The sequence below is a fragment of the Triticum urartu genome, chromosome 6 (genome assembly GCF_003073215.2).
Source record: "Triticum urartu cultivar G1812 chromosome 6, Tu2.1, whole genome shotgun sequence".
Taxonomy (NCBI): Eukaryota; Viridiplantae; Streptophyta; class Magnoliopsida; order Poales; family Poaceae; genus Triticum; species Triticum urartu.
Genome location: NC_053027.1, coordinates 546,878,111 through 546,950,199, shown reverse-complemented (window position 1 = coordinate 546,950,199; position 72,089 = coordinate 546,878,111). Strand labels below are relative to the sequence as shown.

Sequence of the window (72,089 nt, the reverse complement as noted above, 5' to 3'; positions counted from 1 at the left end):
ATACATGTATCCGGTTTGTGACTTAGAGTCATCCAGATCTGTGTCGAAGCTAGCGTCGACGTAACCCTTTACGACGAGCTCTTCGTCACCTCCATAAACGAGAAACATTTCCTTAGTCCTTTTCAGGTACTTCAGGATATTCTTGACCGCTGTCCAGTGTTCCTTGCCGGGATTACTTTGGTACCTACCTACCAAACTGACGGCAAGGTTAACATCAGGTCTGGTACATAGCATGGCATACATAATAGAACCTATGGCTGAAGCATAGGGGATGACGCTCATCTCTTCTATATCTTCTGCCGTGGTCGGACATTGAGCTGAGCTCAATTTCATACCTTGCAACACAGGCAAGAACCCTTTCTTAGACTGATCCATATTGAACTTCTTCAATATCTTATCAAGGTATGTGCTTTGTGAAAGACCTATGAGGCGTCTCGATCTATCTCTATAGATTTTGATGCCTAATATATAAGCAGCTTCTCCAAGGTCCTTCATTGAAAAACTCTTACTCAAGTAGGCCTTGATGCTGTCCAAGAGTTCTATATCATTTCCCATCAAAAGTATGTCATCCACATATAATATGAGAAATGCTACAGAGCTCCCACTCACTTTCTTGTAAACGCAGGCTTCTCCATAAGTCTGTGTAAACCCAAACGCTTTGATCATCTCATCAAATCGAATGTTCCAACTCCGAGATGCTTGCACCAGCCCATAAATCGAGCGTTGGAGCTTGCACACTTTGTCAGCATTCTTAGGATCGACAAAACCTTCCGGCTGCATCATATACAATTCTTCCTTAAGGAAACCATTAAGGAATGCCGTTTTGACGTCCATTTGCCATATTTCATAATCGTAGAATGCGGCAATTGCTAACATGATTCGGACGGACTTTAGCTTCGCTACCGGTGAGAAAGTCTCATCGTAGTCAACCCCTTGAACTTGTCGATAACCCTTAGCGACAAGTCGAGATTTATAGATGGTCACATTACCATCCGCGTCTGTCTTCTTCTTAAAGATCCATTTATTCTCTATGGCTCGCCGTTCAACGGGCAAGTCAGTCAAAGTCCATACTTCGTTTTCATACATGGATCCTATCTCAGATTTCATGGCTTCTAGCCATTTGTCGGAATCCGGGCCCGCCATCGCTTCTTCATAGTTCGAAGGTTCACCGTTGTCTAACAACATGATTTCCAAGACAGGGTTGCCGTACCACTCTGGTGCAGAACGTGTCCTAGTGGACCTTCGAATTTCAGTAGGAGCTTGATCAGAAGTATCTTGATCATTATCATTAACTTCCTCTCTAGTCGGTGCTGGCACCTCAGGAACATTTTCTTGAGTTGCGCCATTTTCCGGCTCAAGAGGTAATACTTCATCAAGCTCTACTTTCCTCCCACTTACTTCTTTCGAGAGAAACTCTTTCTCCAGAAAGAGTCCGTTCTTGGCAACAAAGATCTTGCCTTCGGATCTGAGGTAGAAGGTATACCCAATAGTTTCTTTAGGGTATCCTATGAAGACGCATTTTTCCGACTTGGGTTCGAGCTTTTCAGGTTGAAGTTTCTTGACATAAGCATCGCATCCCCAAACTTTTAGAAACGACAGCTTAGGTTTCTTCCCAAACCATAATTCATACGGTGTCGTCTCAACGGATTTCGACGGAGCCCTATTTAAAGTGAATGCAGCAGTCTCTAAAGCATAGCCCCAAAAAGATAGCGGTAAATCAGTAAGAGACATCATAGACCGCACCATATCCAATAGAGTGCGATTACGACGTTCGGACACACCGTTACGCTGAGGTGTTCCAGGCGGCGTGAGTTGTGAAACTATTCCACATTTTCTTAAGTGTGTGCCAAATTCGTGACTCAAGTATTCTCCTCCACGATCTGATCGTAGAAACTTGATTTTCCTGTCACGTTGATTTTCAACCTCACTCTGAAATTCCTTGAACTTTTCAAAGGTTTCAGACTTGTGTTTCATTAAGTAGATATACCCATATCTACTCAAGTCATCAGTGAGGGTGAGAACATAACGATAGCCACCGCGAGCCTCAACACTCATTGGACCGCACCATCAGTATGTATGATTTCCAATAAGTTGGTTGCTCGCTCCATTGTTCCTGAGAACGGAGTCTTGGTCATCTTACCCATGAGGCATGGTTCGCACGTGTTAAATGATTCATAATCAAGAGACTGCAAAAGTCCATCTGCATGGAGCTTCTTCATGCGTTTGACACCTATGTGACCAAGGCGGCAGTGCCACAAGTATGTGGGACTATCATTATCAACCTTACATCTTTTGGTACTCACATTATGAACATGTGTAGCATTACGCTCGAGATTCATTAAGAATAAACCATTTACCATAGGAGCATGACCATAAAACATATCTCTCATATAAATGGAACAACCATTATTCTCAGATTTAAATGAGTAGCCATCTCGAATTAAACGAGATCCCGATACAATGTTCATGCTCAAAGCTGGCACTAAATAACAGTTATTGAGGTTTAAAACTAATCCCGTAGGTAAATGTAGAGGCAGCGTGCCGACGGCGATCACATCAACCTTGGAACCATTCCCGACGCGCATCGTCACCTCGTCCTTCGCCAGTCTCCGTTTATTCCGCAGCTCCTGCTGTGAGTTACAAATATGAGGAACGGCACCGGTATCAAATACCCATGAGTCACTACGAGTACTGGTAAGGTACACATCAATTACATGTATATCAAATATACCTTTGGTGTTGCCGGCCTTCTTATCCGCTAAGTATTTAGGGCAGTTCCGCTTCCAGTGACCTTTCCCTTTGCAATAAAAGCACTCAGTCTCGGGCTTGGGTCCATTCTTTGGCTTCTTCCCGGCAGCTTGCTTGCCGGGCGCGGCAACCTCCTTGCTGTCCTTCTTGAAGTTCTTTTTACTCTTGCCTTTCTTGAACTTAGTGGTTTTATTGACCATCAACACTTGATGTTCCTTCTTGACTTCTACCTCCGCTGATTTCAGCATTGAGAACAACTCAGGAATGGTCTTTTGCATCCCCTGCATGTTGAAGTTCATCACAAAGCTCTTGTAGCTTGGTGGAAGCGACTGGAGGATTCTGTCAATGACCGCATCATCCGGGAGATTAACTCCCAGCTGAGACAAGCGGTTATGTAACCCAGACATAGTGAGTATGTGCTCACTGACAGAACTATTTTCCTCCATCTTACAGCTGAAGAACTTATCGGAGACTTCATATCTCTCGATCCGGGCATGAGCTTGAAAAACCATTTTCAGCTCTTTGAACATCTCATATGCTCCATGTCTCTCAAAACGTTTTTGGAGCCCCGGCTCTAAGCTGTAAAGCATGCCGCACTGAACGAGGGAGTCGTCAACACGTGTCTGCCAAGCGTTCATAACGTATTGGTTCTGTGGGACGGGAGCTTCACCTAGCAGTGCTTGTAGGACATAATCTTTCTTGGCAGCTATGAGGATGATCCTCAGGTTCCGGACCCAGTCCGTATAGTTGCTGCCATCGTCTTTTAGCTTGGTTTTCTCTAGGAACGCGTTGAAGTTGAGGACTACGTTGGCCATTTGATCTACAAGACATATTGCAAAGATTTTAGACTAAGTTCATGATAATTAATTTCATCTAATCAAATTATTAATGAACTCCAATTATTAATGAACTCCCACTTAGATTAGACATCCCTCTAGTCATCTAAGTATTACATGATCCGAGTTAACTAGACCGTGTCCGATCATCACGTGAGACGGACTAGTCAACGTCGGTGAACATCTTCATGTTGATCGTATCTTCTATACGACTCATGCTCGACCTTTCGGTCTTCTGTGTTCCGAGGCCATGTCTATACACATGCTAGGCTCATCAAGTTAACCCTAAGTGTTTTGCATGTGTAAAACTGTCTTACACCCGTTGTATGTGAACGTAAGGATCCATCACACCCGATCATCACGGCGTGCTTAGAAACGACGAACTTTAGCAACGGTGCACAGTTAGGGGAGAACACTTCTTGATATTGTTATGAGGGATCATCTTATTTACTACCGTCGTTCTAAGTAATCAAGATGCAAAAACATGATAAACATCACATGCAATCAAATAATAAACGTGACATGATATGGCCAATATCACATAGCTCCTTTGATCTCCATCTTGGGGCTCCATGATCATCTTGTCACCGGCTTGACACCATGATCTCCATCATCATGATCTCCATCATCGTGTCTCCATGAAGTTGCTCGCCAACTATTACTTCTACTACTATGGCTAACGCGTTTAGCAATAAAGTAAAGTAATTTACATGGCGTTTCTCAATGACACGCAGGTCATACAAAAAATAAAGACAACTCCTATGGCTCCTGCCGGTTGTCATACTCATCGACATGCAAGTCGTGATTCCTATTACAATAGCATGAACATCTCATACATCACATATAGATCATTCATCATTCATCACAACTTTGGCCATATCATATCAAAGCATTTGCTGCGGTGAAACCGGTCTCACGTACGTACGTGTAAGGTTGGTCCGGGCCGCTTCATCCCACAATGCCGCTGAAGCAAGAAAAGACTAGTAGCGGCAAGAAAGTTGACAAATCTACGCCCACAACAAATTGTGTTCTACTCGCGCAAGAAGAACTACGCATAGACCTAGCTCATGATGCCACTGTTGGGGAACGTTGCAGAAAACAAAAATTTTCCTACTCGTTTCACCAAGATCATCTAGGAGTTCATCTAGCAACGAGTCATTGGATGCATCTACATACCTTCGTAGATCGCGCACGGAAGCGTTCAAAAGAACGGTGATGATGTAGTCGAACACGACGTTATCCAAATCACCGATGACCAAGCACCAAACGGACGGCACCTCCGCGTTCAACACACGTACGGGACGGGAGACATCTCCTCCTTCTTGATCCAGCAAGGGGGAAGGAGAGGTTGACGAAGATCCAGCAGCATGACGGCGTGGTGGTGGATGCAGGGCGTCACAGTAGCAGGGCTTCGCCTATACTACGAGGAAGAGAGACGTAACAGGGAGAGAGGGAGGCGCCAGGGGCTGGGTCTCAAGTCCCTCCTCTCCCCCACTATCTATAGGAGGGCCAAGGGGGGGGTGGTGCGCAGCCTAGGAGATCTGATCTCCTAGGTGCGGCTGCCAAGGGGAGGTTTCCTTACCCCCCAAGGCACCTAGAGGTGCCTTCCACCACTTGGACTCCTCCCCATGGAAACCCTAGGCACATGGGCCTAGTGGGGCTGGTGCCCTTGGCCCATGAGGCCAAGGCGCACCCCCTACAGCCCATGTGGCCCCCCGGGACAGGTGGCCCCACCCGGTGGGCCCCCGGGACCCCTCCGGTGGTCCCGGTACAATACCGATAACCCCGAAACTTGTCCCGATGGCCGAAACCAGCATTTCCTATATATAATTCTTTACCTCCGGACCATTCCGGAACTCCTCGTGACGTCCGGGATCTCATCCGGGACTCCGAACAACATTCGGGTTTCTGCATATACATATCTTCACAACCCTAGCGTCACCGAACCTTAAGTGTGTAGACCCTACGGGTTCGGGAGACAAGCAGACATGACCGAGACGACTCTCCGGTCAATAACCAACAGCGGGATCTGGATACCCATGTTGGTTCCCACATGCTCCACGATGATCTCATCGGATGAACCACGATGTCAAGGATTCAATCAACCCCGTATGCAATTCCCTTTGTCAATCGATATGTTACTTGCCCGAGATTCGATCGTCGGTATCCCAATACCTCGTTCAATCTCGTTACCGGCAAGACACTTTACTCGTACCGTAATGCATGATCCCGTGACCAGACACTTGGTCACTTTGAGCTCATTATGATGATGCATTACCGAGTGGGCCCAGTGATACCTCTCCGTCATACGGAGTGACAAATCCCAGTCTTGATCCATGTCAACCCAACAGACACTTTCGGAGATACCCGTAGTCTACCTTTATAGCCACCCAGTTACGTTGTGACGTTTGGTATACCCAAAGCACTCCTACGGTATCCGGGAGTTACACGATCTCATGGTCTAAGGAAAAGATACTTTGACACTGGAAAACTCTAGCAAACGAACTATACGATCTTGTGCTATGTTTAGGATTGGGTCTTGTCCATCACATCATTCTCCTAATGATGTGATCTCGTTATCAGTGACATCCAATGTCCATAGTCAGGAAACCATGACTATCTGTTGATCAACGAGCTAGTCAACTAGAGGCTTACTAGGGACATGTTGGTGTCTGTTATTCACACATGTATTACGATTTCCGGATAACACAATTATAGCATGAATAAAGACAATTATCATGAACAAGGAAATATAATAATAATGCTTTTATTATTGCCTCTAGGGCATATTTCCAACACATGGGCCTCTTGGGGCTGGTGCCCTTGGCCCATATAGGCCAAGGCGCACCCCCTACAGCCCATGTGGCCCCCCGGGGCAGGTGGCCCCACCCGGTGGACCCCCGGGACCCTTCCGGTGGTCCCGGTACAATACCGGTGACCCCGAAACTTGTCCCGATGGCCGAAATAGTACTTCCTATATATAGTGAGTATGTGCTCACTGACAGAACTGTTTTCCTCCATCTTACAGCTGAAGAATTTGTCGGAGACTTCATATCTCTCGACCCGGGCATGAGCTTGGAAAACAATTTTCAGCTCTTCGAACATCTCATATGCTCCGTGTCTCTCAAAACGCTTTTGGAGCCCCGGCTCTAAGCTGTAAAGCATGCCGCACTGAACGAGGGAGTAGTCATCGGTACGTGTCTGCCAAGCGTTCATAACGTCTTGTTCTGCAGGGAGAATAGATGCGTCACCTAGCGGTGCTTGTAGGACATAATCTTTCTTGGCAGCTATGAGGATGATCCTCAGGTTCCGGACCCAGTCCGTGTAGTTGTTGCCATCGTCTTTCAGCTTGGTTTTCTCTAGGAACGCGTTGAAGTTGAGGACTACGTTGGCCATTTGATCTACAAGTCATATTGTAAAGATTTTAGACTAAGTTCATGATAATTAAGTTCATCTAATCAAATTATTCAATGAACTCCCACTTAGATAGACATCCCTCCAGTGATCTAAGTATAACATGATCCGAGTTAACTAGGCCGTGTCCGATCATCACGTGAGACGGACTAGTCAACGTCGGTGAACATCTTCATGTTGATCGTATCTTCTATACGACTCATGCTCGACCTTTCGGTCTTCTGTGTTCCGAGGCCATGTCTGTACATGCTAGGCTCGTCAAGTCAACCTAAGTGTTTTGCATGTGTAAATCTGTCTTACACCCGTTGTATGTGAACGTTAGAATCTATCACACCCGATCATCACGTGGTGCTTCGAAACAACGAACTGTCGCAACGGTGCACAGTTAGGGGGAACACTTTCTTGAAATTATTATGAGGGATCATCTTATTTACTACCGTCGTTCTAAGCAAACAAGATGCAAAAACATGATAAACATCACATGCAATCAAATAATAAAAGTGACATGATATGGCCAATATCACATAGCTCCTTTGATCTCCATCTTGGGGCTCCATGATCATCTTGTCACCGGCATGACACCATGATCTCCATCATTCATCATGATCTCCATCATTGTGTCTCCATGAAGTTGCTCGCCAACTATTACTTCTACTACTATGGCTAACGCGTTTAGCAATAAAGTAAAGTAATTTACATGGCGTTTCTCAATGACACGCAGGTCATACAAAAAAAAATAAAGACAACTCCTATGGCTCCTGCCGGTTGTCATACTCATCGACATGCAAGTCGTGATTCCTATTACAATAGCATGAACATCTCATACATCACATATAGATCATTCATCATTCATCACAACTTCGGCCATATCATATCACAAAGCACTTGCTGCAAAAACAAGTTAGACGTCCTCTAATTGTTGTTGCAAGTTTTACGTGGCTGAAGTAGGGTTCTAGCAAGAACGTTTTCTTACCTACGTGAAAGCCACAACGTGATTTGTCAACTTCTATTTACCCTTCATAAGGACCCTTTTCATCGAATCCGCTCCAAGTAAAGTGGGAGAGACAGACACCCGCCAGCCACCTTATGCAACTAGTGCATGTTAGTCGGTGGAACCGGTCTCACGTAAGCGTATGTGTAAGGTTGGTCCGGGCCGCTTCATCCCACAATACCGTTGAAGCAAGATAAGACTAGTAGCGGCAAGAAAGTTGACAACCTCAATGCCCACAACAAATTGTGTTCTACTCGTGCAAGAGAACTACGCATAGACCTAGCTCATGATGCCACTGTTGGGGAACGTTGTAGAAAACAAAAATTTTCCTACGGTTTCACCAAGATCCATCTAGGAGTTCATCTAGCAACGAGTGATCGGATTGCATCTACATACCTTTGTAGATCACGCGCGGAAGCGTTCAAAGAACGGGGATGAGGAAGGCGTACTCGACGTGATCCAAATCACCGGAGATCCTAGCGCCGAACGGACGACACCTCCGCGTTCAACACACGTACGGTCAGCATAACGTCTCCTTCTTATTGATCCAGCAAGGGGAAAGGAGAGGTTGAGGGAGATGGCTCCAGCAGCAGCACGACGGCGTGGTGTTGATGGAGCTGCAGTACTCCGGCAGGGCTTCGCCAAGCACTATGGAGGAGGAGGATGTGTTGGAGAGGGAGAGGGAGGCACCAAAGATCAAGGTAAGAAGTCCTCCATCTCCCCACTATATATAGGAGGGCCAGGGGGGGCTCCGTCCCTAGGAGATCTAATCTCCTAGGGGGGTGCGGCCAAGGGGAGGAATCCCTCCTCCCCAAGGCACCTAGGAGGTGCCTTCCCCCTTTGGGACTCCTCCCTTCTTGAACCCTAGGCGCATGGGCCTCTTGGGGCTGGTGCCCTTGGCCCATATAGGCCAAGGTGCACCCCCTACAGCCCATGTGGCCCCCCGGGGCAGGTGGCCCCACCCGGTGGACCCCCGGGACCCTTCCGGTGGTCCCGGTACAATACCGGTGACCCCGAAACTTGTCCCGATGCCCGAAATAGTACTTCCTATATATAATTCTTTACCTCCGTACCATTCCGGAACTCCTCGTGACGTCCGGGATCTCATCCAGGACTCTAAACAACATTCGGGTTACTACATATACATATCCCTATAACCCTAGCGTCACCGAACCTTAAGTGTGTAGACCCTACGGGTTCGGGAGACATGTAGACATGACCGAGATCGTTCTCCGGTCAATAACCCAACAGACACTTTCGGAGATACCCGTAGTATACCTTTATAGTCACCCAGTTACGTTGTGACGTTTGGCACACCCAAAGCACTCCTACGGCATCCGGGAGTTACACGATCTCATGGTCTAAGGAAAAGATACTTGACATTGGAAAACTCTAGCAAACGAACTATACGATCTTATGCTATGTTTAGGATTGGGTCTTGTCCATCACATCATTCTCCTAATGATGTGATCTCGTTATCAATGACATCCAATGTCCATAGTCAGGAAACCGTGACTATCTGTTGATCAACGAGCTAGTCAACTAGAGGCTTACTAGGGACATGTTGGTGTCTTTTATTCACACATGTATTACGATTTCCGGATAACACAATTATAGCATGAATAAAGACAATTATCATGAACAAGGAAATATAATAATAATGCTTTTATTATTGCCTCTAGGGCATATTTCCAACACGATCATTATCGCTAGGGCTTGTTCCGTCTGCTGCTCCTCTGATCCGATCGCTCGCCTGGTCGCCCTGGCAGTCGTTGCCCTCAGTCCCTCCCCAATATTCATCCTGCATCCTCGCAATATCTGTTTGCTAGTTGACTAGTTCCCCAAGCCATGATCCCCACATGAGTGCTCCACATCTGTTTGCTATAGGCAGGTTTGCTTCAGAATTCACATAACCGATTTCAGAATTCCAGTAAAGAAGACCCAAACGGGTCTGCATCTTCTGAACCGAAAAATCAAAAGACACACTCCTGCCAACACTATTACATGTATGCTCTTCGTTTCTGAATTTTGGTGCACGAAATGACCACATTGTTTTTTTCTCTAGAATACATTGACAGTTAATAAATTTTAGCACTAGCCATTCCTATATATTGATAAACGATAATTTTCTTTACACTTGTAGTCGGAGGTTTATACTTCACATGGATTGATGCAGCTATTTTTGGATACAATTGCTCGTTCAAATTTCAAGGTATGACCATTTTTGTTTCTTATCTTGCTATAAATGATAAGCTTAGAACTTCAGTTATATGAGTACATCAAAATTTAGGACCCTACTTTGCATTTCGTCATGGGCCCCCAAATTTTTGGAGACGGCCCTGCCGGCTAGGCTACGATAGAGAGAGGGATCATGGATCGAAGAACCAAGAGAAGAAGGGAGTTTGGCTTTAGTGTCAATATGACTAGTTACTGGGTGACAGTCGCGCATGCCAGCACGAGATAAAATATCAAGAATATATTGCCGTTGAGAAAGATGCATACCAGTAGACGAACGGATGACTGAAATACCAAGAACTTAATGAAGTGGACCAAGATCCTTCATGGCGAACTCGCACGCCATGGAGCTAGTTATAGTAGTAAGAAAAGATAAGGAGGAAGCTGTGAGAATGATATCATCAACATGGAGAAGAAGATATGCCATGGAAGTACCTTGCTGAAAAATAAATACAGAAGAGCTTGATCGGCCCCGACGCATTGGGTATGACTCCTAGGTCGGTGATGAACTCCTTCACCCAAATTGCTTCATGTGCTGCCTCCGAGGCTGCCATGTACTCCGCTTCACATGTAGATCCCGCCACGACGCTCTGCTTGCAACTGCACCAGCTTACTGCCCCACCATTCAAAATATACACGTATCCGGTTTGTGACTTAGAGTCATCCAGATCTGTGTCGAAGCTAGCGTCGACGTAACCCTTTACGACGAGCTCTTCGTCACCTCCATAGACGAGAAACATTTCCTTAGTCCTTTTCAGGTATTTCAGGATATTCTTGACCGCTGTCCAGTGTTCCTTGCCGGGATTACTTTGGTACCTTCCTACCAAACTTACGGCAAGGTTTACATCAGGTCTGGTACACAGCATGGCATACATAATAGAACCTATGGCTGAGGCATAGGGGATGACACTCATCTCTTCTATATCTTCTGCCGTGGTCGGACATTGAGCTGAGCTCAATTTCACACCTTGCAACACAGGCAAGAACCCCTTCTTAGACTGATCCATATTGAACTTCTTCAATATCTTATCAAGGTATGTGCTTTGTGAAAGACCTATGAGGCATCTTGATCTATCTCTATAGATCTTGATGCCTAATATATAAGCAGCTTCTCCAAGGTCCTTCATTGAAAAACTCTTATTCAAGTAGGCCTTAATGCTGTCCAAGAGTTCTATATCATTTCCCATCAAAAGTATGTCATCTACATATAATATGAGAAATGCTACAGAGCTCCCACTCACTTTCTCGTAAACGCAGGCTTCTCCAAAAGTCTGCGTAAACCCAAACGCTTTGATCATCTCATCAAAGCGAATGTTCCAACTCCGAGATGCTTGCACCAGCCCAAAAATCGAGCGTTGGAGCTTGCACACCTTGTCAGCATTCTTAGGATCGACAAAACCTTCCGGCTGCATCATATACAATTCTTCCTTAAGGAAACCATTAAGGAATGCCGTTTTGACGTCCATTTGCCATATTTCATAATCATAGAATGCGGCAATTGCTAACATGATTCGGACGGACTTTAGCTTCGCTACCGGTGAGAAAGTCTCATCGTAGTCAACCCCTTGAACTTGTCGATAACCCTTAGCGACAAGCCGAGCTTTATAGATGGTCACATTACCATCCGCGTCTGTCTTCTTCTTAAAGATCCATTTATTTTCTATGGCTCACCGCTCAACGGGCAAGTCAGTCAAAGTCCATACTTCGTTTTCATACATGGATCCTATCTCGGATTTCATGGCTTCTAGCCATTTGTCGGAATCTGGGCCCGCCATCGCTTCTTCATAGTTCGAAGGTTCACCGTTGTCTAATAACATGATTTCCAAGACAGGGTTGCCGTACCACTCTGGTGCAGAACGTGTCCTTGTGGACCTTCGAATTTCAGTAGGAGCTTGATCAGAAGTATCTTGATCATCATCATTAACTTCCTCTCTAGTCGGTGCAGGCACCTCAGGAACATTTTCTTTAGTTGCGCCATTTTCTGGTTCAAGAGGTAATACTTCATCAAGTTCTACTTTCCTCCCACTTACTTCTTTCGAGAGAAACTCTTTCTCTAGAAAGGATCCATTCTTGGCAACAAAGATCTTGCCTTCGGATCTGAGGTAGAAGGTATACCCAATAGTTTCTTTAGGGTATCCTATGAAGACGCATTTTTCCGACTTGGGTTCGAGCTTTTCAGGTTGAAGTTTCCTGACATAAGCATCGCATCCCCAAACTTTTAGAAACGATAGCTTAGGTTTCTTCCCAAACCATAATTCAAACGGTGTCGTCTCAACGGATTTCGACGGAGCCCTATTTAAAGTGAATGCGGCAGTCTCTAAAGCATAGCCCCAAAAAGATAGCGGTAAATCGGTAAGAGACATCATAGATCGCACCATATCTAATAGAGTGCGATTACGACGTTCGGACACACCATTACGCTGAGGTGTTCCAGGCGGCGTGAGTTGTGAAACTATTCCACATTTTCTTAAGTGTGTGCCAAACTCATGACTCAAGTATTCTCCTCCACGATCTGATCGCAGGAGCTTGATTTTCCTGTCACGTTGATTCTCAACCTCACTCTGAAATTCCTTGAACTTTTCAAAGGTCTCAGACTTGTGTTTCATTAAGTAGACATACCCATATCTACTCAAGTCATCAGTGAGGGTGACAACATAACGATAGCCACCGCGAGCCTCAACACTCATTGGACCGCACACATCAGTATGTATGATTTCCAATAAGTTGGTTGCTCGCTCCATTGTTCCTGAGAACGGAGTCTTGGTCATTTTACCCATGAGGCATGGTTCGCACGTGTCAAATGATTCGTAATCAAGAGACTCTAAAAGTCCATCAGCATGGAGCTTCTTCATGCGTTTGACACCTATGTGACCAAGGCGGCAGTGCCACAAGTATGTGGGACTATCATTATCAATCTTACATCTTTTGGTACTCACACTATGAATATGTGTAGCATTACGCTCGAGATTCATTAAGAATAAACCATTTACCATCGGAGCATGACCATAAAACATATCTCTCATATAAATATAACAACCATTATTCTCGGATTTAAATGAGTAGCCATCTCGTATTAAACGAGATCTTGATACAATGTTCATGCTCAAACTTGGCACTAAATAACAATTATTGAGGTTCAAAACTAATCCCGTAGGTAAATGTAGAGGTAGCGTGCCGACGGCGATCACATCGACCTAGGAACCATTCCCGACGCGCATCGTCACCTCGTCCTTCGCCAGTCTCCGCTTATTCCGCAGCTCCTGTTTTGAGTTACTAGTGACATACTAGTGACATACTGTTTGTCTATGTATTCACACATGTATTATGTTTCCCGTTAATACAATTCTAGCATGAATAATAAACATTTAACATGATATAAGGAAATAAATAATAACTTTATTATTGCCTCTAGGGCATATTTCCTTCAGTCTCCCACTTGCACTAGAGTCAATAATCTAGTTCACATCGCCATGTGATTTAATACCAATAGTTCACATCACCGTGTGATTAACACCCATAGTTCACATCGACATGTGACCAACACCCAAAGGGTTTACTAGAGTCAATAATCTAGTTCACATCGCTATGTGATTAACACCCAAAGAGTACTAAGGTGTGATCATGTTTTTTCTTGTGAGAGAAGTTTAGTCAACGGGTCTGCCACACTCAGATCCGTAAGTATTTTGCAAATTTCTATGTCAACAATGCTCTACACGGAGCTACTCTAGCTAATTGCTCCCACTTTCAATATGTATCCAGATTGAGATTTAGAGTCATCTGGATCAGTGTCAAAATTTGCATCGATGTAACCCTTTACGACGAACCTTTTTGTCACCTCCATAATCGAGAAACATATCCTTATTCCACTAAGGATAATTTTGACTGATGTCCAGTGATCTACTCCTAGATCACTATTGTACCCCTTGCCAAAAACAGTGTAGGGTATACAATAGATCTGGTACACAGCATGGCATATTTTATAGAACCTATGGCCAAGGCATAGGGAATGACTTTCATTCTCTTTCTATCTTCTGCCGTGGTCGGGCTTTGAGTCTTACTCAGTTTCACACCTTGTAACACAGGCAAGAACTCTTTCTTTGACTGTTCCATTTTGAACTAAAGCCATGCAAGAGAAGTTTGATGCCATTATACTTAATAACACTTGGACCTTGGTCCCTCTACCACCTGGAGCAAATATTGTGAGCGGGAAGTGAAGGAAATATGCCCTAGAGGCAATAATAAAGTTATTATTTATTTCCTTATATCATGATAAATGTTTATTATTCATGCTAGAATTCTATTAACCGGAAACATAATACATGTGTGAATACATAGACAAACAGAGTGTCACTAGTATGCCTCTACTTGACTAGCTCGTTAATCAAAGATGGTTATGTTTCCTAACCATGGACAAAGAGTTGTTATTTGATTAACGGGATCACATCATTAGGTGAATGATCTGATTGACATGACCCATTCCATTAGCTTAGCACCCGATCGTTTAGTATGTTGCTATTGCTTTCTTCATGACTTATACATGTTCCTATGACTATGAGATTATGCAACTCCCGTTTACCGGAGGAACACTTTGCGTGCTACCAAACGTCACAACGTAACTGGGTGATTATAAAGGTGCTCTACAGGTGTCTCCAAAGGTACATGTTGGGTTGGCGTATTTCAAGATTAGGATTTGTCACTCCGATTGTCGGAGAGGTATCTCTGGGCCCTCTCGGTAATGCACATCACATAAGCCTTGCAAGCATTGCAACTAATGAGTTAGTTGTGAGATGATGTATTACGGAACGAGTAAAGAGACTTGCCGGTAACGAGATTGAACTAGGTATTGAGATACCGATGATCGAATCTCGGGCAAGTAACATACCGATGACAAAGGGAACAACGTATGTTGTTATGCGGTCTGACCGATAAATATCTTCATAGAATATGTAGGAACCAATATGAGCATCCAGGTTCCACTATTGGTTATTGACCGGAGACGTGTCTCGGTCATGTCTACATCATTCTCGAACCATAGGGTCCGCACGCTTAACGTTACGATGACAGTTTCATTATGAGTTTATGTATTTTGATGTACCGAAGGTTGTTCGGAGTCCCGGATGTGATCATGGACATGACGAGGAGTCTCGAAATGGTCGAGACATAAAGATCGATATATTGGAAGCCTATATTTGGATATCGGAATCGCTCCGGGTGAAATCGGGATTTTACCGGAGTACCGGGGGGTTACCGGAAACCCCCCGGGGGTTATTGGGCCTACATGGGCCCTAAGGGAGAATACGAAAGGAGGCAAGAGGTGGCCGCACGCCCCTCCCCTCCCTAGTCCGAATAGGACAAGGAGAAGGGGGCGGCGCCCCCCCTTTCCTTTCCCTCATCCTCCTCTTTCCCACTTCTCCTTCTCCAACTAGGAAAGAAGGGAGTCCTACTCCCGGTGGGAGTAGGACTCCCCCTTGGCGCGCCCTCCTTGGTCGGCCGCCCCTCCCCTTGGCTCCTTTATATACGGGGGCAGGGGGCACCCTAGAACACACAAGTTGATCTTCATGATCGTTCCTTAGCCGTGTGCGGTGCCCCCCTCCACCATATTCCACCTCGGTCATATTGTACCAGTGCTTAGGCGAAGCCCTGCGACGGTTGAACATCAAGATCGTCACCACGCCGTCGTGCTGATGGAACTCCTCCCCGAAGCTTTGCTGGATTGGAGCCCGGGGAGCGTCATCGAGTTGAACGTGTGCCAAGAACTCAGAGGTGCCGGGGTAACGGTGCTTGGATCGGTTGGACCGGGAAGACGTACGACTACTTCCTCTATGTTGCATCAACTCTTCCGCTTCGGTCTACGAGGGTACGTAGACAACACTCTCCCCTCTCGTTGCTATGCATCACCATGATCTTGCGTGTGCGTAGGAATTTTTTTGAAATTACTACGTTCCCCAACATACATATCACGGGAGATTATAGAGTTTGTTTACAAATACATCGAGACTAATATGGAAACTATCGATTCAGTGGTAGCTGGACGTGCACGCCAAGGTGAGCTGTAGCCGTCGTAGGATAGGACTCTAACAGTATCTTTTTTAGGGTATAATGTGTATATAAGTGTCTATGTGCACTAGCAAATATGGTACAATTGCATATGCTTGTCCGGGGTGGGCTCTTTTTTCCCGAGGAATATCCATCATGGCTAGCTTTATTAAATTAAGCAACACTCGCATCGTTCGCAAGAAACACAAGTAAGCAACTAGGAGGTTCATCACCCCAAGTATAAGAATGATTATTATGAAAACTAAAGGTAGCTAGCTCATGGAGTTATTTATTCAAAACCACCACATTATGGGCTAGGGTAACAGATCGGTACCACATTTGAGGCAGTTCACAAAACACCACCAACAATGGGGCTAATCTGTAACGCGGAGCACTGACGCTGTGTTTTAGCCCAGAAAACAGCGAATCCGACAGGTGGGTCCCGCCTGTCGGGCTGACATGGCGCGTGTTGACGGACACCGTTAGATGGCAAGAGACGGCCGTTTCGGCGCGCCCGTCTAAGTGGCCCGCACCGGTCAGTGTTCGAACCAGACCAGCCAGTTCATCACTCTCGCTCTCCTCTCTCTCGACCCCGACCACCGCCGGCGCCGCCACTGTCGACTCGCCGCCTTTCGCCGCTCCGCCATGGTTTCTTGGAGCAACCAGTCCTCGAGCTCTTCTTCGGACGGCGAAGAAGTCACTAGCCAGGTATGCGTGTTCGTCTCTCGCCTCCCCCACGGATTAGGGTTCATCCCGCTAGGGTTAGGGTTCATCATTTGGGGATTTTTAACCAGGTCGCTGATTTGTGCAATTTGTGTGCTGGTTAGCTTCCTAGGACTATCTCTTGCTATGAATGGAGTGGCATTGCTCACGATCTGTCGTCTCGTTGTCTGCATCAAGAACCTGCATCAGGCTTGTTGCATTTGAATCTATGGACACAGGCAGACGTTTTCTTGCGTGTGCTCAGGAGAAGGTATGTTGGTTAGTAGTGTAAGTAGATTAGCTTAGTTAGTTTATGCTCCATTCACTTTTCAGTACTCCAATTTTGTGTATCAAAGATTTGTTCCTGGATAGATGTTGCTTCAGTACTCCAATCTTCTGTTGCTTCAGTTGATGTAATAGTTGTTGCCCATAATCTATGCATATACAATCTTATAGATGGAAAAAATTATATATGTTGTTATAATTGTTTTGCCCAGAATTTTTGCATACAATTTTGAGAATATATCTATTAATTAATGATGTAATCTTTGATTTAGGCACCAATTGATGCATATAATATAATTCAGTGGATAGAACTAAACTAAAATTCAGTGGACATAACTGAACTACAATTCAGTGGACAGAATTAAACTAAATTTCAGTGGATAGAACAAAAACTACAGATTGTGCACATTTGGGTGGAAAGAACTAAACTACAATTTCATACAGTATTATATAATTTGTGCACATTTCATATAATTTCTTATTAAGAACATATTTATTTAATTGTAGGCAGAACTAAAGTGGGACTATCTCGAGTGGATAGACCCAGAGTGGTCAGTGGCTACGCAGTTCACCCTCACTGAATTGTGGAGCATGTATAACAAATATATCGATGACAGGCTGAAAGAAAATGTTGAGCTTGGTGAAAGAAATTTCAAACTAGTTCGAGAAAAGAGGAAGATGGAGGAAAATCTGAGGTTTTTCAAACTGGACTTTGCTAAAATGGTTGCTGACAAGGAGGATACTATCACAGAGTTTGGCAATGCTAGGTTGGCTCTAAGTGATCTCAAAGAGGAGATGGAGAAGAAGAAGCTCGCAGACCATGGTTGTACCAATCTTCATCAGGTACTTAGAGCAAAGGCATAGAAAGAGAGGGACCAGCTAGTGGTAGAGAGAGACCAAGTTGTGACAGAGAGGGACCAACTGAAGCAAGAGAAGAAAAAACTGGAGTATATGATTGCAGATCTGCTCAAACAGAAACATGAGTACAAGGACAAGATCAAGAAGTTAAAGGACATATGTGATGATTTTTAAGTATGTATTGTGGTGTGGTTTAGGGTAGCACTGCAGTTGATATGAATGTGCTCTTATGCACTTCCAAAGCTGTAATGCTTTATGTATCTTTATGTCCAAGACTTGTGTTGTGTACTCTGAAGACTTGTGTTGTGTACTCCCAAGAACTAATTAATGTCCTACTTATTATCAATGTATCTTTGGATCAATGCATCTTTGGATCAATTTCCTACTTATTAATGTATTTTGTTTGTACCAAATGAAATGTTTGTAGTTGTTTTGCCATAATATTTGCACAAAACATATATTATAAATGTTTGTGGTTGTTTTGCCATAATATTTGCACAGAATATATATTCTAAATGTTTGTGGTTGTTTTGCCATAATATTTGCACAGAACATATATTCTAAATGTTTGTGGTTGTTTTGCCATAATATTTGCACATAACATATATTCTAAATGTTTGTGGTTGTTTTGCCATAATATTTGCACAGAACATATATTCTAAATGTTTGTGGTTGTTTTGCCATAATATTTGCACAGAACATATATTCTAAATGTTTGCACAGAATTTTAACAGCAGGAGATAAACATAGATAACTTCAAAGTGCCATATATAGGTTTAACAAACTTAGGTTCTGAGTGCCATACATAGGTTCATAATGTCATAAATAAAGTGATGTAATGCCTGATTTAGCACACATGCACTTGCATACAGACTTCAAATTTGAGCATTTAATAGTTCCCACTGGCATAAAAGTACCCCTCCATCCTCTTTCTCATGTACTTTGTCCTCTTTGGCCTACTGCCTGCAGGCTGGCTAGTAGAAGCTTCTGCAAAACTTCTTGGAGGCTTGAACCTTTTTGCATCCCTTCCAGCAGTAGTGGAAGATCTTGCACCTCTCCCAGCAGCAGGAGAAGAACTAGCACCCCTTCCAGGAGTAGTAGCAGACTTTGCTCCTCTTCCAACAACAACAGATGAACTAGCACCCCTTCCAGCAGCAGGAGATGAGGCTGCACCCCTTCCAGCAGCACTAGTAGTCTTTGCACCTCTTGCAGCAGCAGGAGAGGAGTTTGTAGTAGATGATGATGGTGCACCCTAGCACTTCCAGTAGCTGATGAAGATGCACCATGGTTCCATTCAGGTACAATCCTGTTTTCCTGTAATTAAAAAATTAAACAACTTTATAATGATCAGTCAATAGAAATGAACACTCAACTAATTTCAAAATGAAAATACCATGTGCTTGTTCCTCCTGATTTGCAGATCAGGCCTCAATGGCTTTGGACAACTTGTGTACTTGTGTCCTTGCAGCTTGCAGTTCCCACATGTTATAGTAGCCATCCTAGATGTCTGCTTTGCTTGAGGTGGCTCAAACTTTCCTTTTTTCCTTTTCTCTTCTGCTGGCCCCTTCTTGTCATCTTTGAATTGTGGTGGTTCAATGTCAGGTGTTGGAGTTTTCACCCAGCTATCTGGACCAGGAACAGGGTAAATTACTGGCTTATATGCCTCCAAGTACATAGATTTCTTGAAAAACACATTGATATGATCCTCTGGCAGCTGTTTAGACCTATAGATGGCAGAACAAGCATGGTTGCAAGGAACTCCACTGATGTCCCATTTCTTGCACCCACATGTTTGTAGGTTTGTGTCAACACCATAGGTCTTGTCTCCACTAGTGACTTGGAAAAGTCCTTGGCCAGCTATCAGTGCTTTGTAATCCCTTGCATACTTCTTGTTCATCTCCAACCTCTCTGCATAGGTTGGTGCAATCTCCCATCTAGCACATTTTCCACCCTCTCTCTTCTGGTGGAACCTCACTAGAAACTTGTCCTTGATCCCATTGATCATTGTGACAATTGGCTTGTTCCTTACATCTAGAATGTACTTATTAAAAACTTCACTTAAATTATTCACCACCAAATCAGTTTTGCAATTAGTGTCCATTGCATGCCTAGACCAAGCTTTAGGAGGAATTCTTGACATCCACTCCCAAGCAGCAGTGCACTCAGCCTTCATGCTTTCCATAGCCAAATTAAAGTCATGTTCGGTGTAAGCATAGGCAGCTCCATCCATGCATCTCTTCAAATCCTCTCCTCCAAATCCTGCTCTCTGGAAGTTTGCATAGATGTGCCTCAAACAGTACCTATGATGGCAGTTTGGGAATACTACTGTCACTGCATTGAGTAGACCCTGCATGAAAGTGAATTGAAATGATTTTAAATGATTTTACATGATTTAATATGATTTTAAATGATTTAATATGATTTTAAATGATTTTAAATGATTTTAATTGATTTAATATGATTGTAAATGATTTAATATGATTTTATTAAACATGATGGTTTCACTTTGATGATCAACTAGTCTTGATTGGTCACCCTAGGCCATCATGGGTCACCCTAGACTATCTAGACCTAAGTGTCGACAAGAAGCGTTACGACTCGACACCTACCAACTAGTCTTGATGGCATCACTTTAATGATGCCTATGTTTCTTGATCCTACATGGGTCATCCTAGGCCATCTAGACCTATGTGTCGACAAGAAGCGTTACGACTCGACACCTACCAACTAGTCTTGATGGCATCACTTTGATGATGCCTATGTTTCTTGATCCTACATGGGTCACCCTAGGCCATCTAGACCTAAGTGTCGACAAGAAGCGTTACGACTCGACACCTACCAACTAGTCTTGATGGCATCACTATGATGATGCCTATATGTTTCTTGATCCTAGATGGGTCACCCTAGGCCATCTAGACCTATGTGTCGACAAGAAGCGTTATGACTCGACACCTACCAACTAGTCTTGATGGCATCACTTTGATGATGGCATCAACTAAATAAACAAGCTAATGAACTAAATGAACAAGTAAATGAACTAAATGAACAACTAAATGAACAAGTAAATGAACTAAATGAACAACTAAATGAACAACTAAATGAACAAGTAAATGAACTAAATGAACAACTAAATAAACAAGCAAATGAACTAACCTTCTGTCTATCAGACATGAATGTGTACTTTCTAAATTTGCCCTCTTCACTTCCTCCTAGAGCATACTTGAGTTGTGTCAAGAACCAGGACCAGTTCACTGTATCTTCAACTCCAACCACTGCAAATGCAATGGGGTACATATTGTTGTTTGCATCCCTTCCAGTAGCTGCTAGTATCTGTGCACCACTTGTCAATTTGATGAAGCGGCCATCTAGACCTATGAATGGCCTACATCCATTCAGGAAGCCCTCACAACATGCATTCAAACTGAAAAATAGACCATGGAACCTTGGTCCAGCAGTAGGATTTTCTCTGGTTTTGCCACTAATAGTAGTGACAATGCACCTAGATCCAGGATTTGTAAGCTTCACAGTCTCCAAATAGTCTCTCAGCCTCTTATATTGCTTCTTGTGATCACCAAGCACAATCTCCTTTGCTTTCTTCTTAGCCCTCCATGCCATCATCCTAGGAATCTCAAGCCCAAATTGCCTCTTTGCCTTGTCAACAATAGCAGGTACAGTAGTGTTGGGATCTGATCTGATAGTTTCAAGCATTTTGTTGCCAAGCCACCTTGAACTAATCCTAGTTTTCTCAGACTGGGTGGGACATGTGTGCTCCAACCTCATCTTCTTAATGCAAAAAGTGGGCTCATTTCTTATCTGTGCTGCTACCATGTAGAACTGACATCCATCTCCATCACAGCAAACTATTATCCTATCACTGCAGTTTCTGTGATATTTGTATCTTCTAAGTTGTTTCACATGCAAATTGACAAGGGCCTCTCTGAATTGGTAAACATCTTTGAAACAGAGCTTCAGCTGAAATTTTTGTTCTGGATGCATCCTGTCCTCATCATACCAGACCCTAGGTGGTCTTTTCTTAGCTCTACTCCTTCTGCCAGAGCTGATAACAAAGGACATTGGTTCATTGACATCATCATCTGCTTCAAAGCCTGTATCTTCCTCTTCTAAAGATGGAAACCAATCAGGATTAATGGTTGGCCCAGCACTTGAGTGGGACCTACTTGTAGGACATGGCCTCTTTTCCTTCTTCTTAACAGGCTCAGGAACTGGGATCTCTTGGGCCTCCTCATCATCTTCTTCCTGGTCCATGTCATATATATCTTCATGATCTGTGTCCCCCTCACAGTGTGTACTAGCCATGTATTCAGCTCTCTTCCTCTTTATGTCAGCAATAGTTTCATCTAGCTCATGTTCCTCTTTCCTCCTCTTTGCACTCTGTTCTTCCACATACTGCACTGAATCTGAGTCATCTTCTTCTTCTCCTGTAGCTAAGAGATCCACATCAACTACAAATTCTTCATCACTGCTTGAACCTTCATCATCATCTGTGTCCATGCCCACAGGAATTTCTTCCTCACTAACTGCATTGTCCTCCTCATCTGAATCAAACTGAAAATCAGCATAATTGACACTTACTTCAGTGTTAAGCTGTGTCCCAAGATGTAACTGACAGTTAGGAGGAACTGATTTGAGTGGCAAAAAATTTGCACTTTCCTGTGTCCCAAGATGTAACTGACAGTTAGGAGGAACTGATTTGTGCACAACACCTGATTCAGCAACAGCAAAGACAACAGGTGGCTCTGCATCTATTTGCTGTGCATCTTGATCTTCTCCAATTGGTGGTTCAATAACTACCTTTCCCTTTATAACTGTCAGTGACAATGTCTGGGTGCTCTCAAATTCTCTCAGCATGCGAACTACTTCAATGTTGCCTTTAATGACACAAACACCTTGCAACCCTATATCTTCCTCTTTCAAGTAGCAAAGACTGTCATCCTTACAGTATCCATTGGTGACCATTACATTGACCAAACTACCATAAGTGATTTCTCTTTCAGACATCTTAACAAGAGCATACATCTTCCCAGGAAACTGGAAATAGATTGACCATAAATCCTCAGTGACGGTGTCCTGGACTAGGGGGTACTCACCACGTCATCTCCCGATCTATTAGATTGGGCCGAGGCCCTCCATGGCCGTATACTCATGGGCCAGTTCGGACAGCTGCCGCATACAAGGAAGATTCCACAAAGACTTGGCGATCAAGACAAGAACTTCTCCTCACCCACGTATTCGGCTAGGACTCTTGTTAACTTAGGCCTCTGGTGCATTATATAAACCAGGCCAGGCTAGTCGATAGAATATACAACATACAGAACAACAATCATACCATAGGCTAACTTCTAGGGTTTAGCCTCTCCGATCTCGTGGTAGATCTACTCTTGTACTATCCATATCATCAATATTAATCAAGCAGGACGTAAGGTTTTACCTCCATCAAGAGGGCCCGAACCTGGGTAAAACTTCGTGTCCCTTGCCTGCTGTTACCATCCGGCCTAGACGCATAGTTCGGGACCCCCTACCCGAGATCCACCGGTTTTGACACCGACATTGGTGCTTTCATTGAGAGTTCCGCTGTGTGATCGAAAAAAGGATCGATGACTCGCCTGCAGATCAACTGCGACTTCGGCGTCTTCGTCACCAGTTCGACTGGTCACTTTGGTTCGACCAAGAATTGTGCCCCGTGTTTGGATCACCATGTTCGGACGAGGGCCTTCATCAAACATCAACTCTGATCTCTATCAAGATCACGGAGGAATCATCTATGGAGCTCGGGGGCTCAACGTCAACATTGCCCTCAAGCGACCGTGCTGTTTTTTTGGACAGCGAACTCGTATCTGCCGCCACCACCTCCTCGAGTATCGCTTTGACGAACGCTTTGGTGGAATTGTGCGGAATTGAGTCTACAACAACCCTGGAAAATTTCGTCGAGTTCCGATGGAGGAATCTCTGGCAATCCACGATATACCGGAGCCCTGTCAAATCTGGATGGTAATTTGGATGAGTATAAGGCGTGGTGTCCAGCTTCTAGCTCGGACGTCCTTTGAAAGATCCAACCGTTGATCGGCTGCGTAATTCCTATATCTAACATCTCTCAAAATTTCAGCTCGATCCGACCGTCCAAACTCCGGGAAACTTCCGATTAGTGCATCACTTTTCGGATCTGTTTTCTGCGTGAAAATGAATCCGACCCGAGTTCATCTTTTTTATGAACGGGATTTCGGACATCCCTTTTGAAGGAAGTTTTGTATGAGGTATTGTGTTTTGTTCCCGAACACATCCCACTAACTTTAAGATCTTTTGAAATGATCTTCAACATCATGCTGGAGTCAAACCAGTCCGGCAATATTACTCCACGGCTGCCGACCTGCGCTAAACACGTCGTCACTTTAGCCGAGCTCAACTTCTTCGGATCATCATCTCGGCAAGCCGAACAAGAGTCAGACATCGCGAAGGATAAATCATCATCAACGTCGCCGCCCCGCGGATTACTCGGAGCGGGCGTACCGGCATCGCCGCACGGTCGCTTCATCAAGCCGGCATCGACCACGTCACGACCTGCATCGACATGGCCGCACTATTGCTTCTTCAAGCTGGTGTCCATCACGCCGACCTATTTCGACTCATCGGCTGACGTCGAAGCTTCGACATCTCGGCTGGACCGGGGGCTTCGCCATCTCTTCATCAACCTACTCCGGACACTTCGGCGTCACTAGCCGACCAGCTCCGTCACGTTAGCTAGGCCGAGGGCTTTGCCTCGGCGAGTCAACCTTTACCAGCATTGCCGTGCCGTCGTTTTATCGCCCATCAGGCAATGGGTGTGCGGAGCGAGTCCTAATTTTGGGAATCACCTTACTTCGGATTGCTACAACAAATAAACCAGGTGCTATTAATCCCAGTATTTTTTGCTTGTTTGGGTTCATTTTTCCCAAGGAATTATTACTCTGGTTTTTCCATGATATGTACACAGGTCTATCAAATGGTGACCGCATTAACGACGGTCGCGTGGTGGTTCGATCAGTTTTTGTACATAGTCCGGCGAACGCCGCATCCGGAGCTCGGACCGACCTGTGAATTCAGGCTTTGCCACGCCTTTACTAGATCACGCTGACGCCCTGCATCGACATTGACTTCGGCGTCAGGCCATATTTCTTCTATTCCTCACTTTGCATAAATTATTTATTATGCAACATTTTTTTAATTATCATTATTACTATTATCTCCGGTTTGCACTATTTTTTGTGCACAGAAAAATGATCCGGGGACTTCGGCATCACTCTGCCGGTCTGCATTGACCGTGCTATGTCACCACTTCGGCGTGTCGAGCTCTCCGCTCCGCCACCTCGGGACCAGCTTGGGGGATAGAACCTTGCCCCGCATCAAGCTTGGACCGCGTCATCAATACCGAACATATTAACCAGCTAAGTCGCTTTCATGCTCAAAGCTTTAATTTCTAACTTATGTTCGGTTCGACCAAGCATTATACTTTTTTGGAAAAAATTTGCTTGTAAAAAATTTCCTTGTCCAAACTTTGTTTGTAACGCATAAATTCAAATACCCAATTAATTTGGGGGCTTCCTTCATGAAGCTTTTCCACTTGCATATGATTATACTTGTACGGCTTCGTTCCTTGTTCGTGTATTACGCCATAATATGCACCATATTGACTTAAGCGATTTGCAAGCTGGGTTGCCTCGCTCCTGTGTTTACCCCTACGTTCCCGATTGTTCGGTTAGGGAGTAAAGGGAGCACCTCTGCGATTGTCACGATCGGGTCGCCCTAGCCGGACCTCAGACTGGGTGAACCCGAAAGCTAGCGATCTTATAGTTTTCAATGATGGTCGGCACACAACGGAACTTATGAGTACAAAAAATCTATTGCACAAGTCTCATGATAACAATGAGCACCGAAGAAAGGTATCGGTGGGGGTACTATTTTCTTCGAAGATGCTTCTTACACTTCACGGTAATATAGCATAAGTTCCCTGAGCGCGCTTTGTCTCTTACAGCCTTATGGCCTGATTGCCTGGTTATTGGAAACACCATCGATATTCTCGACCGATGGAGTATATAAAACTTTTCGGTCCTTAACCAAAGAGGGAGAAGCTGACGGTCGGTTAAGACGCGTTTAAAGTTCGGTTGAACATAGATATGATATAAGTACTTCGGTACATGCAATCATTCTTCTACCCAAGTCACTTGGGGGCTCTTAAGTTTATTTGAGCCGTTTTATAATAAGTGTTCTTCTTCTTAGTCGTTGCAAAGTTTTTTTATTATTATTTATCACTCCTTTTTTCGACACGAGTGTGCGGTCACTAGCAGGGGAGCCTAATTTCTCTCTCAAAGCCGCTAGAGTTTAGTTTGCTAAACTGGCCTGATGAGAGGTACTCCGCCCTCGGGATAGGAGGTTGAAGCCGTAAGCTGACCCGCTCGAAGTCTTGAGTTAGGATGTATCATGTTAAAGCACGACAGAAGCACTTCTTTTTTCTAAGACCAACTTTCGGATTGGCACCGAACACTTGATATTGTTCGGACGTCATGTTTTTACTGACATTTCTTGGTTTTCCAAGCTTTTTGGCACTTTTAAACTATTTGTGCTTTTCCAGCATTAGTCTCGCAGTCCAACGCCGGACACCTTTAGGGATTCGGCAAAAACATTCTCAGATATTGCTATATATGCATCGGTTTCGAATTGTGTCTTCGGTCAATAGTTGGGTTGCCCGGCTCCTCCACTTGCTTCCTACGTTCCGTTTTGTTCGGCTAGGCGTGCAAAGGGAGAACCACTGCGATTGTGCTTCCAGCTCACATGGTTAAGCACCTCAGTGGAGAAAGCCGAAAACTGACTTTCACAATAAGCGTAAACTGGTCAGCGATCCGATGACTATGTTAAATGATGGGTCGTTCATAACATTGGCCGAAGTGTTTAAGGCTTGACCCCGACTGTCGCCAAACACTACCGGGGGCTACTAACTGGCCTCCCAAACTAAATCCTCAATATTTTGCTCTTACATTAGAGCTGAGGTTTAATGATCATGCTTAGCATGACAACCCAAAGAAAGGAACCGATAGCGGGACTATTTTCTTTGTAAGACATTTCTTCTGTTAAACAGTAATATAACTCTCTACGTACCTTTGTTTATAAAACCGTATGGCCAGATTGCCTTGTTTGTTGTAAATCTTTGCCCTCATAAAGGCTTTATAAAGTAGGACAAACACTCCTCGGCTACTGGCCGAGGAGGTGGAAGCCGATGGTCGGTCAACAAAGTTTTGTACAATGCGGATTCGAGCATTAATGACGTAAAGTACTTGGAGACATAGAGTCATTACACATAATTTGTGATTTTACTATGAATATTGATCCTTAATTCGGCCACCCGTGCCCGCATTAAGGCTCGGGGGCTACTGGGCTTCGGGCTTATTATTTACAAATATTAAAGGGGCACATTGATCCCTTGATCTGGTGTTACCACCCGACCAGTGTCTCGGGGGCTACTGCATTGCTTGTCCAATGTAGAAAATTTTTATGTGCAATATAGTTTCCGAGGAGATTTTGATCCTCAGGTTGGTCGGCCGCACCCAACCTGAGTCTCGAGGACTAAGCACGTCGTTTTTAGTGTCCCGAAGTATTCTGCCGAGCTTGGACTTGATCCTCAGGCCGATTTTGCAAATCAACCTGAGTCTCAGTGGCTACTGGGATCAGCGGTCTTACGTCATCCTTCAGGTGCATCTTGGGTTTTAGACCGATACACACCTTGAGGGCTACTGGCTATATATCTCGGCAGAGAATAAATTGCACCAATAAAAAATATTCACAAAAATCGGCCCACATTCGGGGTGGTGCACCACCTCGGAAGCAGCCCGACATAAAGCTCGGGCGCTAGTGGCTAGCTCCATAGAGGGCATTTCCGGCATTAAGCTCGGCTAAACTCCTTCAAACTTCTTTGAACCAAGGTGATTTACGACACCTCAGATATAGTCCGGCGTTGGAGCTCGGATACATAGTTCGCCATTGGAGCTCGGATACATTCCAGCGTTAGAGCTGGGAAGCGGTCCGGCGTTGGTGCTCGGTTGCAAAAGATACCTCGAATACAGTCCGGCGTTGGAGCTCGGACGCAAGAGGACGCTGCCGCCCGAGAACAACTTCAAACCCGAGGTGTGGCATAAAAATAACAAGGCATTGGTAAAGGCCGGAAACTTAAAGGGGCTCCTCGGATACCCGACGTGTAAACTCGTCGAATGCATTTCGGCGATCCTCAAGATTGAAGATAAAGAAGATTTGTTGAACCAGTTTTCAAGACCGACGACCGAAGATGAAGAACAGTTCAGAAGAATCGAGGAGCGTCCCTAACTTGAAGACCGGTTCAGGGGGCTACTGACGGTGTCCTGGACTAGGGGGTACTCACCACGTCGTCTCCCGATCTATTAGATTGGGCCGAGGCCCCCCATGGCCGTATACTCATGGGCCAGTTCGGACAGCTGCCACATACAAGGAAGATTCCACAAAGACTTGGCGATCAAGACAAGGACTTCTCCTCACCGGCGTATTCGGCTAGGACTCTTGTTAACCTAGGCCTTTGGTGCATTATATAAACCAGGGCCAGGCTAGTCGATAGAATATATAACATACAGAACAACAATTATACCATAGGCTAGCTTCTAGGGTTTAGCCTCTCCGATCTCGTGGTAGATCTACTCTTGTACTACCCATATCATCAATATTAATCAAGCAGGACGTAGGGTTTTACCTCCATCAAGAGGGCCCGAACCTGGGTAAAACTTCGTGTCCCTTGCCTCCTGTTACCATCCGGCCTAGACGCACAGTTCGGGACCCCCTACCCGAGATCCGCCGGTTTTGACACTGACACTCAGGCCTAAAATGGACATACAAATGAATATTAATAAGTCAATTGTATCAACATAACTGACCATTATATCTGACCATTAGAATGCACTATTCAAAAAAATTAGAACCATCAAATTAGTACTAACATTACTAGCATAGACAAATGAATATCTTTAGGCCTAATATAGCTCACCATTACAATGCAGTGTAAGCAAAATTACCAAGTCAATTATAGTAACATGACAATAACATAAATGAACACTACAGTGTGATTTTCTCCAAAAATTCAGAACCCTACAATACTACTAACATAACCGAACCCTGACTGAAGATGTGATATTCGATAAATATTCAGGACAACAATCACTTCTAAATGACTAACAAATCAATATTCAGAACTAGAATCTTTGTTCAATGTATAAAACAGATCCAGTAGTAAGGAAAGATTGAAAGAACATATTTTCAAAGATTCAGATTACCTAGCTGAAGATGGGGCGAATGGGAGCACATCCTCCGGACCAATCTGCGAAGCTGCTTCCTCGGTACCAGGCTCCGACGACAGGCCCACCGCCGCGGCCGACTCTGGATCTAGGTCGCAGCCGCCATCGGTGTGGGGGCCGATGCCTCCGCATTGCGAGCGCAACCGCTTCTACCCTGAAGTAGTACCACCGCCCTCGCCGCTGAGTGCGTCGTCGCCGCTTCCGTCGACTCCGTGTGCGCCGTCGCCGCCGGAGTTGGTCGCCATCGGGGCAGAGTGGGGAAGGACTGAATCGAGGGGTGTACTGAATTGACGGGGGGAACGGCTTGACCTAGTAGACGGGCGCGCCGAAACGGCCGTCTCTCGCCGTCTAACGACGTCCGTCAACACGCGCCACGTCAGCCTGACAGGCGGGACCCACCTGTCGGATTCGCTGTTTTCTGGGCTAAAACGCAGCGTCAGTGCTCCGCATTACAGATTAGCCCCATTGTTGGTGGTTTTTTGTGAACTGCCTCAAATGTGGTACCGATCTGTTACCCTAGCCCATAATGTGGTGGTTTTGAGTAAATAGCTCATGGGCCACACCGTTCGCATCTCTAGGACAATGTTTGAAATCAACGGTTCCAATTTGAAGTGACGTGTTCACACAATCAGCATATATCGCTGCTGCCGAGTCCCACCATTGCATTTGTCCTTGATAAAAGCTAATGACTTCAATCGTATCAGATTTCGCCTGCACCTTGTTAGCTCCAATATAATTTGCAAGATGTAGTCCATCCCGCATAGCTAAAGCCTCCATCATTGCCGCATTTGCTGCATGTGGATTGTAGACACACTTGCCTGCAATGAAAGATCCATTTACGCCTCAAATGATGCATCAACGTTTAGCCTCAAATAACTAAGGTTTTTTTGGACCATTTACGGATATTACTTTGGATGTTTCGTCGATTCAGATTTGCATTATTTGTAGCAATTGCCAGAACCGAAACCGGCCAACGACGAAACAGGGGCACCCTTTCCGAATGTGTGGTCTGCCTTCTCAACCACCGAAGGTACCATCAACCTACTGCAACCACCGCTTGAATCTCCACTGATTTTTTACCATGCATCAAAGCCGACGAAGATATGAATATATGTTCAAGGACCACTGACCCCGACAAACCAGTAGCTATAGCTTCTTGAATTAGGCTCTCAATTCTTGGTCTCTCCCATGGATAAACAACCTTGCCACAAGTGAACAGAAGGTGCCTGACATCTCCGGATCCTTTGTTGCAAATAGGACAATGACCCTCATGGCCAATATGTCGATTAGTAAGAATACGTTTTAAAGGTAGTATGCCATGAAGAGTCCTCCAACAGAAAATCTAAACTTTCCTATGAATCTTCAGATCTGATAGTTTCTTCCAAACAAGATTATTAGAAGAAGGTCTGATGCAGCCAAAGGAAATGATCTACCTCCGAACTGGTGGTTCCATTCTAAATGGTAGGTTGTGCGAACAAAGAAGATTTCGTTCTGTATTGAATGGCATGCAATGAAGTCATTAAAGGCACATATGTTTAGTGGGATTTGCAGAATCCGTCATGCATCCATGAAACCAAAGGTGGCATTAACTAGCTCCTAATCCTATCTACCAGTAATGGGGTTAATGAGTTCGCTAACCTTAGTTAATAGTTGATGATCCTCGTTGAGTGATGATCATCTTACCAGGGCTAGATGGGACTGAAGGGTGACGTCCGCTCCTACTTTTAAATCCTACGCACGTCGCACTAGTTCACTTGCGTGACGGTTATTTTTGTTTAGCTCTCCGTATGTAAATATTTATGAAAGCATCGTGAGAAACAGGAACACCTACGAGGTTTAGCAAACTCAGGCAGAAATCGTCGGCGCCCATGATCTCATCAGTTCACTAAAAATTTGGGTATGAGCTAAGTATTGTATGCAATGGAGGAGCTTGATAAAAAAATCCAATCTAAGCTCGCCTGAAGAAAATCCTTCACAACTTGATCCAAGGCTGGGGGCCAATGCCCCCCCCCCCCCAATAGTTTTGAAAATGGGGAATATGCATTATGCATGGTTTACTTAAATAATACTTAAAATAGAGTGAATAACCAAGATTTCTTGCTGATACTCTAATAAAAAAGAAATCTATTCAACGAATAGGATACAATCCATTGAGTTCTCTTCGCATTCCTTTGTGAAATAGTAAAATGAGAGAGGTAATGAATCTTAAACCCATTGATAAAAAAGAGAGGATAAATAATATAGGTAGGGAATAAAAGAGGATTTGGGGATAGAGTGAGCCCTCACAACTTATAAAGTCGACAGATGTTCCTTTTACTAGAAATTTCATTGTTGTCAGTATTGACATGTAGAATGGGACTCCCTCCTTTTGCGTCAGTCGGTTTGACTTTTACAGAGGAGTGAGAGAGGGAGTGGAGAGAACGGTGCATGCATGCATTCTCTCACCCCATACACTGGACACACATTTTATTTCCATCCTCATATTTATAATGATTCGTATTTTTTGAATAAAGCGTTCACTGTCGAAACATTTTTTATATTTGAATTCGTGTGTGGAGACCTTAAGAACAAGATCAATTTTGGATATGTTCGAACTACATTTTTCAATTATATTTAAAATCACTTTCATAAAACCTTAAAATGTTTCACTATTTCATAGAAGTGATTTCTACGGTTTCAAATATTTTCACAAAATGGACAATGGAACTCACAAACACATTGAAATATCTTTCGTATATTATGAAAAAACATGTTCAATAAATTTGTATTAATCAATTCCGCACTTTTTTACCAGATTTGAGAACATCAATTTCACACATTTGAAAACATAGGTTTTAGTCATTTCAAAGAACTACCTTTGTTCATTTCATAAAACTAATTTCATTCATTGAAAAAATGATTTCACTCGTTTCAATACCAAATTTTAGTCATCTAGAAACAATTGACTCATTTCAAAAACACATTTAGCCCATTTTAAAGAACTGATTCCATTCATTTCATATAACACATTTCACTTGTTTTAAAAAAGAAGGTTTCACATATATTTAAAAACTCATTTTCATTTTTTTTTCAAAAGTCTAATTTCACGCATTAAAAAAACCTGAGTTCGTACATCTGAAAAAATGATTTTCTTATTAAAATATTCCACTCATATGTTTGAAAATACCAGCTTCATATATTTGAAATAATAAGTTTAACGTACACCAAAATATGTGTCATGTGTATGAAAATATTGGTTTGGTTTCACTTACTTCAGAAAACTATCATTTAAAAAAATCACTCGTTTCAAAACAATGTTTCAGTAATTAAAATAATTTGAAGTTATCAGCTTCACATTGTGTAAGTAACTAGTTTCACATTTTTTAAATAATAAGTTTCACATATTTCACACTAAAATATGTTTCATATGCATGAAAAATAAATTTCACTCATTTCAAAAAAATTGGTTTCACTAAATTCAAAAAAGTTATTCCACTTATTTCCAGAAAACTGATTTCACTCATTTGGAACATTGAAATTTAAACATGTTTGAATGCATCCAAAATTGATCTTGGTCTAAAGGTCTTGGCGCTTGGAGTTCAAATATATAAAAAATAAAAAATGGAATTTTAGTTTGAAAGATATAAATTTTCTAAAACATCAAAAGAAAATTAAACTGTATGGACTTTGTGTAGGGATAGACGACATGCATGCGCACTATTCTTTGGTTTTCTCTCTCGCCTTCTGACAAAAAGTACTGGCAACATACCTGGCCATGGGCAGCCCGGCCCAGATGACCTGACGCGACCTGGCCTAAAAATCCCGGGCCGGGCTGAGCCCGAACATGCCATCGAGCCGGGCTTGGGCCTAAAAATTTAGTCCGTCGGGCAGATCGGGCCATGCTTGGGCCTGCGAAAAATGGCTTTTTAGCCGTGGTCGGGCCAGACCGACCGGGTCATGTCAGGCTTTTTTGGGCTCGGGCCCGATTTAGTAGGCCCGGTGGTCGGGCCGGGCTTAGGCCTGGGTTTTCAGCAACGGGCTTTTTTGGCCCGACCCGAGATATGGCTAGGTATAACTAGCAACAAGCCAAGGTGAGTTGACATATTGGGAGATTCAATTAGAAGCAATGTGAATACATAAAAAATATGCATACATTTAAACCCTTTGTGTGGTGGATGCTTCACCGGTATCGCCCTACTAACAATTCCTGCTTCCAGTGGATAATCATGTTTGCTTGGTACATTGAAATTTTGCAGGAAAAAATGTACTCATCTCCACAGACCCGTGGACTCGATGGGCGCCTTCGTCTTTGTCGGGGCGGCACAGTGGCCCTAGCCGGTGGTCGTTGAAGCACCAGAAGTTGAAGGTGACAAAGGGTCCGGAAGCGTGCTTAATTTGATCATCCCCTTCAAAGTTGGGGCGACGCATTTTCAGCACCCCCCCTCTTGCGGCAGTGATGTTTGTGACATGGTCGATCGTGCGGTGCTTCTGGTCCGAAGTCGCTGCAAAAATCAATGCACCAATTGCAGTACAATAGAGTTGTAATTCACTAGTTATTCCAGATGCTCGCCAAAGCTGAAAAAAACCAGAGGTTATTTGGATTCCTCGGAAACCCCCGCCTACATCACCATTCAATATTTCTTGCCCTACTATAGGCCAAACTACCTGAGCACTGGGTCCAATGTGAGTAGGATCACTTAGCCATGCTTCATAATTGGAAAAACGGGGGCCATGAAAGTACATGCCACTCAGCCAAAGAAAGATAATGGAAAGTTGCCCGAAATGAGCACTAAAGACTTTTCGAGAAATCTCCTCCAAATCACCAGTATGACTATCGAAAATAGAATAGTCCATTTATACAGAATGGTAAAGAGGGCTCCTCTATGATTATCAATTCCAAAAATCCATACAAATACGAAAGGGTATTTTATCCTTACCAACTGGATCTTGTTGCACCCGATAACAAACATTCATAAACCATTTCTCGAAGTACGTGTCCGGATAGCCCAAAATGTTCATATCTATGCTCCATTTTTAGCTCGGCCGGCCTTTTTCATAGCCCTCCGTAGGCAGGCCACGCCGAACCTGGCTTGCTCGACGGGGGATGCTAGGGGGGCACGATATGGCGAGGATCCGCTCCGATGACATCTGTTGGTGTGTTGGCGTGCTATTGGCGCATTTTTATTCTCGAGTTTCCATCGTCAAATCGACCGACTGGTGAGGATTCGCGCCATTTGTATCTGGTTTTCGCGTGGTTCTTTCCATTTTACCGAACGCATCTCTTCTTCTACAATGAATACATGAATCCCCGCCTCATCGAGGTGTCCACGAGACCAAAAGGAAAATTGGCACAGTTCGTACGCGAAAGTGGTGTCAAGCGGCAGCAGGAGGACAGGCGAAATGTTGCAGTGAAAAAGAAAAAAACACTTGTGCGCTTCCCTTCCCGGCGCATGGGAGATGGCGTCAACGAGGGGATCTCGAGGCGTGGCAGCTGGCGTGGGGCCGGGGTGACAGTGGGCTGGGCCCGCACGCAGTCTCACCAGTCATCACTCGGCTCGAGCAGAGCGGAGCAGTCACTCAGCAGCCGCCATCACTCCCGTCAGTCGGCTAGTCATTCGCCGCACGCAAACACCCAGAGAACTATCCATGCTCTGCTCTTCGTTTTTCTTTTGACCGAATCTTGACCACGTTATCACTCGCGGTTAATTACTTTTTCTTCTTCTATTTGGAACTTGTTTAATGGCAATTCCAACGCAGGACTCCAAACAGATTTCCGTTTTGTCCAGTTTTCGTTGGTTTGAGAATGACAATGGAGCGGTGTCCATCCGAATTTGTGGATGCGTCAGCCGTTTGCCCAATGGGCGGCCGAATTTCGGCCGCATCTTGTCCGGCTATATGCATCTTTTAGTACATTAACCAAATCTTAACTAGGCATTTAAAAAAAATCCAAATTCCATAACTGTTCTCATAAGTTGGATTAATATCTTTTTGATGCCTTCATTGTTAATCTGCGGATTCTCGATCTTGTATATTTCTTTTTCTTTGATTCTAAAGAAGTAGACGTTGCTTCCCATCAAATCTCATCTCTAGCCTCTATTCTAACAAGAAGTGCATGAGCATCTATCATATTTCGCCCAATCAATAGGTCGATGTATTCTTCTTCTCAATACCAGAATTTGCATCCATCCTACACACAATTTTGCGTGTGAGCCAAGAGCTATTGAAATTACGCCGAATCCGGAAACACAACCGAAGAAAAACAAGCATATACCTTATCTTTTTTGCACTTGATGAACACCACCCTGAATGTTTCGGCATGGTAGAAACGCGTCGAATGACCTGCCGCTCGTAGTCGTCGCACTTTATGAGCGGAAAAGGTGAGCTGAGTACCCGCTGGGCCAGCGCCGACCTCGGACGACGGCCGGGCGTATGTTTGACAGCGCCGTTAAGGCGGGGTAGATCCGAGCGGCTAGAGGTGGAGTACATGCCTGCATGCGACGCAGAGATGTTGCGGGGGCTGTGCGGTCCGGTGCCCGACCAATCCTTGGCTAGGCACAGCCCACCGGTGGCCAGATCCGCACAAATGAGGCGGCCAGATGCGCTCAAATCCGACGGCCCGACAGGACAACGACGCGGCCGAGACAAACGTCAGAGGGGTAAGGGTAGGGGTGGGCGGCAGGAGGAGGAAGGGGGTGCGCCGGGCAGGGGCTGGCCGAGAAAATGGCGGCCACGACAATGGCGGGGGAGGGGTCGAGGGGGAGGGGGTGGGGGCGGCTGGGGGAGAAAAGGGGCGCCTGTGTTCCCTGACGGGCGGGCCAGGGGAGGACACGAGCACGCGTCGCGCCCGTCAACGCATGTCCGTTTCGACGCAAACATGGCCGATAGTTGGGCCGGAAATGGGTCAAAAGCGAACGAAAAACAAACGTTTGTCCGTTTGCTCCCACACATTGGGTCGCATTTTGCATCAGTTTATCCTTAAACGGACACAACCGAATGATTTGGGGTCGTGCATTGGAGTTGCCCTATAACACACTCACGGCTAACTCATTCTTGGGTGGAATGTGCCTAGCATGTTCGTTACGGTACCTTGTCAGTAGCTTGTTCAGAAGAGAAAATGCAGTTGACCTATATGGTTGTTTCCTTTCTTCTTCTTTTTTATACCTTAGAAAATACACACACACGTTTGAGAAACAACCATCTTTTTTACCTTAGAAAATGCGCATACACACACATTTGAGAAACACCCAGTTGGTGGATGGTCATGGTAGTGGTACTTCAAGCACCAGAGATCAAACCAATGTTTTTTTTTTGAATTTTCAAACCAATGTTTGACGTTCTGTTTTTTCTTTAGAAAAACTTTCGATCTATCCATCAACTGTCAAGATAGCACAAAGGACATCAAAAGTCTTTTGTGGGTTCGTACACCACCTAGCGACGACCACAAGCACTGGAGTGAGCCGAAAGAGCGCCATCGTCATTGTCCCTCCCTCATCAGAGTCGGACAAACATTGTTGTAGACTTGTTCGAGAAGTCGTCTTGCCAATGACTATGAGCGTTCAGACAATCAGTCAATTACATCCATCACAAAAAATCAGTCATTGAAACACATGGTATTTCCTCCAATTAGCAAAAAAGGAGAGGGTATTTCTAGCATACTCTGTATACGTCGACTCCCGTACAGGCCGGGGAGTAGGATCTCTCGCTGTCTCCCACCCGCATTTCTCCCCGCATTTACACGCGCCCGTCCAAGAGAAGGAGGAACGGAAGTGGGCTAGTAGAACCCAACCTTCCCATCCATCCTCCTCCGTCGACACGCCACACAACCAAACCAAACCAGACCGAAAGCAGAGCGAGGAGGCCCGGCCAAAAGGAGCGGGGCGCCTCCCTCATAAGCGGAGGGGCGCGGCGCTAGCTGGCCGGCTCTCACGTTGCGGAATTCGGAGGGCCCCCACCAGGAATAGCCAGCCAGCCGTTCCCGGAGGGCGGAGGCGGAGGAGGGGATGGGGAACGTGACGTCGTCGGTGGCGGCGCGGCTGGCCTTCTTCCCGCCGGAGCCGGCGACGTACGAGGTGGCGGCGGAGGAGGGCGGGCTGCGGATGACGGGGGTGCTGCCCGACGCCAACGTCGACGTGCACGCGCTGCCCACCAGGGCCGGGACGCGCGTCGTCGCCGCCTTCTGGCGCTACCCCACCGCGCGCCTCACGCTGCTCTACTCCCACGGCAACGCCGCCGACCTCGGCCAGATGCTCGGCCTCTTCATGGAGCTCCGCTCCCACCTCCGCGTCAACATCATGTGGTCAGCCCGCCCCCACCCCTCCCTCTCCCCTCCCCGCCTCCGTAGCCTCTAGTTTCCCTCACACGGCCGCGTCATGCTCCCGCATTCACCTGCGACCTGCGCAATCGATATTCAGGTTCATCTTCTGCACTTCCGATTGGATTTGGCAGGCTGTTGGTGGTCGTATTCCTCGTAATATTCCGTATCCGGAGTTGTTTTCTGGCTCCAGCGCATGCTGATTCGGTTCGAGGAGGATTTAATCGGAGCTTCATCTTTGTCGTCTGCTAGTCAGCCAACCGTGAATAAATAATGAATTAGGTGGCGTTTGGAATTTTTTGATTGACCCGGAGAAGATCCGCTGGATAACTCTCTGCTGAATAGCCTGCTTCCATTTTTAATTTTTTTAAGTTTGATTCAGACACAATTTGGGTTTTGCTTCTTCGTGGAGATAATCTGCTCCAACCATATCCTATCCTAGTCACAGTTCCGGGGTAGAAACAAACAGCCAGTCGCCTACCTTTGATTATAGTACCAGGTCTGAGGTTAATTAATCCGGGGAGAAGATCCCAGGTTTTTCAACGGCTTCAATTATTGTAATACCAGTCTGTACCATATCATCAGGTTCTGCTGTGATGCTGATGCTAACGATTGCTCCCATGTGTGCTCTTCTGCTGATGTTGCTTTCAGCATTGTCAGTCAGTTAGTGGCCATCGATTCACCAATGACTATGAGCGTTCAGACGTCACCGTGCATGTGGCATAGATGCATTGTAAGGCCATTTGGTGTTGTGTGTTATAAGGGATCGAAGATATGAGAGTGCTGAGTATTGCAGTATACGGTTGTTTCCTTGTGGTGGTTGCACTGCAGATGACAACCTGCACGTTCCCTTTGGTGGGCAATCCAATAGATCTTCAAATTTGCGTTTTCTATGGGATATTGTCACATCTCATATTTGTGAGATTTCTTGCCTGCTGGATCTTGTTGATGTCTACTGTCTACTGCTTGACTTTTGAGACTTTTGAGTATTTTACACCAATTGAAAAGTAGTTTCTACCTGAATCTGATAGGACTGCAGATTTCTTGCCTGGTGGATCTTGCTGATGGGATTTTACTCCGACGAATCTACTAAATCTGTTTACTTGGTTTTCTTGTGCAGCTATGACTATTCAGGATATGGGGCCTCTACAGGAAAAGTAAGAATCTGAATCCCCAAGTAATTATAAGAACTCGAACGCGGTTCTCCTGTTGCTTAAATCTGCAGTTAAGCTGTCTTTTTTTGTCACGTCCCATTCCTACATAAACTCTCAAATTTTGTGATCATGATGTCCCCTGTATATGATAGTGCCACATTTTCATCAATTACTGACAACTATTGGATTGCATTGCTCCCTATCCTTTTCTCATAATCAGCTTTGTGTTCTTCGATAGGTGTGTGGGCACCCTTTCTTAAAAGCAAATAATAATTATTAGCCACTCCCATCTTTGTTGGCCTCATCTATAAAAGGACATCGGCAAATGGTTGGTCATGCTTTTTCATTCATATGCACTACAAACACCCCAAAAGTCATACTCGCTTTCTGCTATTCTAGTCCATGATGTTACCTTTGTTCTGGTTGTCATCCTTTTGACAAAGTTGCTAAAGTAAGGGACCAACAGCCCCAACACTTATCGGTTATCGGTCCCTACTCAAAACCTTCCTTTGGCCAATCAAATAATGAACTAGCATGTGTGCTTGTTCCCATATGCAATACATAGATTTTGTGAACTGTTGTACACTTACATGGGAGACAATTGTTGTTATAGCAGAATAAATGATAGTAGACATGTTCATGTGTATGCACTTATATATATTAGGTAGCTGAGTGGTACATTTTTCCTTGTGTGGAATACATAACCTAACTACGCTCCTTTTTTCGATCTTGTTTTCCGCTTCGGCAGCCATCGGAGTATAACACGTACTACGACATAGAGGCTGTCTACGACTGTTTGAAAAAGGAGTATGGGATAGGGCAAGAGGATCTGATCCTGTATGGGCAATCAGTTGGAAGCGGACCGACGTTGCACTTGGCCTCACGTTTGGAGAAACTAAGAGGGGTCGTCCTTCACAGCGGTATTCTGTCAGGCATACGCGTTTTGTATCCAGTGAAAGTGACACTTTGGTTTGATATCTTCAAGGTAAGTCTGGAAGTCTGGGTTATACGCCTTTTCACTTTGGTTCTGAAATGCCGGTCGTTTATTCTTCTAATCATCACCTTACTGCCAACGATTGCAGAACATCGACAAAATAAAGCAGGTCGAATGTCCAGTGCTGGTTATACATGTGAGTAGGGACTCACTTACCTTTTGCATTGATGTCCAGTCATCTTTTTCTCATAGCAAGTCTATCTCATTGATTCGTGTGTTCTGATGGAACTCCTATGATTTTGTTCCTTCCCATAAAGGAAGCTTATCTTCTCAGCCTTTGAAACTACAAAAATAGATTAAAAAAAACATATGATAGTTGCCACCACAAGAACTTGGTGGTGGTGTCCTGGACTCCTGATGCATATGGACAGTCTGCGTTTATTGGTGTCCCCTAGGAAGCCTGCTCCGAATGCAGACTTAAATATTGTATTTAAACGTCTAATTAGCTGGAGTTCAAAATGTTTGTGGTTTCATTATCTTTGTGCCAAGACTCAAGATTATGATATGCTTTATGGTCACTTCCAGCTGGATCTTTGCTTGATCTGGACTTTGCTGAATCACATTTCAGGGCACGGCGGACGACATCGTTGACTTCTCGCACGGCAAGCGCCTATGGGAGCTAGCGAAGGAGAAGTACGAGCCGCTGTGGGTCAAAGGTGGTGGCCACTGCAACCTGGAGACGTACCCCGAGTACATCCGGCACCTGCGGAAGTTCGTGAACGCGATGGAGAAGCTGGCGAAGGAGCGAGCGACAAAGGCGCCGCAGGTACCGCCGTCGAGCATGGGCGAAGTGAAACACAACAAGTGCTTGAGATTTGGGAAGTGATCGATGATCCTTGACCATGTCATCTCTCGCTAACTGTGTCGTTGCTCGCGTATAGACACTGATGATCTGATGGAGGAACGGAAGAAGCCAGTCGCGGCGGTGGTCTCCCCGTCGGGCTCCGATGACATGACACCGTGGGGGTGGGGGGAAGTGCAACGGCGTCGTCGCTTATCGCCGGTCCGGTCGGGGTTCGGGATTAGACAGGCTCCATGGCTGGAATGTGCTGGAGATGACTGAAGAGAAACAGAAGCCTAGTGGAGGAAGCATGCGGGAAATCATATATAGCCTGTTGTTGTTGGGTAGTGTTCAGTTGGGGCTCTCTCCTTTTTCTTTTTTATTCAGCCTGTGTATTAGTTGATGTGCAAAGAAGTGTCCATCACTCCTAATTGATTGCAAAGTGCATTGTGTGCTGTCAGGCAGTGGCATTTAGGTGTCTGCTTCATAGTTTCAGTTTCATTCTGCTTCTTGTCTGGGTTGCTGTGCTCAGTTCATAGCAGAGCCAAACAGGAGGAGGCAGGGGCTTAAACTTAACCTTAACCTGCCTTCACGACCAATTCTTTATTTTTTTCTAGAATAACAGCACGACCAATTCTTGGTCTAGGACAATGTGACATGGCATAATTAACCATGTCACATGAGAAGCTTGGTCAGTAAAACAAATGTCTTCTATGAACAGCGAATCCATTTCATATAAGTATCACATATTCACATGACTTGTGTTTGCTGTTTTACAGCAGAGTATTCCTTCAGCCTCTGTCAACTGGTCGCAACAAACAAACTAACTATAGGAGGTCCCTGAGAGTTGTCGTGGAAGGTGTCCTGGCAGTGGCAGTCTTCTTCTTCCCCTGGAGAAAAACAGGTCAAAACGGAGTACATCAATCTGAACTCTGTATTGTTCAGAAGCAACCATATATTGCAAGCCTACTCCCTCCGTCCGCAAATAAGTGTACTTCTAGCTTTTATTCTAAGTCAAAGTTTTAAAATTTTGATCAACTATATACAAAAAAGTAGTAATATATATGACATCAAATTTATATATTATGAAAGTATAATTCAAAACGGATCTAGGGATGCTAATTTAAGGCCATAAATGTTGCTACTTATTTTTATGAAGTTGGTCAAAGTTTTAAAATTTTGATTTAAGACAAAAGCTAGAAGTACATTTATTCGCGGACGGAGGGAGTACTCTGCATACCTGGCGGTGGTTCCTTCGGCCCGGGGTGGCGATGTGCATCGGCCGGCCGTGCTCGTCGTAGAGCAGGAGGCCGCTGAACCGCGGCAGCTCGCACCGCATCCCCATCAGTATCCTCCTCTGCCACACCGGCCGCCCCGGCGTCATCGCCGCCGACGCCGGCGTCCCGGGCACTATCAGCGGCGAGGCCGTTGTCGTCGGTGGTGCCATCGACGGCGTCCCGTACCGCCCCTGCATCACCGGGTCCCCTCGGCCGGCCGTCGCCGTCTTGCGCGTGGACAGCGGCGCACCCGGCTCGATCCCGGCGGTGCTTCTGGTACTGGCACTACCCAACCGAGGAGGCTGAGCCTGAGCACGGACCGTCCTGTCCGGCGCGTCCGCGGCTTGCTGCCGGCTGCATCTCTCCTGCCTTCTGGGTGCCACATTAGCAGGTGGTTTCTGGAGCTGCGGTCGGCCGGAGTCCTGCACCCGGAGCACGAGCGCCTCCGGCCGGCGGTCGCCCTCGCCCCTGACGACGAACAGCGCCGTCGGCGTGCCGCGCCTCGGCTCCGGGTGCCGCTGCTTGGCCCTCCGTCGCAGCATCGACGCGCACAGCCCCATGGTTACTCCGATAGTATCTTTTTTGTCTTTGGATCAGGGGTTTTAGACGGACGGATCGGTGCTTGCTGGATGGATAATCTGCATCGGTTGGTTTCTTTAAGGTGGCAGCGGGTGGAGTGAGCCAGGCCGGGAAGTAAGAGAAAGGAAGGAAGATTTCGCCGGTAATCCTCTTCTTTCTTTCCGGGCCGGTAGAGTGCTACTGCTAGTCTACTATGGCGGAGTTGCTTCGTGATCGGAGTAAGACAGGCATTGCTTGTGGCTGGTTCGGACAAGTGACTTGCGAGCGAGGCCCTATGCGTGTAGGGTGTAGCGTAGTCGGCCGGTGTGTTCCACTCACGGCCGCCGATCGACTCACCCGCCGCCGTGCCGGCTTGGGTGGCATGGGCTCCTAAGCTTCCTTGTGCCTTCCTTGCATGGGCTCCCAAGTTTGGTTTGGTGGCATTTGCACGCAAGTGATTGTGATGTGATGGCTGCTGTTTTCTGGTTTCGTGGGTGGAAGACAGGCTTCTCTTCGGCTGCATTTCTCCCTTTTTTTAACAGTTTTGCTAGAACTCATTTAGATGAGATTTAATTTGGTCTCATTCACCTTTTATAGTCATTGGATGTGATGCTATAAGATGCGTGTGTGCTGAAGTGGGTTGTATCCATTCTTATTTTTCAGGTGAATAAGATCAAATTACGTCTCATCTAGATGAGTTCTAAGGTACTCCCCCTTTTTAACACGGAAACCATCATTGAAAAAATAGATCCTGCACAACAGGCTTTAGTATTGTAAATATATAATCCATCGAAAAAGAACGGGTTATTCTGGAGTAAATTGCAAGAAACCATCACATTAAGGCCATGTTTGGTTCATAAGTCCTAGGACTTTTTCTAGTCCCAACTAAAAAGTCTCTAGTTCCTAAAAAGTCCCTCCCTGTTTTCAGAGACTAAGGGGTGTTTGTTTCCAGGGACTTTTTTGTGTAGGGACTAGAAAAAGTCCCTCTTAGAGACTTTTTTACCAAACGGGTGGGACTTTTTAGGGACTAAGCTAGGGATCTTTTTGGGACTTCTCCAACAATGCCCTTTCATGCACCTATTGGCCTGCCACCCCATAGTGTTGTTTGATTGTTATTTTTCTATATACTAGAGGCAACATGGTCATTTAATAACCTCTAGGAAAGGACTAGGGACTTTTTAGTCTATGGAAACAAACAGGGAGGGACTTTTTTAGGGACTAGAGACTTTTTAGTTGGGACTAGAAAAAGTCCTAGGACTAGAGAACCAAACACCACCTAAAAAGTCCCCAGTCCCTTTCTAGAGGTTATTAAATGACCATGTTGCCCCTAGTATATAGAAAAATAACAATCAAACAACACCATGAGGTGGCGGGCCATTGAATGCATGGAGGGGCATTGTTGGAAAAGTCCCAAAAAAGACTCTCCTTGAGAGTCTTGTTCATTTAGTCCAAAATGCCTAGTTTAGTCCCTAAAAAGTCCTTCCCGTTTGATAAAAAAATCTCTAAGAGGGACTTTTCTAGTCCCTACACAAAAAAGTCCCTGGAAACAAACACCTCCTAAGAGCTAGGTTATCAGAAAACGTGACTTTACACTTTTTTGATAGAAACCACCATGTCTAGCGTAATCTTTTTGTAAATTGTTAGGAATTAATTAGTAGATTAATTAGTACATGCTAATTAATGAATAATCATTAGTAAACGGGTGTGCCCAACCCTGAATAGTCATGTCCCTTCTCTCTTTCTATAGATACCTCTTCTTCCCACCTCTTTTAAATGTATATATACTTGAGAGTCAATGGAAACCAGGACTGATTGTCCTTTCGCTTTCAATCTCGTTTTACTCTAACACATCATCAGCACTTGGACTCTACCGTGAGAGCAACTCGCATCAAGAGAAGGAAAGACAGGGGCCTCCACGGATGCGTTGGTGGCGCCACTGGATGCGGCGGTTCCATCTAGCGCTCGTGGCGGAGGCTTTGTATGGTGGAGATCGTGGACGAAGCTAGAAAAAATGTTTGATGGGGTCATGTCTATGACAGCGGGGTCATCTTGTCTAAATGAACAGTAATTAATACTAAACTACTGAAGGACTAATGAAGGATTACCTAATTTCTTTAGGGTCAATTGACCCCAATGCTTACATGGGAGCTCCGTCTGGATGCGTTGCAAAATCGAAGGAACATGCAACGACGGGAACTCCACCACAGCGGCACCCCGGCCGGCCTTTCCGCGTGCTGGCGGCGGAGACGACTGGGCGTAGTGCACGGCGCGACGGCAGGCTGCGGACGGCTGCAAGGCTGGCTGCGACAGAACGTCGGGCATGCATGCAACCAGGGATTACTAATTGCCGTAGTTTTATTCGTTCTGTGAGGAAGCAACGACTGACCATCCTCGAATGCATGTCTCGTTCGTTTGCTCTCGTTTTGATTAAACAAATATGCTAATCAATTACTATGTGATGTTTTCCGCATGCATATATTGGGAACAAGACCAACCCACGGACCGAAGGCAACAACTACGGTCACTACGTCGCTCCGGCGCACGGCAACATCAACCCGGCGGTGACCTCGTTGAGCACGCATCAACAGCCACGACGTAGTTCTTCCAAGACGACACACGACACCGTTCGTCCAGAGTGGCACTCTGGTGTGTACCGTAAAACACAGTGGCACCCTCAGACGCCACACCAGCGAGAGACGGCCAGTGAGACCCGCTGCGACTCCCGACGGCGCGTTCTCAGGCACCACTACCAGAAAACGGCTCTACGCCGACGGCCAAAACTATGCGGACGGCAGCCGTCGGCCTACTTGGATCTATGCCGACAGCCTAGTCCTGGCCGTCGGCTTACCCTTGCCGTCGGGCTACCCCTACCTACACCGACGGCAACCGTTGGCACAGATCAGCTGTCGATATAGTTTAACAAACGCCGACAGCTGCCGTCGGCATAAGTCAGTCGTAGGCATACATGTGGGCCCGGCGACCCCGCCCGTGACCAGCGGCTAACGGCGTCAAAGCTATGCCGACGGTCGGGACGGGCGGCCGTCGGCATACCTCAGCACGCCACGTCACTGATCCGCGGCGCAGATATGCCGACGGCAGCCGTCGGCATAGGCGCCACGTCATTGATCCGTGCCACGTCGCCCGCCTAAACCCTGTTGTATGTATGCCGACGGCATAGTTATTTTTTTACATGTGTTTTTTTACATATGTTTTTATGCTTTTTTTACATATGTTTTCATGCTTTTTTTACATATGTTTTTATGCTTTTTTTACATATGTTTTTATGCTTTTTTATGTATTATATGAATATATGTGTAGTTTGTATTTTTTTCATAGATTATGAATATATATATATAGTTTGTATTTTTTTTCGAGCACATTAATAATGTGCCGTCATGTTCTTTTGAATATAGGACATTATGTTTTATTAAAATCAAAAAGAGCTATGCCGAAACATCTGGAGGGCAGCGCCGCGGTGTGCCCCCCTCACGGACAGCGCCGCCGCCGGCATCTGGAGGGCGGAAACAGCCGCATCGGGTCTATACGGAGGGGACGCATCTCCGAAGTGTTTCTATGGGATGACCTACCACAACCGGGTGGTGTTGTAGCATGTCCGAAGAGGCGGCACACATCTCCGGGGCGTGGTCCCCCTAACGGATGGCGCCGCCGCCGGCACCTGAAGGGGGAAACGGACGCATAGGGTCTACACGGAGGGGATGTAGTTGTCGGTTTGGCCCTGAATGTTGCTCCCAGGTGTCCCTCTGGGCTGACCTGACACAGCCGGGTGGAGAGGTCCACTGTTTAAAGCCGGTCCGTGGAAAGTTAAAGGGCTAGATCTTGTGGTCAACAGCTCCAGGGTTAGGCGGGACGGGGGCCCTGGGGGTAGCAATGCCACCGGAGCGTCGCACCGGCCCCTCATACATGCGGGGTGGTGTTGTGGCATGTTCAAAGAGGTGGCACGCGTGTCCGGGGTGTGCCCCCCCTTCATGGACGACGCCGCCGCCGGCACCTGGAGGAGGGAAACGGACGCGTCGGGTCTACACAGAGGGGATCTTGTTGTGGGTCTGGCCCGGTTGTTGCTCCAAAGTGTTCCTATGGGCTGACCTAACACAACCGGGTGGGGAGGTCCGCTGGTCAAAGCCCGTCCGTGCAAAGTCAAAGGGCTAGATCCCGTGGTTAAACGCTACAGGGTTAGGCGGGACGGGGGCCCTGAGGGTAGCAATGCCATCGGAGCGTCGCACCGGGCCCTCATACATGCGGGGTGGTGTGGTGGCATGTCCGAAGAGGCGGCACGCGTCTCCGGGGCGTGCCCCCCCTCACGGACGGCGATGACACGGTAGTAGACGTTCTGCGGTAACGATGCGGCGTGAATATTATTAAATACTCGGAGCGCGATAAAATCATGAGTTTTTTGCACGACGTGGGCACATGTGCTATAGGAACGATGGTATTTTTTCATAATTTTTGGTGATGGAGAAGTATCCGAAAAATTCCCTCTACGCGGATTGCCCTTCGCGCATCTATGGCTGTGGCCGGCGGCCTCCGGGGGCTAGCATGCCGCCAAATCTTGCATAGGCGGCCTCTAACAAGTCTGGAAGTGTTGTGGCGGTTGCAAATGCCCGGCACGCGTGTCCGGGGTGTGCCTCCTCACGGACGGCGCCGCCGCCGGCACCTGGAGGGGGGAAACGGACGCGTCGGGTCTACACAGAGGGGATCTTGTTGTGGGTCTGGCCTGGTTGTTGCTCCAAAGTGTTCCTATGGGCTGACCTAACACAACCAGGTGGGGAGGTTCGCTGGTTAAAGGCCGTCCGTGCAAAGTCAAAGGGTTAGATCCCGTGGTCAAATGCTACAGGGTTAGACGGGACGGGGGCCCTAGGGGGGGGGGGGTAGCAATGCCACCGGAGCGTCGCACCGGGCCCTCATACATGCGGGGTGGTGTGGTGGCATGTCCGAAGAGGCGGCACACGTCTCCGGGGCGCGCCCCCCTCACGGACGGTGATGACACGGTAGTAGACGTTCTGCGGTAACGATGCGGCGTGAATATTATTAAATACTCGGAGCGCGATAAAATCATGAGTTTTTTTGCACGACGTGGGTACATGTTCTATAGGAACGATGGTATTTTTTTCATAATTTTTGGTGATGGACAAGTATCTGAAAAATTCCCTCTACGCGGATTGCCCTTCGCGCGTCTACGGCTGTGGCCGGCGGCCTCCGGGGGCTAGCATGCCGTCAAATCTTGCGCAGGCGGCCTCTCACAAGTTTGGAAGTGTTGTGGCGGTTGCAAACGCCCGGCACGCGTGTCCGTGATGTGCCCCCCCTCATGGACGGCGCCGCCGCCGGCACCTGGAGGGGGGAAACGGACGCGTTGGGTCTACACGGAGGGGATCTTGCTGTGGGTCTGGCCCGGTTGTTGCTCCAAAGTGTTCCTATGGGCTGACCTAACACAATCGGTGGGGAGGTCCGCTGGTCAAAGCCCGTCCGTGCAAAGTCAAAGGGCTAGATCCCGTGGTCAAACACTACAGGGTTAGGCGGGACGGGGGCCCTGGGGGGGTAGCAATGCCACCGGAGCGTCGCACCAGGCCCTCATACATGCGGGGTGGTGTGGTGGCATGTCCGAACAGGCGGCACGCGTCTCTGGGGCGTGGCCCCCCCTCACGGACGGCGATGACACGGTAGTAGACGTTCTGCGGTAACGATGCGGCGTGAATATTATTAAATACTTGGATTGCCCTTGGAGGGGGGAACGGACGCGTCGGGTCTACACGGAGGGGATGTAGCTGTGGTTTGGCCCGGATGTTGCTCCCAGGAGTCCCCGCGTGAAGCATCTTTCTCCGACGGACTTGGATCATCCGCCGCCCCCACCCCCACCCCCCCATCGACGACCCCCTCCCCCTTCAGTCACCTGACCTAGTAAGCTCCAGATCGAGCATGCGAGGCGGAGGCCATGCGCTCCCAGACCCGCGACCAGGCCACGGCCTCGGCGGACGAAGCTGCTCGAGTTCGGCGCCTCCCCTCCCCTCCCCTCTATGTGGTTCCGGGAGAGGAGAGGGCCGAGCGGCGTTAAAAAACATTAAAAATCCATATGAAATAATAATACATAAAAACATGAAAAATGAAAAATATAACTATAAAAAACATCAAAAAATTATATGAAATAGAAAAACATAAAGAAGAAAAAATATAAACTATTAAAAACATTAAAAAAATTAAAAATATAACTATGCCTACGGCTAAGCCGTCGGCATAGCTGCGGCCATTGGGGGTGTTTCACGCGGATCGCTGACGTGGCATCTATGCCGACGGCAGCCGTCGACTCCGACCCCGACCACACCCGAACTGCTCGCCGCCGCCGCACTCGCCCACGCCCCCTGCCGCCGCCCACTCGCCTCACCCGCACCCCCTGCCGCCCCCACCCGCGTCGCCGCCGCCCCATCCCACTCCACCTCGTCCCCTGCTGTCGCCGCCTGATCCCCCGACTCCCCACCCCTTGCTGCTGCCGCCACGCTCGCCCCCGTCCCCTGTAGCTGCCCACTCCACCCTGCCCCCTCGCCACCGCCGCCCCACTCGCCCCTGCCCCTGCGTCGCCGCCGCCCCACTCGCCCCCCACCCGGGCGCGCCGCCGCCTACTCCACCTCCTCCCCTGCCGCCGCCCTGCCCCGGCCCCGGACGCCCTGCCCCGCCCCCGACTCCCTGCCTGCTCCTCCGGTGAGGTGAGCTAGCCTTCTTTTTTTTTCAATTTATTTCATTTGTTATATGAATGCCACTGTTAGATGCATGAATGGATATTAGAGGCATGGATGAATGGATATTAGATGTGTATGCTAGATATATGAATAAAATGTAGTTTTTTTGTTTTGTTTAGTTTTATTAGGTTTTTAGATACATAGTAGATAATTTTTATTAAGTTTGTGAATGGATGTTAGTCAAGTTAACAAATGTTTTTACACACTTAGTTTGTTAAATATAGATGAATAGATTTTGGTTAAGTTTGTGATAGATGGATGGATATTGGTCAAGTTAGTATTTGGTCAAGTTAGTGTTATGGTCATGTTGATTCATATATAAGAAGCAAATCGAGGCACTTGGTTTATAAAATACTTAATAATTTTTTTTTTTACAATTTGACATGTTGTTTCATGTCGATTCATAATGTTGTGCCAAATGGTTAATGTGAGGTGAAGACCTAATTTTTTTCACTTGATGGAATTAACAGGATTTGTGGTGTTCCCATCTTCGTGGAGTGACCGTCGACGTTGGAGGTGTTGGTCCACGATCGTCCCTCCTTTGATCGACTACATCCTCTACATCGGAGGGTGAGCAACAATTCCATGACCTCGTCCACTTTTTTTCCATGTCACTAGATTAAATTTTCACATCAAGTTGCGTAACCTAGGTCTCCCGTCCGAAAGGGTTGCATCGATAAATATGCATTCAATTGCATATTTATCACCGCAGCTCTTTCGGATTGTCCAATGCTTTCCACGGACAACCCGAGGATGTGTAGATTGGGTACATTGTTCATGCTCTACCCCGTTCTGAGACAGGATTTCGGTGGCGCCTCCCTGATGTTCTCCGGATGCACATTCTCTCGGCATTTTGCCGAGACGTGTATTTGGAGAACAGCGGGGAGGTGCTGCCGAAATTTTGTCTCGGAATGGGGTAGAGCATGGACAACGTACTCAATCTACACATTCTCGGGTGGGATTAGGACCCATCTTTACCTATTAGAGATGTAGGTGGATTAAATGTCGTTTCTCGTCAATCTTGTAAAAAATAAAATATTGATGTGAGTAATTTAAATGAATCCTTAATTTTGTTGTGTGGCTTCCAATAAAGCAGAGATGGCAGATAATCAGTGGATGTATAGTGGGTTTTTCCGTCAGAATCAAGTAACAACAGAGTGGGTCGAGAAAACTGATGTGTTTTTGAAAGAGATATTCCGTAGTCCAATGAGGATGGTGCCAGAATGCCCGTGTGCCAGATGTAAGACACGTATCCGCAGAGATAAGAGTGAGATGACTAAGCACCTTCGCTCGCATGGATTTATGCCCAACTTTAATATGCCGATAAACTTTGCCCAGCGGGACCGTGGTAGAGAGGATGTGATACGACAATGCGTCGCTGGTTATGAGGACGATGGGGTTAGAGACATGCTAGATGATGTCTTTGCTGCACAGCCAACACCTCCGTCACATTCAGCGAATGAACCGGAGAAAACCGCAAAGGCCTTCTTGGAAATCTTGGCCTCGTCAAAGAAACCTCTCTATGAGGGTGCCAAGCTGTCTGTGCTGGATGCCATCTCGCAACTGATGGCAGTCAAGGCTGAGTACGGCTGTAGCCGAGGTTGCTTCGAAGCATTTCTAGGAGTATGGGCTAACAGCCTGCCTGAGGGCCATGAACTGCCGAAAACCATGTACGCTACGAAGAAAATCATGAAGGCGCTCTCCATGGACTATGAGAAAATACATGTTTGTCCAAAGAATTGCCTTTTGTTTAGGCATGAGTATGCGGATGACAAGTACTGTAGGAAGTGCGGTTCCTCTCGGTATATTGAGGTGGTCGATAAGCATGGTCAGAAGCAGCAGCTAAAAATCCCTGTGAAGGTTCTTCGGTATCTTGATTTTATAAAAAGACTGCAGCGCCTTTTCATCACCGAGGAGTCTTCCAAAATGATGAAGTGGCACAAGGAAGGGAAAAGGTACAATCCAAAAAAAATTATACATCCATGAGGAGGTGAAGCATGGAAGTCATTCGATATAGAGTACCCGGAGGAAGCAGCCGAGGCTGGGAATGTCAGAATTGCTATAACAGGTGATGGGTTCAATCCATATGGTATGTCTTCTAATCCATACATCTGTTGGCCCGTATTTGTTATTCCGCTCAATCTCCCTCCCGGCGCCATAATGCAACGCAAGACCATGTTCCTGTCGCTTATAATTCCGGGGGCTGAATATCCGGGGAAGAATTTGAGTGTGTTTATGCAGTCGTTGGTGGATGATTTGCACCATTCTTGGTACTTCCCAAGGTTGACATACGACCGACATCTGCAGAAAAATTTCTTGATGAAAGTTTGGCTACAATATTGCATGCATGACTTTCCCGGTTATGCCCTGTTCTGCGGATGGTGTACAAGTGGAAAGATGCCTTGCCCAGTGTGCATGCAGGCCTTGATTTTCATTTGGCTGAAGAAGGGTGGCAAGTATGTTGCATTTGACCTGCATCAACAGTTCCTCCCTCCAGACCATCCTGATAGGGAAGACAAGAAGAACTTCACAAAAGGCAAAGTTGTCCATGAAGTAAACGAGATTCCAACGTTTTCTGGTGCGGATGTGCTTGCTTAGCTGAAAGCTCTTAAGCCTGCCGGTGAAGGGAAAGGCAAAGGCAAAGCCACAGGCGAAGACGAGGGCGAGGGCAAAGGAAAAGGTAAAGGGAAAATGTTTTGAAGGATATGGTGAGACGCACAACTGGACTCACATTACCCCCTTCACGCAGCTTCCCTATTTTAAGGACCTCAAACTTCCATACAACATAGACGTGATGCACACCGAAAAGAATGTCGCAGATTCCCTTTTTAGCATGATCCTCAACATTCCTGATAAGACAAAGGATAATGTTAATGCTAGAGTCGATCAACAGAATATTTGTGATAGACCACGTCTACACATGCAGCCTCCCACAGGCAGTCGAAAATCTTGGTTCAAGCCAGATGCTGACTTCGTACTTAAAAAGGATCATAAGATGGAGGCATTCAAGTGGATGAAACACGTCGTGAAGTTCACTGATGGTTATGCGTCGAATATAAGTAAGGGGGGTCAATCTTTCAACGGGCAGAGTGACCGGGCTCAAGAGTCATGACTATCATGTATGGATTGAGCGGATTATGCCGGTGATGGTTCGGGGCTATGTTCCCGAGCGTGTCTGGCGTGTGCTTGCGGAGTTAAGCCATTTCTTCCGCACGCTTTGTGCTAAAGAAGTATGTACTGAGAAGATAAAAGAAATGCATAAGAAGGCGCCGGAGTTGATATGCAAGCTAGAGAAGATCTTCCCGCCAGGCTTCTTTACTCTGATGACACATCTCATTTTGCACCTCGCGAACGAGGTATTGTTGGGGGGGCCCTGTGCAGAATCGTTGGCAGTACGGCCCTGAGAGACAGAACAAGCATCTGAGACAGAAATGTGGAAACAAAGCTAAGATTGAAGCTTCCATAGCTGAGGCAGTTATCCTAGAGGAGGTGGCAGACCTCAGGACAGCCTACTATCCGGACCATGTTCCCACGTTGCACAATAAGGTGTCTCGATACAATACAGAAGAACCCAAGTATAAACCCAAGTTGCCTCTATTCATCGGGCAAGGTGGCAGGGCTGGATGCTTGACACCTTATCTCATGCCACGAGATGAGTGGGAGGATGTCATGTTCTATATCTTGCACAACATCAAGGAAGTTGAGGATGAGTGGATGAGGTAATACCTTTGCACCATTCTTTTAGTCAATTCGTTATGTTCACTTTGCCTAGTTCTTATACCGCTTTTCTTATTGTAGTCGATTCGTTGAAGAAGAATGGACAGGAATGCTGCCTCCTACTGAAGCGGAGGCACTTGCTCTTCTCCGAAAGGGTGCTGATGGAAGGAAAAATTTCGTTGCATGGTTCATGGAGAAAGTAATTTTCACACTTCCCTATTACCTATTTCAATTAAACTCATGCACCCTATAATTTCAATTAAACTCATGCACCCTATAATTTCAATTAAACTTGTAGGGAAATGATCCGACCGAATCAATGGATGAAGAATTGAGATGGGTTTTGACCCTGCCGTCATGACATGCCAAAAGTATGATGTGAATGGGCATCGCTTCCATACAGAGGAGCACCAGAACAGTCGGCCTGATCCCAAAACCATAAATACCGGAGTCTTCACCGAAGGAGATAATAAAGTAGATTACTACGGAAGGGTAGGAAAAATATACGAGCTTACATTCAAACGTGGCCGCGAACACCTAAGTCTCACTGTGTTCAAATGCCGATGGTTCGACCCCAAAAAGGGTCTGAGCATACGCCTTCTGTTGGTTTAGTTGAAGTTAAACCATCAACCGTCTATGCCGGAGCTGATCTCTTTATTGCCGCTACCCAGGCCACACAAGTATATTATCTGCCTTACCCATGCCAGAAAGAGTACCTAAAGGGTTGGGAAGTTGTGTTCAAGGTGTCGCCACATGGTAAGCTACCGGACCCGAACGATGATGATTACTACAACATAAACCCCATGACATACGAGGGAGTGTTCTATCAAGAGGAACATGATGACGTGGCCCGAAACAACGAGGATGATGACTTGGGTTATGTTGACCTGGACCCAAACGACGATGACACACGGATTGATGGTGAGGCAGTTGTGAATCAAAGAGACATAATTATGCTTGAAAAGTTAAATGAAGACGCTGACGATGAGGAAGAGCCTCCACCTCCGTCAGACAACAAAGAAGATATGCGTGATAGTGATGATGAGACCGGTCCACAAATAGATTACAATAGTGATGATTCATATGGGTTCTAGAAAATGTAAGTTCTTTTAATGATCATTACAATAGTATGCTTAATGTGCTCTTCTGCTATTAATGTTTTTCCTGTATGCTTGTTTAATTGACATCCTTACTAATTGTTTATTCTCTTCTCAATGCAGGTTTGCTAATCATGGGCAAGTCCAGCGGCGCCAGTTTCCTCAGTAAATTCAAAGGACTTACTCGGAGTGGATGAGCCCACAAGGTTCCCTCCCGACTATGCGAGGATGACACCTCACAGGGAGGTGGAGGGGTCGGGGGAGGAGACCCTAGAGGAGGAGGCGGTGGGGGGAGAGCCCCTAGAGGAGGAGGAGGTGGGGGGAGAGGCAGACGGGGCAAAAAACTCCGGGCCGTGTCCGAAATAGGAGGGTCTTCTTCGATGCCCTCCTATACAGAGGCACCTTCTGAGTCTGAGGAGGAGGAGTATGTTCCCGATGGCGAGGAGGAGGAGGGTGAGGAGGAGGAGGGCGAGGAGGAGGAGGGCGAGGAGGAGGAGGGCGAGGAGGAGGAGGGTGAGGAGGAGGGCGAGGAGAGTGGTGGAGGGGAGGTTGATCCCGAGTTGTGGGGTGACTTGCCACCGGGTGCTCCGCAGGGGTGGCTGCGTGGTAATGCCGGACTACCTACACCACCTTCTATCGAGGAGCACAAGTGGCTCATTGAACCTGCGGGGACAGACTAAGTGCCTCTCAATCATATTTTCAACACATGACAACATTTTCTTATTGTACACATGGCGATCCTTTGATTCTTTTGCAGAAACTGGATCCTTCGCGGAAAGGGCCGTAAACCAAATGGCCTTATCACTGTCCTGTTGAAGCAGTTTTGGCCTGGCCTATTCTGCCCACGGCCAGACAGGGACCCGCAGCTGCGGGTTTTGGCCACGAGCTGGGCCCACTACGAGGCTTGCAGCAACGCGGAGTATGGGACGGCCGCTAAGGCCGTGATCACCAAATTTTGGGTAAGTTCTCTTTTGAATCACATGTCTTCAGTTTCGTTCATGGTTTATCATTGAATCACTCAACTCATGCCTTGTTTGCTTCTGGTTTATGCATGATTGTATCAACTCTATAGAGTTCTTGACGAGCACAAGGCCAGAGCCGACGTGGTCTTGCTTGCGGCTGCGAAGAAGAAAGCTCGTCAGTTGCAGTACGAGGTGCGCTGGGTTGCCGTCTCGCAGTACTACCACATCTACCTGCACCAAAAGATGACCAAAACTCAAGCACAGAAGCAACGACTTACCTTGAACAAGGAGCAGTTCATGATGGTAACTATTACTAACTTTTCATTGTTTCAAGCAGTAAACTATATGTTTCGTGCTCACATGTCATGCTTCCAAAATTTGCATAGGTTGTTCCTCGTTGGTGCTATGGAAGGCATGGCGGATGGGCGAGTTTGGTGGATAGGTGGCTTGGTGACGATGCAGAGTTTGCTGCCAAGAGCATCAAGGCCCGGGCTAACCGTGGAAACGACGGGACACACGGCCAAGGAAACAGGAACCACTGGGCTTCAAGGCCATGAAGGTATGTCTATGTGCATGATGCATTTTTGTTCTTCTTTACCGTCATGTTCTTATGTATGGCTAACTTCTGTTTGACGTTGCAGGAGGACAAGTTGAAGAGGCCGCTCTCAGACATGGAGTCGTGGAAGCTGGCCCGCGAGTGGAGTCATCCCAAGGAGGGCAAGAGCCAGTACTATGGCAAGACCGAGGAGCACCTGGGGTCTTACACTCATCACTTTCAGAAGTTGCATCCGGATGTTCCTGTTGCTGAGGTCGCCCAGTCTCAGATCGACGACACGACGGTGGTGGCCATCCAGGGGAAGAAGAATGGTCGGTATCCGTGTTTCGATGGCTTGATCACTCCTTTGATCTCGTACACACGGCTTCGGGCTACCAACTCGAGCCAGTTAGAGAGTACGGGGCGTTCACAAACTCCCTTAGCCCGCCAGCATGCTGTAAGTACTTCCTCTTTATCCTTTTCTCTCTAGCATTCTCAGTTTATTTTCAGCATTGCTCACATAGAAACAACCTAAATTATGTAGGCATATAAGGAGTTTGTCGAGCATAGGAATCTCGAGGTGCGGGAGTACTTGAAACGAGTGAAGGCAAACGATGATTACAACCGTCAGATGATGATGGTTAGTTTTAACCTCTTAAAACCAAGCTAAATTTTTGCACTTTCATTTCTTTTGACCTTCTAGTTTGCTTGTTTAACTAACATCCAGGCTATGTTGGCGTCTTGGAGTAACCGCACGGATCCACCACAAATGGGACCCCCACCACCACCTGCGGGAGAACCCCCACACGTGCCCACGTTCGATGAATGGGTGGCACTAGGTTGTGATAGTACGGTTAGTACATTTGCCTAACTACTGGCAAACTAGTTCTCGTTCATTCAACACTATCATATCATATTTACCGTTAGAATCTTTTCTGAAACATGTAGGGGACCGGTGGCTCGACTCCTGCTCCGTCGACCCCAGTCACTCTGATCTGGCATAGTGATGGTGGTCGCGGTGGCGGTTTTGGCGGAGGTGGTCTTGGTGGTGGTGGTTTTGGCGGAGGTGGTCTTGCTTGATGATTCCGTGCATGTGGCCGTCGTGCCATGCCTTTCATGTTCCTACTTTTATGATGTTCCATGTCTTGCACTACTTTTATGTTCATGAACTTCCGCCGGCGATGATCTTTAGATGATGATGATGAACTTGAGTATGTTTAGATGAACTTGAGTATGTTTAGATGATGAACTGTCATATTTCTGCATAATTCCATATTATTCTGCTTTGAAATGCTGTCAAATGAATTGGAAAAGAGAAAACAGGGAAAATAATAAAAAAAGACTATGCCTACGGCAAAGCCGTCGGCATATATAAGCCCAGGAGTTACCAGGGCTCGCCACGTGGCAGATCTATGCCGACGGCTTTGCCGTAGGCATAGCCCTACCGCCAGGAGGAACCAGGGAATGACACGTGGCAGAGCTATGCCTATGGCAAGGCCGTCGGCATAGGCATAGCCCTGCCACCAGGAGCAGCACGGGATGCCACGTGGCAAAGGTATGCCGACGGCTTTGCCTCTACCACGTGCCGTTGCACGATTCGTCAGCGCTTTTGATGGCACCGTCCGTTGCCGTCAGACGGAAAACACTGCCGACGGCTAAACTATGCCGACGGCTGATGCCAGGCCGTCGGCATAGGGCCCTATGCCGACGGCTATACTATGCCGATGGTCTGACAAGACTACGCTGACGATATCTACGCCGATGGGTCTATGCCGACGGCAGCCGTAGGCATAGACCTATGCCGACGGCACAGCCCCTATGCCGACGGCCCGTGGCCGTACGCATAGACCGCGAGTCCGGTAGTGACACAGACAACAACTGGCGCTTGGAGTGGCGGTCCATCCTGCACAACGGCATCGGCGTCCGGCCGCGATCTCTCCCTCCCAAAAGGCGGCGTGGCGGAGCATGCCCCGTAGCCAGGCAATGAACCACAACGCATCGGCCGGCTCGCGTGCATGGCAGCGGCGTCCTCCGATGGCTATATGCAAAAATCCTAGACGCACGGTGTGTTTATGGGCCTTTCACGGATTGTCCTTCTAAACTAATCTTCTCCCTCCTATTATCTACAAAGTGTCATGCTTAACAATTTGAAGTTCACACTAATGATTTCAAGCCAACTTCTTGAAATTATCATTAATTTTTGCAAAGTTCATTACAACATCAATCATGATGGTCCTTAATTTATCATTCGTAAATTAATTATTTCTGGTTTAACCATATAAGTAACCGGTGGCTAAAGAATTTGATGCACTCACCCTTAATGGCCACAACTACGCAATGTGGGTCATGGACATCAAGATCCGTCTTGTCCCGTGTGATAGTGTGAGCAATCCCAAGATGTCAAGGATCCCAAGGGAAAAGGTTTGAATCCAACTTCAACCTTCACCCACACATTGCAAATAGAACTAGTTGTTCGCATGATGTTCCACTCGGACCGAGCAACACCATGACTTTCCATCAGCCAGAGGACCTTGCTCACACGGAGAACATGTTGGTTGAGTATACCTAAATCGATATGCTTGAAGACTTCGGTTAGTCTCTCAATCTCCTTAGTGATCTATTTATATATGTCCACTTGTGATGTTGTAATAAGAACATAAGTATTTTTGTCATCATATATTGTATATCACAATATATTGTATCAACACTTTGGTACAATACATTTGTATGTATTCTATATATCTGACAGTGATTTTCATATTGAGAATCTTCAAGTCTATATATAGATGTCTATGGGAGTCAATCTGATGAAAGATAATATGTGCCTTGTGGACATATGCACCACAAACTCTATACTCAGGGAAGTTAAATGTTTCCATTCTCGTCGAGAGAAAATGAGATATTTTAAAATTGCTAAGCGCAATAATGTAATTATTGGCTCAACGTGTATCATATTTACTATCCTTATGTGTACTCGAGCAGAATCAGGGATGCTTTATCGTCTCTGGGTCAACTCGTATCCTACTAAACTATGGATATATCTATCAAAATAGTTTCCATATCGAAACTTATGATGGCAACAAAGAGGAATATATTCTCTTTACGATGTGCAACGAATATGACAAAGACATTATCTATGTATCACCATAATTGCACTACACATACTACAAAACCCGTAGCACATGTTGCGTACAAGATAGTTTTCCAGAATGTCTTTTGCATGACAAACTTGGCATACTCGCCTTGGTCATCGGGACACTGGGTTGAAACAGAAACTATCAGCAATTCCATTATTTTATGACTATTATGATGCTAAATTCTAGCAATATTTGGATTTTATATGCACTATATGTGATGTAGGGAAGCTAATTTTAAGGCTCGCGCACCTTAAAGTCTACGGTGAACCACTCAAACTTCTTGAGCACATCAAGTCAAGGTAAGTGGCTCTTTCTAACCATTGACTAGACTATTCAGGTATTCCATGGTTCTAAAGGACACATCTATACGATGGTCTCAAGTGTGCTTTATCCACATGAAACCATTCGCTCATTATCCTGAACATCAATTACAACCAAAATTGAATGGACAACATTGTAGAATTCTCCTTGCGTGCCTTCACTATGGCCCTAGGATTGAAGTTTAGCACTTTGTCCTATACGTCTAGACTCAAACTGGTTTAGCAGAATACTTTATCCAAAGAATTAAGCTCATTCCATGATCTTAACCTCATAATTGCAACTTACCAACTTTACGTTGGAGTCATGCAGTTTTACACGCTCATGACCAAACTGCATAATGTTATTCCCCTCTATCTTTGATACGTGAAAATCTACCAAGTATTTCCCATCTGCGGTAATTCGGTTGCATACCGATATCACCACCCTGACATACATCATTGGCCCCTCAACATATATTTGGGATCTATGTGAGGAATAACTGTATAAGCGTTAATACCTCAAGCCCCTCACATGTGTAGTTATTCAAGGTCAGTATGTTGATTCAATGAGAAACATTTCCAGGCATTAGGGGGAGATTTCAAGTACCATACAGAATGCCAGGAAATTAGTGGAATGCTCAAACACATTTCTGCCTCAAGTCCACATACTCAAAGATCTGAACCATGCATTCAGAAGATTTGCAACCCATTGCAAATAACCTGCCAGATTCATTTACTGAAAAATAAAGGTGTCATATAATCCTACAATCCTCCAAAAATATAACCGAAAGAGTGGAGGTACCAACAAAACCACTCAACTCCATGTTCACAGCAACAGGGGAGAAGTATGGCAATAGTGTTGGGGAACGTAGTAATTTCAAAAAAATTCCTACGCAGACGCAAGATCATGGTGATGCATAGCAACGAGAGGGGAGAGTGTGATCTACGTACCCTTGTAGACCGACAGTGGAAGCGTTAGCACAACGCGGTTGATGTAGTCGTGCGTCTTCACGGCCCGATCGATCAAGCACCGAAACTACGGCACCTCCGAGTTCTAGCACATGTTCAGCTCGATGACGATCCCCGGACTCCGATCCAGCAAAGTGTCGGGGAAGAGTTCCGTCAGCACGACGGCATGGTGATGATCTTGATGTTCAACTGTCGCAGGGCTTCGCCTAAGCACCACTACAATATTATCGAGGAGTATGGTGGAAGGGGGCACCGCACACGGCTAAGAAAACGATCACGAGGATCAACTTGTGTGTCTATGGGGTGCCCCCTGCCCCGTATATAAAGGAGTGGAGGAGGTGAGGGCCAGCCCTCTCTATGGCGCGCCCTAGGGGAGTCCTACTCCCACCGGGAGTAGGATTCCCCTTTTCCTAGTCCAACTAGGAGTCCTTCCATGTAGTAGGAGTAGGAGACAAGGAAGGAGAAAAGGGAAGAGAAGGAAGGAGGGGGCGCCGCCCCTCCCCCTAGTCCAATTCGAACTAGTCAATGGGGGGGGGGCGCGGCCTGCCTCTCCCTCTCCCCTAAATCCCAATAAGGCCCATATACTTCTTCCCCCATATTCCCGTAACTCCCTGGTACTCCGAAAAATACCCGAACCACTCGGAACCTTTCCGATGTTCGAATATAGTTGTCCAATATATCGATCTTTACGTCTCAACCATTTCGAGACTCCTCGTCATGTCCCCGATCTCATCCGGGACTCCAAAATCCTTCGGTACATCAAAACTCATAAACTCATAATATAACTATCATCAGAACCTTAAGCGTGCGGACCCTACGGGTTCGAGAACAATGTAGACATGACCGAGACACGTCTCTGGTCAATAACCAATAGCGGAACCTGGATGCTCATATTGGCTCCTACATATTCTACGAAGATCTTTATCGGTCAGACCGCATAACAACATACGTTGTTCCCTTTGTCATCGGTATGATACTTGCCCGAGATTCGATCATCGGTATCTTAATACCTAGTTCAATCTCGTTACCGGCAAGTCTCTTTACTCGTTCCGTAATACATCATCTCGCAACTAACTCATTAGTTGCAATGCTTGCAAGGCTTATGTGATGTGCATTACCGAGAGGGCCCAGAGATACCTCTCCGACAATCGGAGTGACAAATCCTAATCTCGAAATACGCCAACCCAACATGTACCTTTGGAGACACCTGTAGAGCTCCTTTATAATCACCCAGTTACGTTGTGACGTTTGGTAGCACACAAAGTGTTCCTCCGGTAAACGGGAGTTGCATAATCTCATAGTCATAGGAACATGTATAAGTCATGAAGAAAGCAATAGCAACATACTAAACGATCGAGTGCTAAGCTAACGGAATGGGTCAAGTCAATCACATCATTCTCCTAATAATGTGATCCCATTAATCAAATGACAACACATGTCCATGGTTAGGAAACATAACCATCTTTGATTAACGAGCTAGTCAAGTAGAGGCATACTAGTGACACTCTGTTTGTCTATGTATTCACACATGTATTATGTTTCCGGTTAATAGAATTCTAGCATGAATAATAAACATTTATCATGATATAAGGAAATAAATAATAACTTTATTATTGCCTCTAGGGCATATTTCCTTTAGTCTCCCACTTGCACTAGAGTCAATAATCTAGATTACACAGTAATGATTCTAACACCCATGGAGCCTTGGTGCTGATCATGTTTTGCTCATGGAAGAGGCTTAGTCAACGGGTCTGCTACATTCAGATCCGTATGTATCTTGCAAATCTCTATGTCTCCCACCTGGACTAGATCCCGGATGGAATTGAAGCATCTCTTGATGTGATTGGTTCTCTTGTGAAATCTGGATTCCTTTGCCAAGGCAATTGCACCAGTATTGTCACAAAAGATTTTCATTGGACCCGATGCACTAGGTATGACACCTAGATCGGATATGAACTCCTTCATCCAGACTCCTTCATTTGCTGCTTCCGAATCAGCTATGTATTCCACTTCACACGTAGATCCCGCCACGACGCTTTGTTTAGAACTGCACCAACTGACAGCTCCATCGTTTAATGTAAACACGTATCCGGTTTGCGATTTAGAATCGTCCGGATCAGTGTCAAAGCTTGCATCAACGTAACCATTTACGATGAGCTCTTTCTCACCTCCATAAACGAGAAACATATCCTTAGTCCTTTTTAGGTATTTTAGGATGTTCTTGACCGTTGTCCAGTGATCCACTCCTGGATTACTTTGGTACCTCCCTGCTAGACTTATAGCAAGGCACACATCAGGTCTGGTACACAGCATTGCATACATGATAGAGCCTATGGATGAAGCATAGGGAATATCTTTCATTTTCTCTCTATCTTCTGCAGTGGTCGGGCATTGAGTCTTACTCAACTTCACACCTTGTAACACAGGCAAGAACCCTTTATTTGCTTGATCCATTTTGAACTTCTTCAAAACTTTGTCAAGGTATGTGCTTTGTGAAAGTCCAATTAAGCGTCTTGATCTATCTCTATAGATCTTAATGCCTAATATGTAAGCAGCTTCACCGAGGTCTTTCATTGAAAAACTCTTATTCAAGTATCCCATTATGCTATCCAGAAATTCTATTATCATTTCCAATTAGTAATATGTCATCCACATATAATATCAGAAATGCTACAGAGCTCCCACTCACTTTCTTGTAAATACAGGCTTCTCCAAAAGTCTGTATAAAACCAAATGCTTTGATCACACTATCAAAGCGTTTATTCCACCTCCGAGAGGCTTGCACCAGTCCATGAATGGATCGCTGGAGCTTGCACACTTTGTTAGCTCCCTTTGGATCGACAAAACCTTCTGGTTGCATCATATACAACTCTTCTTCCAGAAATCCATTCAGGAATGCAGTTTTGACATCCATTTGCCAAATTTCATAATCATAAAATGCGGCAATTGCTAACATGATTCGGAAAGACTTAAGCATCGCTACGGGTGAGAAGGTCTCATCGTAGTCAATCCCTTGAACTTGTCGAAAACCTTTTGCGACAAGTCGAGCTTTGTAGACAGTAACATTACCGTCAGCGTCAGTCTTCTTCTTGAAGATCCATTTATTCTCAATTGCTTGTCGATCATCGGGAAAGTCAACCAAAGTCCACACTTTGTTCTCATACATGGATCCCATCTCAGATTTCATGGCTTCAAGCCATTTCGCGGAATCTGGGCTCACCATCGCTTCTTCATAGTTCGTAGGTTCATCATGATCTAGTAGCATGACTTCCAGAACAGGATTACCGTACCACTCTGGTGCGGATCTTACTCTGGTTGATCTACGAGGTTCAGTACCAACTTGATCTGAAGTTCTATGATCATCATCATTAACTTCCTCACTAATTGGTGTAGGTGTCACAGAAACCGGTTTCTGTGATGTACTACTTTCCAATAAGGGAGCAGGTACAGTTACCTCATCAAGTTCTACTTTCCTCCCACTCACTTCTTTCGAGAGAAACTCCTTCTCTAGAAAGTTTCGGAATTTAGCAGCAAAAGTCTTGCCTTCGGATCTGTGATAGAAGGTGTACCCAACAGTCTCCTTTGGGTATCCTATGAAGACACATTTCTCCGATTTGGGTTCGAGCTTATCAGGTTGAAGCTTTTTCACATAAGCATCACAGCCCCAAACTTTAAGAAACGACAACTTTGGTTTCTTGCCAAACCATAGTTCATAAGGCGTCGTCTCAACGGATTTTGATGGTGCCCTATTTAACGTGAATGCAGCCGTCTCTAGAGCATAACCCCAAAACGATAGCGGTAAATCAGTAAGAGACATCATAGATCGCACCATATCTAGTAAAGTACAATTACGACGTTCGGACACACCATTATGCTGTGGTGTTCCGGGTGGCGTGAGTTGCGAAACTATTCCGCATTGTCTCAAATGTACACCAAACTCGTAACTCAAATATTCTCCTCCACGATCAGATAATAGGAATTTTATTTTCTTGTTACGATGAATTTCAACTTCACTCTGAAATTCTTTGAACTTTTCAAACATTTCAGACTTATGTTTCATTAAGTAGATATACCCATATCTGCTTAAGTCATCTGTGAAGGTGAGAAAATAACGATATCCGCCACGAGCCTCAACATTCATCGGACCACATACATCTGTATGTATGATTTCCAACAAATCTGTTGCTCTCTCCATAGTACCAGAGAACGGTGTTTTTGTCATCTTACCCATAAGGCACGGTTCGTAAGTACCAAGTGATTCATAATCAAGTGGTCCAAAAGTCCATCAGTATGGAGTTTCTTCATGCGCTTTATACCGATATGACCTAAACGGCAGGACCACAAATAAGTTGCACTATCATTATCAACTCTGCATCTTTTGGCTTCAACATTATGAATATGTGTGTCACTACTATCGAGATTTAATAAGAATAGACCATTCTTCATGGGTTCATGACCATAAAAGATTTTACTCATATAAATAGAACAACCATTATTCTCTGATTTAAATGAATAACCGTCTCGCATCAAACAAGACCCAGATATAATGTTCATGCTCAACGCTGGCACCAAATAACAATTATTTAGGTCTAATACTAATCCCGAAGGTAGATGTAGAGGTAGCATGCCGAGCGCGATCACATCGACTTTGGAACCATTTCCCACGCGCATCGTCACCTCGTCCTTTGACAGTGTTCGCTTAATCCGTAGTCCCTGTTTCGAGTTGCAAATATTAGCAACAGAACCAGTATCAAATACCCAGGTGCTACTACGAGCTCTAGTAAGGTACACATCAATAACATGTATATCACATATACCTTTGTTCACCTTGCCATCCTTCTTATCCGCCAAATACTTGGGGCAGTTCCGCTTCCAGTGACCAGTCTGCTTGCAGTAGAAGCACTCAGTTTCAGGCTTAGGTCCAGACTTGGGTTTCTTCTCCTGAGCAGCAACTTGCTTGCTGTTCTTCTTGAAGTTCCCCTTCTTCTTCCCTTTGCCTTTTTTCTTGAAACTAGTGGTCTTGTTGACCATCAACACTTGATGCTCCTTCTTGATTTCTACCTCCGCAGCCTTTAGCATTGCAAAGAGCTCGGGAATTGTCTTATCCATCCCTTGCATATTATAGTTCATCATGAAGCTCTTGTAGCTTGGTGGAAGTGATTGGAGAATTCTGTCAATGACGCTATCATTCGGAAGATTAACTCCCAGTTGAATCAAGTGATTACAATACCCAGACATCTTGAGTATATGCTCACTGACAGAACTATTATCCTCCATCTTGCAGCTATAGAATTTATTCGAGACTTCATATCTCTCAATCCGGGCATTTGCTTGAAATATTAACTTCAACTCCTGGAACATCTCATATGCTCCATGACGTTCAAAACGTCGTTGAAGTCCCGATTCTAAGCCGTAAAGCATGGCACACTGAACTATCGAGTAGTCATCAGCTTTGCTCTGCCAGACGTTCATAACATCTGGTGTTGCTCCAGCAGTAGGCCTGGCACCCAGCGGTGCTTCCAGGACGTAATTCTTCTGTGCAGCAATGAGGATAATCCTCAAGTTACGGACCCAGTCCGTGTAATTGCTACCATCATCTTTCAACTTTGCTTTCTCAAGGAACACATTAAAATTCAACGGAACAACAACACGGGCCATCTATCTACAATCAACATAAACAACCAAGATACTATCAGGGACTAAGTTCATGATAAATTTAAGTTCAATTAATCATATTATTTAAGAACTCCCACTTAGATAGACATCCCTCTAATCATCTAAGTGATCACGTGATCCAAATCAACTAAACCATAACCGATCATCACGTGAAATGGAGTAGTTTTCAATGGTGAACATCACTATGTTGATCATATCTACTATATGATTCACGCTCGACCTTTCGGTCTCAGTGTTCCGAGGCCATATCTGCATATGCTAGGCTCGTCAAGTTTAACCTGAGTATTCTGCGTGTGCAACTGTTTTGCACCCGTTGTATTTGAACGTAGAGCCTATCACACCCGATCATCACGTGGTGTCTCAGCACGAAGAACTTTCGCAACGTTGCATACTCAGGGAGAACACTTCTTGATAATTAGTGAGAGATCATCTTAAAATGCTACCGTCAATCAAAGCAAGATAAGATGCATAAAAGATACACATCACATGCAATCAATATAAGTGATATGATATGGCCATCATCATCTTGTGCTTGTGATCTCCATCTCCGAAGCACCGTCATGATCACCATCGTCACCGGCGCGACACCTTGATCTCCATCGTAGCATCGTTGTCGTCTCGCCAATCTTATGCTTCTATGACTATCGCTACCGCTTAGTGATAAAGTAAAGTATTACAGGGCGATTGCATTGCATACAATAAAGCGACAACCATATGGCTCCTGCCAGTTGCCGATAACTCTGTTACAAAACATGATCATCTCATACAATAAAATTTAGCATCATGCCTTGACCATATGACATCACAACACGCCCTGCAAAAACAAGTTAGACGTCCTCTACTTTGTTTGTTGCAAGTTTTACGTGGCTGCTACGGGCTTAAGCAAGAACCAATCTTACCTACGCATCAAAACCACAACGATAGTTTGTCAAGTTGGTGCTGTTTTAACCTTCGCAAGGACCGGGCGTAGCCACACTTGGTTCAACTAAAGTTGGAGAAACTGAAACCCGCCAGCCACCTGTGTGCAAAGCACGGCGGTAGAACCAGTCTCGCGTAAGCGTACGCGTAATGTCGGTCCGGACCACTTCATCCAACAATACCGCCGAACCAAAGTATGACATGCTGGTAAGCAGTATAACTTATATTGCCCACAACTCACTTGTGTTCTACTCGTGCATATAACATCAAACCATAAAACCTAGGCTCGGATGCCACTGTTGGGGAACGTAGTAATTTCAAAAAAATTCCTACGCACACGCAAGATCATGGTGATGCATAGCAACGAGAGGGGAGAGTGTTGTCTACGTACCCTCGTAGACCGAAGCGGAAGCGTTGACGCAACGTAGAGGAAGTAGTCGTACGTCTTCCCGGTCCAACCGATCCAAGCACCGAAACTACGACACCTCCGAGTTCTAGCACATGTTCAGCTCGATGACGATCCCCGGACTCCGATCCAGCAAAGTTTCGGGGAAGAGTTTTGTCAGCACGACGGCGTGGTGACGATCTTGATGTTCAACTGTCGCAGGGCTTCGCCTAAGCACCACTACAATATTATCGAGGAGTATGGTGGAAGGGGGCACCGCACACGGCTAAGAAAACGATCACGAGGATCAACTTGTGTGTCTATGGGGTGCCCCCTGCCCCCGTACATAAAGGAGCCAAGGGGAGGGGCCGGCCCTCTCTATGGCGCGCCCTAGGGGAGTCCTACTCCCACCGGGAGTAGGACTCCCTTCTTTCCTAGTTGGAGAAGGTGAAGTGGGAAAGAGGAGGATGAGGGAAAGGAAAGGGGGGCGCCGCCCCCTTCTCCTTGTCCTATTCGGACTAGGGAGGGGAGGGGCGCGCGGCCACCTCTTGCCTCCTTTCCTCTTCTCCCTTAGGGCCCATGTAGGCCCAATAACCCCCGGGGGGTTTCCGGTAACCCCCCGGTACTCCGGTAAAATCCCGATTTCACCCGGAACGATTCCGATATCCAAATATAGGCTTCCAATATATCGATCTTTATGTCTCGACCATTTCGAGACTCCTCGTCATGTCCATGATCACATCCGGGACTCCGAACAACCTTCGGTACATCAAAATACATAAACTCATAATGAAACTGTCATCGTAACGTTAAGCGTGCGGACCCTACGGTTCGAGAACAATGTAGACGTGACCGGGACACGTCTCTGGTCAATAACCAATAGCGGAACCTGTATGCTCATATTGGTCCTACATATTCTACGAAGATCTTTATCGGTCAGACCGCATAACAACATACGTTGTTCCCTTTGTCATCGGTATGTTACTTGTCCGAGATTCGATCGTCGGTATCTCAATACCTAGTTCAATCTCGTTACCGGCAAGTCTCTTTACTCGTTCCGTAATACATCATCTCATAACTAACTCATTAGTTGCAATGCTTGCAAGGCTTATGTGATGTGCATTACCGAGAGGGCCCAGAGATACCTCTCCGACAATCGGAGTGACAAATCCTAATCTCGAAATACGCCAACCCAACATGTACCTTTGGAGACACCTGTAGAGCACCTTTATAATCACCTAGTTACGTTGTGACGTTTGGTAGCACACAAAGTGTTCCTCCGGTAAACGGGAGTTGCATAATCTCATAGTCATAGGAACATGTATAAGTCATGAAGAAAGCAATAGCAACATACTAAACGATCGAGTGCTAAGCTAACGGAATGGGTCAAGTCAATCACATCATTCTCCTAATAATGTGATCCCGTTAATCAAATGACAACACATGTCTATGGTTAGGAAACATAACCATCTTTGATTAACGAGCTAGTCAAGTAGAGGCATACTAGTGACGTTTAGTTTGTTTATGTATTCACACAAGTATTATGTTTCCGGATAATACAATTCTAGCATGAATAATAAACATTTATCATGATATAAGGAAATAAAATAATAACTTTATTATTGCCTCTAGGGCATATTTCCTTCAAATAGTACATTAGGATTCGGCTTCTCGCAAGAAAGGATATCGCGGCCTCTAAATCACTAAATGCAAGTCAACTTCACGTTGGCAGACACCTAATGGGTAGTATACACCCAGTGGACGGGCAACCTCCACCAACCCAGGTCATAGTGCACACAAATGACCGGGACATCAGGATACCCGACTCAACCGCATTGGAAATCGCGAACAGTCACCATGGGTAACGATATTTCCATCAGCTCTATATTGATATATAGATTCTGGAGAAACATATAACTGGAAGTCTACAATTGTCAACACACATTTCTCGACTAGATTGAAAAACCTTTCACATGATTCAGGTCCAAAGACCATGGTCATGGCAAAGTGTGCACAACACTCAGACTGAACTCAAGCAAAGGGTATAATCTAGGTAGAAATAATCTCACTCAATAAAAGGAAAGGTGCTCACATAAGCAATACCTACACCATTTTTCTTCTAAAAACATAATTGAGAACAACGAGGTGGTGAAACATAGAGCAAGTATTGTAGCACAAGGGTTCACGCAGATACCCAACTCTTCTCCAGAGGTGAAATCTCATTCTGATAACTGATATCATTGGCAGTACAAAATCATTTATCTATGCAGTTGACAGATGTAGTGATAACATATCCATGTTGATCACTAGATTTAGACATAGAATGGAATATCACTTCTGAATCCAAATGCAAAACGCAACATACACTGTGTAAAAATCAATAAGTCACCATACGACTTATTGTTGTCGGTACATTTTGGTACAACCAACATAGTGAGTTCCTTATACACAAGGATTACTCCCACAATGATGATTACCCATGCATGTCTGTCATACACAGGGATTACTCCCGCAATGACGAAGCACATGATCATATTAATGGCGGGTTTTGAGATGAAGGATTGGGTAAAACCTCAAGCACCTTCACTCATACATTATGGTACACTATGTTGTCTATATCCAAAATATATTGGAGAAATTCATTGTGGACAAATCTTATACATCCATAACTCACATGGCTTCATTCTCTAGACGTAGAGAAAGATCCATTAAAACCATGAGTTGATGGGAATGAGATATTGGGACACAAAGTTCCATATCCTTGTGCCATTGGACCCACCAAACACAATTGGTTGGGAGTCAAGAATATCTTTCAATATCTCCAAGGCATCAAACATTTTGTCCGAGTCTTTCAGTTTCAGAGAAATCTGGACACCAATATCATTGGATCCATGGATCAGATCCCTACTATGCTAGATCATAGACAAGCTTTGTGTTCTAGCTAGGTGTGGTAGCCATCCCATGAAGGTCTTCGAAATAGACCTCGTGGCTACATCCACCAACCATTATCTCAAAGATAATGTTGCTTGTGTTGTCTGGATGCAAACATGTTACATAGTAAGCAATATCACTATATTGCTCATCTTGCAAATCAAATCACATGACAATCTCATTGATTTTTTTAAGTCTCTACCAACTTGAACATTTCCGAAACATGTTCATGGAATTGGTATTCGACGACTTCAGGATTTGCAAGTATCAGGGGGATTATCTTCCTGAATTACTCCTATTCAAAGCATCATATTATACTCTTTTTCCTTTATGAGTTTACTTTTACAGGTTCTCATCAATGTTTTTAATGAGGTAATATCAACATGAGATCATATGTCATACTTTCTATTTTCCTCACCGGGGTTTTTAGAAAAGTATACATGACATATTTATTGTCCTCTAAACTCTATGTATTTTCTCATATCGAGTTAAAAGAGACAATTATCATGATATGTCATATCATTTTCTCCTTATATTTTCCCACTTGGTTTCAAAGGAGTTTTCAATGAGCAGATCACACTCTTTTCTCTTATGAGCTTTCCCTCAAAGTTTCTCATAAAAGGTTTTAACGAGGTGACATATGCAATACTTTCTATTCTTCCCCACTGGGTTTTTTAAAGGAAAGTATACAAAGCATATTTATTGTTCTCCAAACTCACCAATGATTTTTTTCCTTTCTCAAAGGTTTTCCCACATGAGTTACCAATGAGACAATAATTATTATATGCTGCACCTTTTCTCCTTATTATTTTCCCATTGCGTTTAAAGGAGTTTGAGCAACATATCTGCTCTATTCTCCTCATATTTTTCCCACAGGGTTTTTGGGGGAGACTCTCAAGATTATACGGAAGATTTCTCAAGATGGAAGATCTATGTACAAGAAGTTTTCAATGATGAAACATTCAAGGAGCGGTGTTGTACAAGGGGGAGTGTTAGGAATTAATTAATATATTAATTAGCACATGCTAATTAATGAATAGTCATTGGCAAAGGGGTGTGTCCAACCCCGAATAGTCATGTCCATTCTCTCTTTCTATTGCCAATAGACACATGTTCTGGAGGGATGCCTCCGAATAGACACCTCTTGTTCCCACCTCTTCCAAATGTATATATACTTGAGAATCAATGGAAACCAGGACTGATTATCCTTTCGCTTTCAATCTCGTTTTACTCTAACATAAATAACACCAATCGGCGGCTTTGGCTCGGTTGAGCATGTTTATGGCAGATGGGTCCCATTCGTTAGGAGTTGACTTGGGAAAAAAACCACCTGGGCACTTTGACAAGTAAAAAACACCACGTTGACATGAGGAGGCTGCTGCCCAACTGCATCGACACGGCGATGCAGCTCACTAGCAACTTCGAACCGCTCTCCAACATACCGTTCCCGCTGTGGAACTTCACATCGGTGTGGGAGACGCCATCCCCGCCGTGTCATTGGAGAGATCCTGCCTGCCCGGGCGGCGTGTACGCCCTCATCGACGTAAACCAGCTGCTCCCGCCGACGACAGGGCACCACCTCTTCGATGGCAATGGGATGCTCCACGCCGTGTCACTGCTGCCATCTTCGTCATCATTGGTATCGTACGTGCATCATGCTGGAATTTTGTCTATTTTGGGCCTAGCCCAATAGCAGTTTCAGAAATTCCTAATAAATCCTAGAGGCCCACGCAGCCCATTTGTGCAAGGCAAGAGGTGGAACAAAAGTTTAGTCCCACATTGCTAGTTTAGAGGGAGTTGGACCTCTTTATAAGGGAGGTTCTTTCCCCACATGTATGAGCATGAGAACAAGAGGGACATCCACACGTGCTCCTCCTCCGCCGCCCGCCTCGCCACACCACGCCACGCCACGCCTCGCCGGGAATGAGCCGAGCCGATGTCTAAATTTTTGCCACGCACGACGGGTATACGAAAGGTCACGTGGGAGTTGAAACACTACTGGCTTCTTCGTCATGGACTCCGACGACGACGTCCACGACCTCCTCGACGACATGGCAGGCGAGGACACCGACCCCATGCTGCTACTGTCCCGTACGTGTTATTCTCCTTTCTGTTAGAGGTCCTGCTGCAGTTCCTTTGTTCTAGTATTTGCCCTACATATATTAGACTCTATTTCATATATGCAACTTGCTATACTG

The 72,089-nt window shown here is 45.7% G+C and overlaps 2 protein-coding genes across 3 annotated transcripts; one reads left to right on the top strand and one right to left on the bottom strand.

Moving 5' to 3' along the window:
* Positions 1–37,188: 37,188 nt before the first annotated feature.
* Positions 37,189–41,154, top strand: LOC125515156 (alpha/beta hydrolase domain-containing protein 17C-like). 2 transcript variants are annotated; one of them, XM_048680598.1, is made up of 6 exons: positions 37,194–37,740; positions 38,876–38,912; positions 39,658–39,894; positions 39,992–40,039; positions 40,472–40,669; positions 40,785–41,154. In XM_048680598.1, exons 1-6 carry the CDS (start codon positions 37,445–37,447, stop codon positions 40,797–40,799), a joined length of 831 nt encoding a protein of 276 aa, XP_048536555.1. In that variant the 5' UTR covers positions 37,194–37,444; the 3' UTR covers positions 40,800–41,154. The 2 variants fall into 2 exon arrangements, with proteins under 2 accessions (XP_048536554.1, XP_048536555.1); XM_048680597.1 differs by having other exon boundaries at positions 37,189–37,740; positions 40,472–41,154.
* Positions 41,046–42,946, bottom strand: LOC125515157. Its single transcript, XM_048680599.1, has 2 exons — positions 41,925–42,946; positions 41,046–41,574 (listed from the first exon to the last, which is right to left on the bottom strand). Exons 1-2 carry the CDS (start codon positions 42,519–42,521, stop codon positions 41,512–41,514), a joined length of 660 nt encoding a protein of 219 aa, XP_048536556.1. The 5' UTR covers positions 42,522–42,946; the 3' UTR covers positions 41,046–41,511.
* Positions 42,947–72,089: the final 29,143 nt, after the last annotated feature.

Coding starts and splice junctions, on each gene's coding strand:
- LOC125515156 (XM_048680597.1), top strand. CDS start 37,445: ATGGGGAACGTGACGTCGTCGGTGGCGGCGCGGCTGGCCTTCTTCCCG. Junction 37,741..38,875: donor CTCCGCGTCAACATCATGTG/GTCAGCCCGCCC, acceptor TTTCTTGTGCAG/CTATGACTATTCAGGATATG. Junction 39,895..39,991: donor TTTGGTTTGATATCTTCAAG/GTAAGTCTGGAA, acceptor CAACGATTGCAG/AACATCGACAAAATAAAGCA.
- LOC125515157 (XM_048680599.1), bottom strand. CDS start 42,521: ATGGGGCTGTGCGCGTCGATGCTGCGACGGAGGGCCAAGCAGCGGCAC. Junction 41,575..41,924: donor GCCGAAGGAACCACCGCCAG/GTATGCAGAGTA, acceptor GTTTTTCTCCAG/GGGAAGAAGAAGACTGCCAC.